The 72,089-nt window shown below is 42.5% G+C and overlaps 1 protein-coding gene across 2 annotated transcripts; it reads right to left on the bottom strand.

The window, feature by feature from the left end:
- Window positions 1-33,825: 33,825 nt before the first annotated feature.
- TBX19 (T-box transcription factor 19) lies at window positions 33,826-63,780 on the bottom strand. Of its 2 annotated transcripts, none has more exons than XM_059073419.2 (8): window positions 63,584-63,780; window positions 56,260-56,524; window positions 54,774-54,908; window positions 50,091-50,152; window positions 48,825-48,886; window positions 40,798-40,989; window positions 38,418-38,553; window positions 33,826-35,150 (listed from the first exon to the last, which is right to left on the bottom strand). In XM_059073419.2, exons 1-8 carry the CDS (start codon window positions 63,778-63,780, stop codon window positions 34,865-34,867), a joined length of 1,335 nt encoding a protein of 444 aa, XP_058929402.1. In that variant the 3' UTR covers window positions 33,826-34,864. The 2 variants fall into 2 exon arrangements, with proteins under 2 accessions (XP_058929402.1, XP_066886422.1); XM_067030321.1 differs by lacking the exon at window positions 63,584-63,780 and adding an exon at window positions 57,151-57,254.
- Between the last annotated feature and the right edge of the window lie 8,309 nt (window positions 63,781-72,089).

The raw sequence follows: 72,089 nt of genomic DNA, 5'->3' as shown, positions 1-72,089 counted from the left end.
TCCAGCGAGTGGCAAGCCCCAGACTCTGTTTCTGTTCTTTACACACAAAGGATTGCTACCTGGCACCAAAGTCAGTGATGCCCTTTACCCCTTCATCAGATCACTTCCCCACCCAGAAGCTACAGATCCACTGTGCTACCCGAAGCAGAGATGCTCTCTACCCCACCCCCAAATAAAGGACCACCAGCCCCTCCCTCAACATCTTGGGTGGCTGGATCCATTACCTCCCGGACAGTCTTTCTGACCTCGAAGAGCTTTGATTTGGGATAAGTTCCCACTTACAACAAAATACCATCTGGCTGCTTGAAACGTCCACCCATTAAACTTATTGGCTCATCACATTTTTAGAGAGCACCTACTTTGTCACAGGATTGAAACAAAACAGAGTTCCTGCTTTTATGGAGGTTTGCAATCTCATGTGGTAATAACAAAAAACAAGAACAGAAAACAGTTATTGAGTATGTAGGCAGGTATGCCTGTAAGCTCTTTGCCGGAAAACGTTCCTTTACTGCTTACAACTACCCTTCGAAGCAGGTACAATCAGTATCCCCCATTGTAGAGATGAGGAGATGGAGTTCAGAAAGATCAAGAAACATGCCTAAAGTTAGACGCTCAGAAAGAAACAGGACTGGGATCTGAACGAGGCAGGCAGACTCTACCGCCCAGCGTCATACACCAAGGCATTCTGCCTCTCAAAAACTGCCCCGGGGGCTTCCCTGGTGGCGCAGTGGTTGAGAGTCCGCCTGCCGATGCAGGGGACGCGGGTTCGTGCCCCGGTCCGGGAGGATCCCACATGCCGCAGAGCGGCTGGGCCTGTGAGCCGTGGCCGCTGAGCCTGCGCGTCCGGAGCCTGTGCTCCGCAACGGGAGAGGCCACAACAGTGAGAGGCCCGCATACCGCAAAAAAAAAAAAAAAAAAAAAAAAACTGCCCCGAAACAAGTAAATATAGGTGTTCACTCGCTAACAGGTGCTGTGAAGAAAAACGCAGTAGGGAGCAGAGTATGGAAAAAAAGATGACGGGCCGATGCTTCTGCCAGGTGCCGAGGTCAGGCTTGTTAGAATGGAGCTGCTGGGAATCGAGAGGGTGAAGAAGGGATTAGAGCAGGTTTAGAGAACTAGTTCTGGTGTGTGATGTTACCTAAAACTAGTCAATCCCACTTCTATCTAAAATCTCTTTCAATATTTAAAAGGGACTCTCATGTCCCCCTTTACACTTTTCACTCTTTCTTAAAACACTCTTATTTTTGTCGTTTTGTGCTTTGTTTCATCATGTTTTTGTGCTCTCGAGCCTCCTAACCCTCCCAGGGGCCTGCTCTGACCACACTGCTGACTCTGAGTCTCTCCTTCCGATGCCAAGTCCACAGGGGACCCCAGGCCCGGATGCGCCGGACCAGCATCCACAGGCAAATGTCTTCACTCTTATCTAGAGCCTGCTTGCCTCTGAATCCCCATTATCTCTTTAGCTGCTGCATCTCATTACTCTCAGATCTTTTCCCAGGAACAGTTCTCATTCTATATTTGAACAACTGCTTTTTTTAAATCTTTGAAGTTTTTAACTTCATCATGTTCGTTTCAGTTTCAGCCTAATTCCAGGCCACTAAAATTATTTTCAAATCTCTGTCCTGCCATCATTGTTACTAAGTTCCTCCGAGCTTTGTCACATCTGCTGGATTATAAAATGTCTCTTTCCTCAATCGAGTCATGTTCTTGAACAGAACAAAGCCAAGGTCAAGGACAGAGCCTTCTGCCTCAACCAAAGACTGTCTCACAGGCTGAAAGAGGGTACTGTTTGTTCCAGCAGGTCTGGGTACATCTGACAACAACAGCATCCAGTCAAATAGTATACACTCTTCTCCACCTAGGTAGCACAGAACACACTTTCCTAAATGCCAGCAGAAATGTCAATACACTGTATCCACAGCTTTCCCTGAGCTTGCAAATTAATTGCCCGGTTTTGAAAAGTAGAATGATGTTCATTTCTTATATTTTCTTCCTGTACGAAGTGATCACTGCCTTCATTTCAAAATGTAGACATACCTCACAGATGCTGAAGGTTTGGTTCCAGACCATTGCAATAACGCGAATATTGCAGTAAAGCTAGTCACACAATTTTTTTTGGTTTCCCAGTGCATATAAAAAATTTTATTTACACTATAATGAAGTCTATTAAGTGTGCAATAGCACTAGGTCTTAAAAAAAACAATGTACGTGCCTTATCTACTGTATAGCACAGGGAACTACACTCAATATCTTATAATAACCTATAATGGAAAAGAATCTGAAAAAGAATATACGAATCACTTTGCTGCACACTTGAAACTAACACAACATTGTAAATTCACTATACTTCAATTAAAAAGTAAAATTTTTTAAAAGAACTAGAAAAATGTACATACCTTAATTTTAAAATAGTTTGTTGCTAAAACAAATGCTAACCATCATCTGGCAATGCAAAGATGGCAACCTTCAATTTGTAAAAACTGCAATATTTGCAAAGCACAATAAAGTCAAGCATAATAAAACAAGGTATGCCTGTGTTCAGAATCTCTTCCAGAAATGGGTTTTTTAATCTGACCTTTGTCGAGAGCTTGCTTATCTGCCTGCAGCTCTCTGTGATTTCGCACTGTTATCGGCAATAGCTCTGAGGCTGTGTCTCCATATCTCTTCAGCAGAGTTCCCCACTGCCTTGCCTGGGTTGAGAGTAGCCTGACTCCTTTTTAATTTTCCATTCTCCCTCTGGAGAAAAGGCAACATGCATCAGACCCTTTCTGAAACACAATGGGGAATAAATATGCATGAATAAATGCAATAAGAGAATCACAAGAGATCTTTTAATCTTGAATCAACTGCTCTACACAGTGCGGATTTCTGGATCCAAACAAGATTTCAAAAGCCTTTTCTATTAAGCTCAGCAATGTTTAGAAGCCGGCCCTGCCTATCATGCCTTTTTCTAGGTATTGAATATAATATTCTTTCCTTTTCTGCAGCTCTTCCTGCAGGCAGCACCCTGAGTGAGAGGACCAGTGGCGGAAGCCCAAACACCACGTGCCAGACCTGGCCTCTCCCTGAGTTGGTGCTGGTCTGTTTTGAGTCACTGGGCAAGTTCATGTCACCACCCCCAAACCCACCACCCGCTCACCCCTCTGTTCATATGATCTATCTTCAAGGAACTTGTTGGAGGTGTTAAAGCAAAAGGATGATATAGATCTGAGTCAATGGCTGAACATTTCCTCTCAACTGAAGATACTGCAGTGAAAGAAATAAAAGACAGCATAGTTACCTGATTAAGACCTCACTGACATCATGTAAGCATGACCTGAAAACAGATGACTTCAGGGCAGTTAACTCTGCTTTCTCCTGACCATTTTAGAGTTTTGTGGGAAATTACTTACGCCTTTAGAAAAACAGTAAAAAATGATAATACTTACTGCTAGTGGGCATAGGGCAAAAATTAGTGTACTCATGTACTGCTTGTCACAGATATACTTGTTCAATCATTTTGGATCGTTAATGCAAAGCATTGGTCAGAAAAAATTCACAACTTTCAGCCCAGTCATCCCACTCCAAGAAAAATACCCTAAACAAAACAAAGAGAAGAAAAAAACACATAGGCACAAACCTGTTCATTACAATGTAAAAATGTTGGTCTTGCACAATCCCAGGTATCTATTATGCACTAAAAAATATTTGTTGAAAAGCTAAATACGTCCAACAGTCTGATAATGATTTAATAAATTTTGATACATAAACAAGATGGAATATTACACAGAAATTAAAATTATAATAGAAAGTTATAAAAATATGGGGAAGATTGCACAGCATAAAATTAAATTAATATATACAACATTTCAAAATAATATTCAAACTGATTGCAGTTAACCAGATATGTGTGTGCACAGGAGGATAAGAAGGAAAAGTAAAAATATTTGAGCAAAGTGAGAGGATTGAAAGCAATTTTTATAATTTTACTAAATTTTCTCTAATCCTGTTGTATTTTCTTTGCCACTTTAGAAGCACTTCTTAAAGAAACAAAACTACACCACCTGTAAAGACAAGAGATGGCAAAGATCTTCGGGGTTAAATTTCAACAACCATTTTTAGAGTCATTTTGTATGACTCTTGGAGGGTTAACCCACCTGTGCAGGTGTGGGGATGCCCTAGTGGGAGACATCATAAGCATCACTTAGAACTGCCCAAGTTAGATTCCTCCTTCTAGAAACTTACAGTTACTTGACTTAATCTCTCAATAAAGATGGAGGTTGAATAACTACTTTGCCCCTGGATTCTCGTACTGTTTCTGAAAATAAATCACCCTGGTTTTTTGTTTTGTTTTAAAGGTTTTTTTAATTTTTTTAATTTTTATTGGGAAATAATTGATTTACAATGTTGTGTTAGTTTCAGGTGTACAGCAAAGTGAATCAGTTATACATATACATGTATCCACTCTTTTTTAGATTCTTTTCCCATATAGGCCATTATAGAGTCTTGAGTAGAGTTCCCTGTGCTATACAGTAGGTCCTTCTTTTTCTAACCTTGTCACCTTACCTTCCTGCGCTAGTTTTGCAAGTGTTTAACAGGGCTCTTCCTCCCTTCCAGAAAGTCACAAAAAAGAGTGGCCCCTGTTTGACACATCACCAAAACAGAGCAATGTGCAAGGCAGGGGCCCCTGAGATCAGGTATCTCTTGGGCTCAGGGAGCTGGGAGAATCTACTGTGGCTCTCAGATGCCTTCTTCTCCCCCAAAACACACATGCAAAAGCCACATTTTTAAACAGGCAATAACCAGGCTTAGCTAAACATGGAGGATGCCATGGCCAGAGGGAAAACTAGGTACAAATCTTGGAGCCCAAGAGGAGTATGGAAGGGAGAAGGGAACTCTTCCCAGCTCAGCCTCAGCGTTGCTGGGAGGACAGGTAATGAAGTGATTGCATATATGTGAGCCTCACGTAGAGGAGGAGACAAAACTCTCCTGCCCAGGCACTCAGGAGTTCTGATTGAAGGAGAGCAGTGATTCTGCCAACGGATCTCAGGGCCAGGCAAGTGTATAATATCCTAGCGTCTGCCTCGATATTAGACAGGAGATTGGGTCCATTTGCTTCTGCTTTAGAGCCACTAACTACAAAGTGCCAGGCATTTGACAAGTATCATCTCCCTTTAATCTCCCAACAGCCCTGCAAATTAAGTATTATTATCCCCTACTCTATAAATGAGGAGGCAAAGGTTCAGCAAGCTTTAAAAGTTGTACCAAGATGCTCACCATAGCAACAGAGTTTCACACGAGGTCTGCCCTGCTCCCAATATGGTGGTGCCTTTTGCACTCCCCCCACACTGTTTTACAAGATCCAGCAAAGGAAGAACTGGGGGTAGATGAAGAGTTTAGTCCTTAGCAGCGCCCAGCAGTTTGCCCAGAGTCCCCCAAATAAAAAACATGCTGCATCGGTTTGTGCGTAATCTCCTCTTTTTCCAGTCTTCTCAGTCACTTTCACTGCCTCTTTTGAATTTGGAGAGCATTTGTATGGCTTTTCATAAATAAGATTCTCTTTTTTTTTTTTTACCATAAGCATGCTAAGTTTGACATTCAGGGAAAAAATTAATAAAACTATGTTTAAAAATCAGGAAACAGACGAGACAACGAGGAAAAACATTATGGCAAATTAACCAACAGACAGCTCAATTTTCAATTTGGATTTTACCTATCTTACCATAGCTCACAACATCTCCATCCAGCATGGTCATGAGTGGGTGTCCAGGACCTAATTATGGTAAACTTGGAACAGCTTAAGCCACCCGACCAAGACTTGGACTTCAGTGACCATGGAATTGTAATTTGGTAGGTGCCTTATCCATCCAAGAGTCCACCCCTAAGCCACGGCTTTTCCCGACACTTACCCTCTTCCGGATCCCTGGCTGCAAGCACATGCGCACTACGCGTCCCTTCGGAAGGCCTTGGGCAGCCTGGTTCTTCCAGGTCAGTGCTCTAGGCACGTGCCCCAAAACCTGCCTATCCTCCAGAGGAGAAGGAGCTCAGCACCAGCGAGTTGCTCTGAGGCGGTAGCTGCAAATTGGCGATAGTCTGATCCCATTTGTAGTTGACGCATCATGTGACCCGAGGCTACTCACCAATCAGGGCTCCCAGGAGTGTCTTATGGGAGGATACCCGGGCCGTCCCGCCAGGTCCCACCTGAGCAAGGCAGTCAAGTTTCTTTAGCTCTACCTTCAAGGGAAATATGCACCATTGGGTAGGTTACAGCTTGGTGTTAGGCAGATGTCTTTCCCCCAAGAATCCACACCTTTGATTTCACGTCTCCGAACCTCTGCCCTGTGCCAGATCCATGGTTACCCTGAACTTTGGTAAATGCGCATGTGCACTTTGCCCCCTTTCATCAAGCCTCCAGCAGCCAGGGCTCTTCAGGTCTGCCTGCGGAGCTATCGCCTGGCCCCAATTCTTCCATAGCCTCCAAGATGGAGGAAGAAAATGCCCTGCAAATCACTCTGAGGCGGGAGCTGGACATGGACAACAGGTGGTCCCCATTCAGATTTGCTTTGTGAAGGGACCCAGGTCTCTCCAACAACCCGACAGGGCTCCCAGGTTTCTATTATGGGAGGATAACCTGGCTAGCTGGCCAGGCAGCCAATTTCCCTCCAGCTCTGCCTTAACAGAGAATAGTCTCCAAAGAGTAAGTTAGGGCTTGGAATAAGGCAGAAACCTGGTTGCTCTAAGAACCGGATACCATGACCAAGACTCTCTGGAACCTTGCCCTGTTCCAGATCCCTGGCTCCCATGAACCATGCTGTATGCACATGTGCAATACAAAGTGGGCTTTGGCCTACTAAGTTCCTTAGGTGTGTAGATCTAGGGCCCAGCCCCAAGAACCTGCATAGCCTACATTGTGGAGGAAACCCAACCCCCCCAAAATCACATGGAAGCGATGGCTGAAAATGGGCAACAGTCAGTCCCCAATTGGACATGCTGCGTGCTGGGGATTAGGGCTTCCAAATGACTCTTCCTGAGGGATACTCACGCCAGCCTGCCCAGACCTGCCCTGGCAAGACAGTGAAGTTTCCTGCAGCTCTGCCTTCAGGGGGAACGTGTACACGAGAGGGTTAGGGTTTGGGATTAAGCAGAGGCCTTGTACCCCCAATAGCCCCTCCTGTAACAAGCCCTCTCCAGACCCCGGCCCTGTTCCAGATCACTGGATCCCCTGAGCCATGCTTGCTCAGGTCTGCACAGCAGCACCCCTTCATCAGGCATTGGGCAGCTGGAGCCCTCCGGGTCTTGGAGCTACAGCTGACCCCAACCTCTTGCATAGCCTCCAGGAGGAAGGGAGCCTACCCCCCACAAGTCACTCTAAGGAGGCAGCAGCAAAAGGGTGAGTGTCTCTCCTGTTAAAGAACAAAAATTCAACAGAGTAAATTTAAAGTATCTAAGTGGCTTTATTGAATCAGCATCATCCCACCCAGCACGTAGGGAGGAGCTCCAAGGAGCTGTACAAAAATGAAAGTCTATTATAAGTGGGAGGGGGAAGGGAAGAGGAGAGAGAAGATTACCTCATCCTCCTTTCAGGACGGAAAGGGCCTATGTGCCAGATTACCTCATTAATGCTGACCAGAAAAGTCCAGACTGACAGGTTAAGACTACATTACTGGGGAGAGTTGAAATTGCAATTAGGTTAGGTCTTAAACCTTGGTCTAGTGATGTGAGCTTAGCACAACTGACTCCATTTTGAGCCTGTTGTTTCTTCCGTAGCAGTCCCCATTTGGACCTGTTGCCTGATGGGTCCCAGGCTTCTCCAGCAACCAGGATTTCTAGGTGTCTCTTACAGAGGGATACCCTGGCCATTGCCCCTGGTGCCACCCTGGTAGGGGAATCCAGATTTCTCTTGCTCTGCCTTCAGTGGGCATATGTCCATTTGGGTAGGTTAGGGCTTGGACTCAGGTGGACGCCTTGTTCCCCCAAGAGCCTACCCCTATGACCTGGCCACTCCTGTGACCCAGCCACTCCCACCTGACCCTTGCTCTGTTCCAGATCTCTGGCTCCCTCGAACTGCACTGTGCACACCTGCAAAACACACATCCCTTAGGCAGGCCTCGGGCAGCTGGGGCTATTAAGGTCTGTAGAGCTAGGGCCCACCCCAAGCACTTTCATAGCATCCAGGGGAGGAGGGAGCCTGACACACATCAGTCTGAGGTGGCAGCTGCCAATGGTCGAGTGTCAGTTCCCACTAGGACTAGCTGCCAGTTGGAGCCCTGGGCTCCTGTGTCAACCAGGGGTCTCAAGTGTCTTTTACTGATGGATATCCCCTTAGCCTGCCAGTGTCTGCCCTGGCAAGGCACTGCAGTGTCCTACAGCTCTGCCTTCAGGGGGAATATGGGCACTTGAATAGGTTAGGGATGGACTAGAGTAGATGACTTCCTGTGGTCTGGCTTCGGCAGATCCTCATCCTGTTCCCTGCTCTTGGATCCCCTGAACTGCTGCACTCCAGAAGCAGTATGAACCTTAAGCAGGCCTTGGGCAAGATCGAGTTTCTTACCCTCTGTAAACTTACAGGTCTCAATTGCATTGAAATTCAGGGCAACTTAGATGATGGTGAAACAGAAAAAGATAAGGTATCTGAGAGCTATCGCCCTTGCTCTGATCCTGGCTTCCTCTCTCTGGCCTTTTGGCATCTGCATGCCATCTCTAGAGCCCCATGAATAGCTTTCAAACAAGCTGAAAACCTCATCTTCAGCAAGAGCATGGCCTCTGCAGGTGTAAAAGCGTCAGCTGAAACAGGTTGGCTTCTTAAAGGACTTTGACGGCACTCTTTTAAAAAGTCCTGTTGAAGTAGCAGCGTATGGGGGTAGGAGTGGGGAGCAGGGATGATGGGGTTAAGGACCATTGGTCTTTGGGGGACAGGACTGAGGTGTTCTGGACCCTAGCAGAGTACTCTTGTCTTCACTATCTCCTCTCTCCCCATTTGTCCTCTTCCTTCCTCTGGGATGCAGCTTGCAACAAGTTTGTGTCACGTGATGGGCTGAATCATCCACTCTCTGAAGGTTCTGCCTTAAAAGCAGACGGATTGTTCCTGCTGAGCTAATCCTTGTCGATTAGAAAGCCCCACCCTGACATCTGCCTGGGGTCCATATATTATCTACAAGACATTCACTAATACTGCAGGCATGATTCAGAAGCTGGAGATCCCTAAAGCAGGTAGAACTACCTCCTCTAGAGCCAGCAACCTTTCAGGAAACCTTCACCTTTTAACTGTCAAGCGACCCAGAAAATGGGCCTCAGAAAACCACAAGCTCTGTCTCCTTGCACACCTGCACTATCGAATTGTCAGGCCCTAAGCATCAAGAATAAAATTGCATTGTATTCTCAGAGGTGTTTCATACGTGATGACTTGGTTTAGGGGTTTTCGTTTGTTTCTTTGTACTGATTGTTTGACTATCCTATTCAGAAGGCAGCTTTCATCCTGATGACATTTCAGTTATCGCCATGGCTCCCTTTAAAACTGATAGTTTTGCTTGGGTAGCTCTTTCTCTGAAAGGAAAATCTGCTGTATCACTTCTTTTTTCAAGTTCTGCGTCAGAAGACAGGCAGGACGCGGTGAGGGGCCGTTGGAGAACCGGCGCTTTGCTGCCACCTAGTGTCGGCGTACGAGATTGACGCGGTAAAGAATCAGGGACAGTTAATGGACGTGGGTGGATCTTCAGACGTTCAGTGGTCCACAGATGGAAGATTTGCCTGCCGGCTCTGGGCCTAATGCGGCATGGCGGTGGGGGTGACGTTTGTGCAGAGTGTTGGGTCACATGGTTGTTTCTGAACCGTTCCGCTGCTAGGCCCTGATTTAAGAAGCCTGACCACACACAGCCACAGACAGAAAACGAGGCTGGCACCTGACCTCCTATCCCATCACCAGGGCAAAGCTGGTGTGACCAGCACTTTCCTCCACTAACAAAAGAACTTTTCAGTTTCCCTCTGGTGAGTTCTCCCTCCCTCTTGAATCCAGTAGCCTTCCCCACCCCCTCCCCGTTGTCCTTCCCTGGTGAATAAGTGGAAAGAAGGAAGAGAAGGAGGCAGAGAAACATAACCAGTGTGATTTTCTCTGGGTTCCTCAGTCCCCTACAGAGAGAATGCTGAGCGCTAAAACCAAGACTGTTGAGGGAGAGAAAGTGATCTTGGGTCCGTGCACTGAAATCTCCAGGAGATGCAAGCTATCACGGTGATATGAGTGGCTTCTCACCAGGAAGGGCTGGAGAGGACCCTGCGAGTCAGCTAGAAACAAACACTCAGGAAAAATAGCTTCAAGCTAATTTAATATGTCTGATGGTTGGTTGTGGTTCATCTGCAAGTTCAAAGCCCCAGCTGCAGCACCTGGTGTGTATTTATGTATGCCCCAATTTGGGAAAACTCATACAAGACTTCTTCACACCTTTCACAAAAATACTGCGAACTTCAACTAATCAGAAGGGTCAGGTACTAGAAGGTTGAATTCATTTTTCTAGTTAACTGAGAATTAATGAAGAAATGGCCTCTCTTATCCAAGAAAATGGTTGCTGGTACATAGTTGCAACTCGCACATCTGTGCTCTATTCAGTATTTCTGTTAACACAGAAAACTTTGAGACATGCTGATCAAATTTGATACAGCATAGAGTGTGGAGGATTGATGGTGCATTATATGGCAAAATTCCATCCAAAAATAATTCAACAAGCTAGAATTCAACAGACTTCTCTTATAAGAGATAAGACTAAAAGTCCTGCAAATAGGGTTTTTTTTTTTTTGCGGTACGCGGGCCTCTCACTGCTGTGGCCTCTCCCGTCACAGAGCACAAGCTCCGGACGCGCAGGCTCAGCGGCCATGGCTTACGGGCCCAGCCGCTCCGCGGCATGTGGGATCTTCCCGGACCGGGGCACGAACCCGTGTACCCTGCATTAGGCAGGCAGACTCTCAATCACTGCGCCACCAGGGAAGCGCAGGTTTGTTTTTTTTTTTAAGTTGACCTCACAGATACAGGATGTACAAATTTGACTTAATAGCAGTTGATGTGGGGAAACCCAGGTGTTTTAATTACCTGATACAGCTGCCCAAAATGGCAAAACAGCCTCAGGCAGCGCTGATAGAGGTGTCAAAGATAAACAAAACCGGACTCTGGTTAAAGGACAGATTTTAATCAGTAATATACTATTGCAATAGGGAAAAGAGTCCAGTGTGAATTTGACTCAACTTTGACTTGCACAGAGGTGACCAGGTGTTTTAAAGGGAGAATGAGGGAATGGGGAGGGAGGGGATGTGCAGGGGCTCAGTAGAGTCAGGAAAGTGAAAAAAACAGGAAGAGAGTCGATCTATGTGAAACCCATCTGGGTTTGCTAACTGGCGCTTACCGAAGTTAAACTCCAACATCCCACAGAGGCTGGGAAAACAGAGACTCTATCTTCAGGTGTTGGCTGGAACAAACAGTCGATTCTTTGGCAGCCTTGTTTTCTTTGGCAGGCACTTTAGTGGAGCTAAAGTCGTCCTAGGGATATGCCCCTGAGCTGTTAGAAATCATATTAGTGTTTCATTTAAATCTTTATAGGCCAAAGTTAAGACCTAGTTGAGAAAGGGCTCAGAGGAGTGCAGCTACAGTTTGGTCAAGGAGAGAATTTTTGTCAGAGGTAGTGTTTGGAGCAGGGAAGATAGGAGTTGTACTGATTACTGCAAGGCTAGGATCATGCCTGCAGTGTTGCATTCCACTCTGCCCACCACAACACAAAATGAAAGGGGACCAGGATGATGGAAGTTCCGGAAATCATGTCACATGGGGAAAATCTGAAGCTGCTGAGGATGTTTAGAATGGAAAACCCAGGGAGAAAACTAAAGAGTTGTGGGGAAGGGGGAACAGAATTAGAAGCTTTCTAACAGAATTGTTTAGAACAACCAAGTAAACTGAATTGGGAGAAAATGGGGGTCCCCCTGAAACCATGGGTAATCATCAGTTAAATCCATTACACCTGTAACCTGCCTTCACTGACCAAGATCGTTCTAATTGTTGCTACAAAATACTTGCATGTCCTCCAGATAACACTTAGCCTAAACAATAAGATGTTTGCCCCAGTTGTTTTCCAGAAGCTTGGAGTCACCTGTGTCTAGTTCGAGCTGAGCCAGGTAAAACTGGATAGGACCACTGACCCTAAAAGTGGACCTGCACAAGTGGCTAATGAATGACCTCAACGTCAGAGGGCTAAAAACTCTAGTGCTAAACGCCACCATTTTTTAATGTGCAGCCTATGAAGAAGCATACAACTCAGATATGCCTGCACAGAACACCACCTACCGGGCTTCCCTGGTGGCGCAGTGGTTGGGAGTCCGCCTGCCGATGCAGGGGACGCGGGTTTGTGCCCCGGTCCGGGAAGATCCCACATGCCGCGGAGCGGCTGGGCCCGCGAGCCATGGCCGCTGGGCCTGTGCGTCCAGACCCTGCGCTCCGCAATGGGAGAGGCCGCAGCAGTGAGAGGCCCGCGTACCACACACACAAAAAGAACACCACCTACCTCACCTTTTCCTACATCCAATCACCTTCCTCCATGCCTAAGACCACTCTGCTTCTTTATCCCATAAATATCCCAAGGCCCTCACCTTCGGGGAGGCAGATCTGAGACTTGTTCTCCTATCACCTCTCTTGGCTGCCTTGTAAATAAACTCTTTCTCGGCTGCAAACCTCACTGTCTCAGTATTTGGTTTGCTGTGCATTGGACAAGTGGACCTGGCTCAGCAAAACCACCATATATTGGGTTGGCCAAAAAGGTCACTCGGGTTTTTCGTAACATCTTACAGAAAAACCCGAACTAACTTTTTGGCCAACGCAGTAATTCACAGTCTAACCACTGTGAGAGATGTCATAGAAATAATTCCTGTCCTGGACAGGACTTGGTCACACACACACACACACACACACACTAAAGTCTCTTCCAGGCTCAACTACTTAACCAGCTGTGTGAACTTAAGAAAACTTCTTAACCTCTCTGAGCTTGTTTCCTTTCCTATGAGAAAATAATGGTGACCATGTCATAGAATGGTTGTAAGAACTAAAGGAGATGACAAATGTACAGCATCTAATTCTTGGTACATTAGCAAGTGTTCAACAGATGTTACCTCTTACATCAACTCTGAGAGTTAATGATCTGAATTTCCCCATTAGCTATGGAGAGGAAAATATAAAACAATGGGGCAGATCATAGACTCATGAGCCAGATTCCCTGGATATCATGCCCAATTCTACCACTTAAATAATTTAACTTCTGTTTCTCCATTTCCACATCTGTTAAATAGGTATCTTAACAGTCCTTACTTCATGGGTTTGTTGTGAGAATAAATGAGTTAATATATGTAAAGTGCAGAAGAATACCTAGTATGTGCAAGTACTCTATAAAGTGGTTTGACCCGCTGGATTAGTTAGGAATCTTTGGTGACAAGTACAGTCATTCCTCAGTATCCTGGGGCATTTGTTCCAGGACCACCCCCCTGCCCCTTGCAGACACCAAAATCCATGGATACTCAGGTCGCTTATATAAAAGGGTATCGTATTTGCATATAACCTATGCACATTCTCCCGTTTTGGTACGCGGGCCTCTCACTGCTGTGGCCCCTCCCATTGCGGGGCACAGGCTCCGGACGCGCAGGCCCAGCGGCCATGGCTCACGGGCCCAGCAGCTCCGCGGCACGTGGGATCTTCCCAGACCGGGGCTCGAACGCGTGTCCCCTGCATCGGCAGGCGGACTCCCAACCACTGCGCCACCAGGGAAGCCCCTCCCGTATACTTTTAAATCATCTCTAGATTACTTGCAACACCTAATACAATGTAAATGCTGTGTATATAGTTGCCAGAACATGGCAAATTCAAGTTTTGTTTTTTGGAAACTTCTGGAATTTTTTTTTCCCAAATATTTTCAAAACACATTTGGTTGAATCTGAGGATGCGGACCCCACAGATACAGACAGCTGACTGAAAAAGAAACCAAAGCAAGCTGTATTCAGCTAAAAGAGGATTTATGGCAAGGATTCAGGGAACTCTCCTGATGGTGGCCGATCTTCAGAAAGACTGGAAGACTGGAACAAGAACCTGAAAAGTGCATCCACCCTCATAGAACTTAAATCTAGAGGGGAGACAGATATTAATCTTATATCCACACATGTTTAATGTAAATTCTGGTAAGTGGGTGTGAGATAATATAACAGGGGACTGACCTCTTCAGGGGCACTGGGAAGGATTTCATGAGAAACTCAGTGAGGTGAAATGGTTCTCAACTGACACAACACCATGCACCCATGGCCATTGTAAAATCCCAGGGTGCTTTTGGTTGCTTCGGTGCCTGGGACCACTACCGTGCAGGGACCCTGTACGCCCTGCAAGGAGCAAACAGCCCCATGCACAGAAGCACTGCGCTACCCAAAATGCCAGTGTTGCCCCGATGAGAAACAACATGTCATATCAAACTAGAGCAGGGCTGGCTTCCTTACTTCCATCATGGGCTTTCTCCTTGAGACCCAGCAACACGTGTGTTTCTGCCTCTCTGCTTTGTTTATTCCTTCCCATCTGGTTTATTTACTGAGTGTCTACTCACACTTTATTCTTTCCCAAAATGAACTTACAAAGTGTTAGAATTTGGGGGTGCCAGTCCCTTACCACCCATATGCCTCTGGGTAACAATCCAGAGGAGTATAAATACGAAGAACAGGTAAGCAGATAAAGGTTGAAGGATTAGTAAAGTTGGGTGTAGCAGGCAGGTTTCAAACTAGAAGGAGGTACACTATGACAAAGGTAGGTAGATAAGCGTGAAAGAGAGAGAGAGATTTGTTGTAAAAATTTGACCTGATGCAATTGTGGGAGCAGGTCAAGCAGTCTCTACAAGTCTGTCATCTTCACATCTCATAGTGGAGCTCGAAGTCCTCAGGACAGGCAGTGCGGAAGGGAAGTGGAGAGCAGGGACAAGCTGGAAATCACAATTATGAGCCAGAGCCCATGAAGATGGACTGAAACCAGTGTCAGTTTCAGTTCTTATTACCTTGACATTGATGGCATGAGTGTCCTGCTGAAGCCGGGGCCCTTCATCATGGAACTAAGCCAAGCACCCGGCCCAGGAACCAGAGACGTTGAAGGAGGATCAGGGAGGATAGAGCAGAGGCGGGTCCTACCACTGCCTCACTCACCCAGGTCATCCAGTGGATAAGCAAAAACATCTGTGAGTTGCGAAGTGGCTGCTCTTTACCTCTGCCCATAAGAATCTCTCTCATGGCCTGTCCTTACTAGAAATACATAGGAAAAGAAATTCTGGGAAATATGGTACAGTCTACCTAAATTCACACATCACAAAGCCGCCACATTGGGCTGGAGAATGCGTCTTAGACCTGAAGCCAAAACAAGGCACTTGTCTCGACGCAGACCTTGCGGCAGGTCTGGGCAGCCCAGGTCTAGAGAATGACAGTGAGGGGAGTGGCCTACCTCACATCCTTGTGGATGGCAGGATGGAGATCTCTGGACGGGGGATGCAGGCTGCTTTGCCAACGTGGTGGTGGCCTGCCCTGGGGTTTATCAGGAAGCTAGTGAAGTTTAAGTTTTAGAGCCCTCACTTGCAAAAGCCCTTCCAAAGCCCTGGGGGCACTATCAATTGTGTACTCACAATTTTGTATTCCCAAAATTGTTCAGATTCGGGTACTACACAACTTGAGTCTGTCCTGCAACCTGTACTCTAGTTAACCTGGCCCAGGGGTGTCTGATTGTCACTGATCTCCCTAATAAGATGAGCTATTTCTCCCCTCGTGGGGAAAAGCAAGTGAAGAGTGGAGAGGTGGCAGAATCTTTTTCCCCCAGAGCTCTTAGGGGAAAAAAATATTGCCTGAGTTGCCTTCTTTAAGAGCGATGATGGAGCACTAAGGAAGGAGGGAAATTGTAGCATTCTGTGAAGAAACCAGCCACCCAATGAGTTTGCTCGCAAACTCATTTCCTTTTCTTCATAGTCACAGATCTAGACATTTCCCATCCTCTGCTGTGGCCTGTGACAGATTTCTAATGGAATATGAGAGGAAGTGGTATGCACTATTTCCAGCTTTCACTGATAAGAACCATCTGTATACATCTGTCCATGTTCTTTCTCCTTCTCGCTGATGGGAAAGAAAGAAGACGCCCACCCCCACTACCACCAAAGGACACTCACTTGAGAGTCTGTGTTAAAAATGGTGGAGCCACCACATGGCGTCTTCCTACCAGGAAGCCACCTTAGAATGTCACAGGAGTGAAAACCAAAGTCTTATTGAATAAAATACTAATATTCAGGGTTTTACCTGTTGCAGTATCTAAGATCCTTAACGAAGACACATACCTATATAATGTAATAAAGAAAATCAGATACAACTTAAAATTAACCAGTTTTTAAAAATCAGAAATAGAGGTCATACAAACAATGTAGTATAGGAGGCTAAAGAGAGAAAGAGCTGTTTGGTCATCAGAGAAAGCTCGATGGAGAAGATGGATTGTGCGCTGGATATTATAAAGTAGAGTTTTAAAAGGAAAAGATGAAAGGAGATAGTTCCCCATGAAAAGAACAGTAAGGTGAAACTAAGATGTAAAAAGAATAATACTGGACTGGTTGGAACATACATTTTATGTAAGAGAATAGTGGGAGATTAGACTGACATGTTGATTCAATTTTGGAATGTGTTAAATGACAAGGAATTTGACCTTTATATTTATGTTGTCAACAGTGAGTCATTGAAGGTTTTTGAGCAAAGGGGTGACATATCCAGATAGAACTTTAGGAAGATGGTGCTGACAGCAATTGCAGGATGGCCTGGAAGGCAGAGAGGAGAACCCAGCGCCACAATCCAAGGACACGGTAACCGGTGTCTGATTGAGAGCAGTGTTCAGGACAATTCACCGTGGGTCTCCCTCATCTTAGCTTTTGAGACAATGTGAAAATGTGCTGTGAACTCCCAAGCACAATACAAATACCATGTATTAGTCTTATTATCACTAACGTTATCAAATGAAAAAGACGGGATAAAATTCCAATGAGCCAGTGTTTGCTGCTTAAGAAAGCAACCCACACAGAGAGTTGGATGGGTGGAGAGAGAGAGGGCAAAAGGTTAAACTAATGACTAAAGTGAGGTTTGGGAATTAATTTTTAAAACTTTCCCATTCTCCCCATTAGCATGAAAAACTCAGTCATCCACATCAGAACCAGTGGGAAACATCTCATGAGGATTGGAAGAGCTACACAGAACGAAATATACTGGGAATTATTGAAAAGAAGACTCTACCATAAATAATGGTGAGTATATCTTTGGTGACCTTAAAATTTTACTTTAAGTACACCTTCAGTGTGTTGCCTTCTCCTCCTAACTTCATTTATCCTCCACTCTTCACTTTTTAGATCCACAAGTTGCATCATAAAATATACTGTGACCGGCAGCTTCGCTAAAATTACAACTGCTAGCACTTAGCCAGGATTGAAGGGAACAGCTCTAGACCCCTAAACCTAGCACATTACTGGAGGCCACAGGCTTTTTAAAGGACTTTCAATGTCCATACAGGATAAATTGGAGGGAGGGAGGATCAAATTTGTGTTTTCTTTTGTATTTGGATAAAAGCAAGAGGGAAGAATCACCCCAAGGGGCCATAGAACCAGGGAAATGCTTTTCTCCTCTGCTACCTTTTAAGTGCATTGCACTGAAATATTTATGCTTGCTTCATTGCAAATATACAGAATCATGTAAATGCTAAACTCATAACATTATTAACTTATCAGATATCTATGGGCCTATGTCCCCAATAATCAAAGAGAGTCTTTAAACAATAAATAACTTTTTAAAAACTACCAAGTTAAAATAATGAAGTCAGCAGGAATGAATGGATACTTAATGAAGCACAGAAACATGAGGTCAAAATAGAGGAAAGAGAGTTCAGTTCAGAAACACTCACTGGGGCTTCCCTGGTGGCGCAGTGGTTGAGAGTCCGCCTGCCGATGCAGGGGACGCGGGTTCGTGCCCCGGTCCGGGAGGATCCCACATGCCGCAGAGCGGCTGGGCCCGTGAGCCATGGCCGCTGAGCCTGCGCGTCCGGAGCCTGCGCTCCGCAATGGGAGAGGCCACAACAGTGAGAGGCCCGCGTACCACAAAAAAAAAAAAAGAAACACTCACTGAGTCTCTAGTGTATAACAGGTATTTGTGTTGGTTTCTAGAAATATAAAAATGAAGGAGGCTCAACTGCTGTTCTTGGGAAGCTTCATCCAGTGAGGTAGAAAGATGCCTAAAAAACTAAAACTGGGCCTATGATAGAAACTATGACCTTCAAAAGGCTACATTGTCAACAAGAGTGACATTGGGAATGTTCACCAACCGGCATAGGAAAAATTACATGGAAGATCATCCATCCTTAAAAAAAAAAAAAAAAAAAAGATCATCCATCCTTGTCTGGGCTCTGGGTGAGAGAAAAATTCTCCCTTGATAGTTTAAACATTTGAACTGATACACTGGATTTAGCATTGGTTCAAACATTGGAAATAAGAAAACCCCAAGTTTAAAAATTAACATTAAAATTAGGCCTGGACTGGCACGGCAGAGGGTTTTTCTCCAAGAAGGTTGCAAGAACATTTCCCAGGCCACATGTTCTTCTTCCAGTGTGACTTTGGCACACCTACTATCAAAATGTAGAGTCCACCTTCCCTCGCCCTTGAATCTGGTGGGTTGAGACTATGACAGAAGTGACATTATATGACTTCCAAGGCTACGTCATAAAAGGCAAGACAGCTTTTTTTTAATAGACTTTACTTATTAGACCAGTTTTAGGTTCACAGCATACCTGAGAGGATGGTACAGAGATTTCCCATATGCCTCCTGCTTTTACACATGCAAGCCTCCCCCCTTATCAACATCCCCCACCAGAATGGTACGTTTGTTACAACTGTTGAACCTACATACACATCGTTATCACCCAGAGTCCATAGTTTACATTAGAGCTCACACTTCATGTTGTATGTTCTACAGGTTTGAACAAACGTATGACATGGATCCTACATTACAGTATCATACAGAGTATTTTCACGGCCCTAAAAATCCTCTGTTCTCCTCCTATGCATCCCCCTCCCCACCGAGTCCCTGGCAACCACTACTCTTTTTACTGCAAGATGGCTTTTTTCTGGTTCTCTTTGGGATGTTGGCTCTTAGAACTCGGCCACCATGCCAAGAGCTCAAGCAGTCACTTGAAGGGGCCACATGTAGGCATTCCAGCCAACAGTTCTGGCTGAGGTCCCAGCCAACAGCCAGCATCAACCACCAGACATGAACTTAAGAAGCCTTCAGATGAGAAGCCTTATGAAGCCTTCAGATAAGAAGGCTTCAGCCCTTGGTTCCTCTCAGCTGAGGTTCCAGGTACCATGGAGCAGAGACCAGCCATCCCTACTCTGAACTTTTTGAATTTCTGTCTGACAGAAGCCATAAGCATTATAAATCATTGTTGTTTGTACCACTATGGAATATATGCCTGACAGGAGACAATTTCCATTTCGACTAGGTGTCAATGATCACTGAGTTCTCCACTTAGAGGTTTATACCTCTGATGACGGGATAAAATTTCCACACAGCAGCTTCCTGGTCTGTACATTTCAATCGTGTTTCTCTTCCATTACCCAAACTGCTCTAGTGCCAGGTGCCTTAGGGCACATTTGTGTCACCGGTGCAATCTCTGGCACTGCGTTTTCATGTCATGACCAGTAGGAGTCTCCCCAGATGCCATTTTTTGCAGGATTGATAGGAGGCCAACCATAGCATGGAAATGACTGAGAACCCCATATATATATTTCACTTAATCCAAACTATTAAATGTATTTCCAAATTCAATTTCCTTTTAGTCATATTCCAAAAATGCCCAACACCACCCAATACAAAGAGAAGTGTTACAGGAGATGGAAAGAAAAATTGGACTTAACCAGATGGTATAAAAATATCTTAGATTTGCAAATTTTACAAAAATATATGATCATATGAACATATTGCTATATCCCTTCCCACAGCATTCATTGGAAGAGGCTTATACAAGCAAGGGGCCCTAAAGCTAAGTTTCATTAGCCTTCACTAGATCCACCTCTGCTAACAAACAAATATCATTCAAAACCTGTACAGAGAAACAAACTACTCATAAGAATTATGGACACAAGAAATAAAGAGGCTTTTCATAGAAGAGAAGCTCAAATGGCCATAATACTATGATAAGATATTCAACCTCAGCAAAGATGGAAATTAAAACAACCAGATAAAATTTTGGACCATTCAAATCGAAAAATATTAATAGCTCATAAAACAGGGTGTTAGCAAAGTTGGAAACTTATATATTACTACTGAGATTGTAAACTGATACAACCAGTTTAGAGAACAATTTAACATCACTGTTGGGGCTTCCCTGGTGGCGCGGTGGTTGAGAGTACGCCTGCCGATGCAGGGGACGCGGGTTCGTGCCCCGGTCCGGGAGGGTCCCACATGCCGTGGAGCGGCTGGGCCCATGGGCCATGGCTGCTGAGCCTGCGCATCCGGAGCCTGTGCTCCACAAAGGGAGAGGCCACAACAGTGGGAGGCCCGCGTACCGCAAAAAAAAAAAAAAAAAAAAAAAATCACTGTTGATAACAGAAAACAAGTGAGAATTAGCTGTCCTAAGTAGGGGCATGACAAACTAAGATTTGTTCATAAAATGGAAAACTAATAAATGATGACAGAACAATTAAAATGAATTAACTGTAACTAGGTTTATAAGTGTGGATATATTTTTAAATCATTTGTTGAATTGCTTAAAAATGTGTTAGAATGACTTGTAGAGGTTGATATCATTTACCTATAATTTCAGATATATAAAATAATTATGTGTATTGGTTATGGATTCATATACGTTAGGAGATTTACAAAAGCATACATGGGAGTGATATACGTCAACTTCAAGATTGTCAAGTACTGTGAAGGATCTAAGAATTTGCCCTCCTTCTAAACTAACAAGTTAGCTTGCCAGTTTTATGGATGCTGGCAAAAGACACGAGATTCCTGGGTCAGAGACAAAGAACGTCATCACTCACAGCAGAGCAGGCAACACGCACTTGATGTTTGCATCAGTTCCCCTTCCTTGCAAGTCTCACAAGGGTGTTACTGAGTGTCCCAGGTGGAGATTGTACACACAATGGGTTTCTCTCATAGCCGAGGAACCCCCAAGCTTTTATGATGAACTGTAAGAGAACTTGAACCCTGGAGAGAGACACTCTCTTTATTGTACCAGATAGTAAACAAAGCTGCCCTCTGCTCGTAGGGAGAAAGCATCTCCATCTTCTAGGATTGTTCACTCTACAAACATGCTTCTCACAAGATGTGCAGAAACATGGGCAATGTCTCTGAAAAGTTATTTCAGGGAAAGAAAGGTGGGGAAATATATTGGAGTGTGAAGCTTTAGTATCTGTGATATTGTTTTTTAATAAAAGTGAAAAACTTTTCTAATTTAACATAAGAAAAAATTTAAAAGAATGATTTTAAGTAGATATGGCAAATGTGAACATCTATTTAATATTGTTGGTGGGGATGTATATTTATGCTATCTTATTATCTGTAATTTTCTGAATGTTTAACATATTTTTTAAATATTTTTAAACATGAAATTAATTGGAGCCAGACGCTTCCTAGCTGCTCCCATCTATATTCACACAGGCCATTTTATGGGGCTGTTCTCAGAATCTTCTCTCCTGTGGCCAAGGGAGCCTCCATTCCTGGCTTCCTGTCTTTGACACCAAAACTCAGAGAGGAGACTACAGTTGGTCTTTGGATACACAAAAGATTTACCTATATTTCAAAAGAAGTTCTGACTCAGTCTTCCTTGGAAAAGCAAACAGCTAACTGAGGTATTTTCCTCAGTGAGGGTAAGAGGGCAGAGGGTCTATGACTGTGGTTTCCATTTCTGGCTAAATGAGGGTAAATGCAGTGGGGTCGAGAAAAGGAGGTGGTACAGTTGAACCAAAAAGTATTCCTGAGGCGGCATAGACCAAGTTTATTGGCTAATCAGATGTGGCAGACGAAAGAGAGCAATTCTCTGATAACTCACAGGGCCCTAGTACCTGAGTCAATAGTGATGCCATTCATCTAAACAGGGAATATATCGAAAGAGAAGTTATTAACTTCAGGTTTACATGTGTTGACATTGAGGCACTCAGAGGACACAGAAGTGGAGATGTCCTGTAGGCCATAGTACATATAGCTCTGGAACCAAAAGAAGAAGCCTAGTCTCAAGAATTTGTGTGTGTGTGTGTGTGTGTGTGTGTGTGTGTGTGTGTGTGTGGTACGCGGGCCTCTCACCGTTGTGGCCTCTCCCGTTGCGGAACACAGGCTCCAGACACGCAGGCTCAGCGGCCATGGCCCACGGGCCCAGCCGCTGCGCGGCACGTGGGATCTTCCCAGACCAGGGCACGAACCCATGTCCCCTGCATTGGCAGGCGGACTCTCAACAACTGCGCCACCGGGGAAGCCCTAGTCTCAAGAATTTATGAGTCATTGGCACATGCATTGAAAGCTGAAGCCATGGGCTGAGCATATCACTCAACAAGCAGTAGGTCTTAACTTTGGAGAGTGATGGATCCTATTGGAAATCTAATGAAAGCTATGGATCCCTTACTTTTACACCATCCCCATCAAACTTACCCTATGAGCATATACACACATTTCTGCCTACACCAAAGCCCTTGCTTATGGAGTTGCTGGTACCCCAGGTTTCTGTATATTCATTAAATGAATTAAGGGCATTCAAGAAAGTATCCTTATCTTACCTATGGTGTAACTCTTCGGGACTCATAGGGCACTAGCCCTACACAGCAGGAGACCAGGGCATTGGAAGAAGGTTGTGCTTTCTCTACTTCCATTTCCCTCCCTACATAAACCCACTAATGGGGTTCCTGCCTCTTCAACAGCAATCTAATGATTGATCCTGGGCAGTTTCATTACCACAAGCCCAGGGCCTCTGTTGGACTGCCTGGGGTCTGAACTGGTAAATAAATCCTATGCCTGTGGTTGTGAGTGCTGTGAGCCTGAAGGACTCACCAGCTGCTTCCTGATTCGTTACGTGAAATCTCACCAGCTCTGGGCCATGCTACAAGTCTGGAGTTTTGCAACCACTTGGAGAGAAGAAAATCTAAAGATGGCACGCAGCGTTTCTAGGTCTCAGACCATATCAAGCACTTGGCAGGGAGACACTCGCTCGAGCTAGGACAGGTGAACAGAGTTATCTGTAACGAAACAAGCAGCCACTTTTACTGTCTCCAGCACTTCCGGCTGCTTTAAGCAGCAGCCTTATTTCTTTCCTTCTGTAAATAGTGTGCTAAGTAATAGACCCACCTACAGGATGCTGAGAAAAGTGCAGCAGTAGGAATTTAAGGCCACAAGGAGGGCTCATCTGTTAGCTTCTCTACTTCTCTGCTCACCTCTGCCCTGTTCCCTTGGAGAAAAATATTCACTCCTTATACGCTCAAAACGGCAGGATTCTTTACTCCCACTGACAAGCCCACAATCACATGTTCCACGTTGCAGGTTGACTAACTCATCCTGAGCAAACCCATGCTGTCTGGTTTCAAAATGAAGATCCCACATTCCATGGAGGTCCTCAGTCCCAAGCAAGCCAGGGTGGTCACCTTCCATGTTTGCCACTTCTGTTTCCCAAGGACTCACTGACTTCCCTCTGGGACAAGAAGGTATCATTGGTTCCCTGTATCTCATCCTCCCTGCTGGGAGAGAAATTTATGGCCTCATCCTGCTCGTGGCCCTCCTGGCAGCAGACTTACCAAACAGTGACATAACTTATACATATGTGCCCCCAATTTGAAGTCTAGTCATTATAAAGGATTGTAAAATCGTCTTCATCCATTTCATCACATTTGTGAATTTTAAAAATGCAAACTTAGTCCATCACTTCTGAACTACTTTTGTCAGTGCTTTGACTACAGCACAATTTTTTCGATGTCAATACATCTACTTTATAAAATCTATCCTAAAATCAACGCCCTCTTTTTAATGACAATCAATATTTTTGAGACTTCATTAGACTTTGAGGTCACATTTCCATTAATAATCCAAACTATAATCGATTCACACCTATATTCTACTTACTCCAGGAAATTCAGTCTTTTGCCAGACTCTGTCCCTGAAAGTTTTGACAATACCCTAGAGATGCTTCCCTGTCACCCAGTCCTTCCTGGAGGACAGCAGTTGGCCAGTAGCACACCTGGTCCTCACTTGCCCCTGAGGCCCTGCTCTTATCACAGTGTCCTTACCTCCTGCTTCTCTACTCCCTGAAGCCAGTCTCCCCACAAGCGTGAGCACAGACCCCTTCCTTAATTGCCACGGTAGTCCTAGAGACCTGGTATACATTTGATAAGAAACCAAGAGGAAGCACAAGCAGAGTAAATAATTGCTCCTACTAGGTCCACTCTCAGTACAGTGGGGATATCGCATTGTGGATGGGAGCATGGTAGGGAGACCTACCATCGTATGGTCTGAATTCCACCCTTTAGTAGTTGTGTGATATTGGGAAACCCATCTAAGCTCTCCAAGCCTGTTTCCTCATCTATAAAGAGGGGATAATGATAACATCTATCCAACATGAAAACTGTACACGAATGTTCATAGCATCATTATTCATAATAGCCAAAAAGTAGAAACAACCCAAACGTCCGTCAACAACTGAAAGGGTAGACAAATGGAGGTATATAGTGGAATATTACTTGGAACAAAATGGTATGAAGTACTGATTCATGCTACAACGTTGATGGACCTCAAGAACAATATGCTAAGTGAAAGAAGCCAGTCACCATGGACCATATCTTACCTGATTCCATTTAAATTAAATGTCTAGAAATCTATACAGAAAGAAAGTAGATTAGTGGTTGCCTAGGGCTAGGGATGGAAGGGAGCAGAAAGAAAATGGAAAGTGGCTACTAATGGGCACAAGTTTTCTTTTTATTTTATTGGAGTATAGTTGCTCGACAATATTGTGTTAGTTTATACTATACAGCAAAATGAATCAGCTATACGTATACACATATCCCCTCTTTTTTGGATTTCCTTCTCATTTAGGTCACTACAGAGCACTGAGTAGAGTACCCGGTGCTATACAGTAGGTTGTCATTAGTTATCTATCTTATACATAGTATCAATAGTGTATATATGACAATCCCAATCTCCCAATTCATCCCCTCCCCCCTTGGTATCCATAGTTTTTCCCTATGTCTGTGTCTCTATTTCTGCTTTGTAAATAAGGTCGTCTATATTTTTTCAGATTCCACACATACGTGTTAGCATACAATATTTGTTTTTCTCTTTCTGACTTACTTCACTCTGTATGACAGACTCTAGGTCCATCCACATCTCTACAAATGACCCAATTTTGTTCCTTTTTTATGGCTGAGTAATATTCCATTGTATATATGTATCACATCTTCTTTATCCATTCCTCTGTTGATGGGCATTTAAGTTGTTTCCATGTCCTGGTTATTGTAAACAGGGGCACAAGGTTTCTTTGTGGAATAATTAAAATATTCTAAAATTAGATTATGATGATGGTTACACAACTCTATAAATAGAAAACCAATGACTTGTATGCTTTAAACAGGTAAATTTTATGATATGTAATTGGTTCATCATAAAGCTACTTAAAAAGTAATAGAACCTACCTTGTAAGCTTATTGTAAGAGTTAAATTAGATAACGCATATAAAGTGCTTAGCACAGTGCCTGGCACATATTAAGTGCTTAGTAAATGTTAGCAGTTATGATTAGCACACAGCAATCCAACTCAAGACATTTCAGCGAGTCATTCTTAAATAGGACAGAGTGTAAACTAACATCGACAGCTGTGGGTAGGTTGTGCTGCAACAAGCCTGCCCAGTTTCTTTTTGGTTGGTTTGTTGTTTGTTTGTTTGTTTGTTTGTTTGTTTTTACCATCCACCTCTTCCCCCAGGTAAGATGAAGGTCATGGCTTTATGAGCTGCTCCCCTCATCCGTCATGGGGTGCTTTCATCAGCATCTGTAAGCAACACTTTAATAAAAGAGGGAAAGGAAAGAATGAAAGAGAGGGAGGAAGGAAGGAAGGAAAGTGAAAGAATCAAAGGAAAGAAGCAAGGTAGGAGGGAAAGAGGGGATGGACAGAGGAATCTCCAAGGAAGCATGAAGAGATATGGGAACATATGTATGTGTATAACTGATTCACTTTGTTGTAAAGCAGAAACTAACACACCATTGTAAAGCAAATATACCCCAATAAAGATGTTTAAAAAAATTAAAAAAAAAAAACTCCAGGTGAGCAGAGGTTAACAATATACAGATCAAAAACAAACCGAAAAAGTTCTGCCAAAGAGATATGATCTTACAAAGACAAAAACTTAACAAAAATATACACAAACCAAACATGTTGCTTCCCCATCTAAATTTTCCAAGCACCGCTAAGGATTATTTCTATAAATTCTGGGTTAATATCTATGGAGTGCCAACCATGTGCCAGGCACATGTGCAGGGTATTAGAGATATACCAGTGGAAAACAGTTTTTGTCCTCAAGTATAACCAAGACAATCACCCACCCTGGAACAGCAAAATAAATCATGTCTTTAATTTAAATCTCTAACTAGAGTGACTGTCAACATCTGCCAGCTCAAGTTAATAGAATTCATAGGGGTGTCCTCACTTCTCTCATGACTGTCTGCGGTATGGCCCTGGACGCTCCTTCCCCAAGTATCCCACTCAGCAGTTTCAGCCCAGGTCCCAAACGTGGAAGCTCTTGAGGATCAACTCTTTCAACTCACACACCAGCCATTTTTCTCAGTACATATGAGTGTCCAGGTGGCTGCAGGAGTCCACATGGGGTCCAGAAGCATCTTTTACCTTTCATGGCTCTTGTGTAGAAATCAATCGTCCATTCAAACCATCCCTCCCATTTGGTGAATTTTGTCTTAGAGGTCATATTATACTTTTCCTGCTGCACAACCTTGGTCTGGGCTATCCCAGGCTACCCAATATATTTCACTAAACGTGAACCACAAAGAGAGAGAGTTAAGATCTGAATCCCTTTCCTTCTAAGACATCGATACATTCCTAACTACCTTTGTCCAATCTCTGCTCAACAACCTCCAAGCTCCACGTCATCCAATGGGTATGTGGGAGGGAAACCGACCGCAGCTCCCCCTCTGGAACCAGCCGTGGTTCACTTGAAACTCCCTGCTATGCCCCTCCCCACAACCCTGCACCCCAAAAGTGCTCTTCTAGAACAGAGTGAGTCTGCGCCAAAGGTTATTAGCTTCTCCAGTAGGAACAGGAAACTCCCCGCTAAACAGATACACAGGTACATACATATGCATGTAAACACACACCCAGTTACTCCCACGAGGCACTGCAAGTCAGAGTGAAAAAGTGAATTTCAGATTTTTCCATGTTGAGGACAAGAATGTGATCAACGTCTCACTCCAGTCCCAGGCTGATTCTATCCAAGTCCTAACATGGCCTGAGAAGTTGTGCCGACCTCCAGGTCTCCCAGATTCCAGTTTCCTCTCGGTTGCCTGGGGTCTCCACCGCTGCTCTTCCTACACCCTCGTGCCTGTGAGAACAACGGAAGAGGGAGGGGCTTCTGTGCCTTCTCTTTGGGGATCACAGGCAGTTCTCTTGTTAACAATTTCTAGATTGACTCTCCGAGGACCAGAGGGCAGGCTTTTTCCACAGAGGGCTGGCATCTCTACAATATTTTGTTTGTTCCACATAAATAGTGCCCCAGAGATGTTCGCCCCGCTCTCAGAGGCTGCAGCAAGGACAAGGAAAAACAAGCTTGGGTGCTGCATTGGTTAGTTTAATGTGTAACTTGGCTAGGGGTTGAAGATATTTTGCAGATGTGACTAACATCATCTATAATCAATTGACTTTAAATAAAAGTGATTATCCTCAGTAATGTGGATGAACCTCATCCAATCAGTTGAAAGTTCCTAAGAACAAAAGTGAAGTTTCCTTGAAGAAGGAGAAATTCCACCTGTGGACCGTGGTGTCCACACCTGCTGGAGCTTGCCTACAGAGTTCAAGTTTGCCTAACTCCCCCACAAGAGCATACGCCAATTCCCTGCAGCCAATTAATCAACATGTACAGATATATGTATATGATTTACTGGCTTTGTTTCTCCAGTAGAACCCAGAGCGTTGCAGATGCCTCATACTCTTTGTAAAATCTGCTACTACAGAACATTGTTCTGTAGATGTGGAAACTGAAGTCCAGTAAGGTGTAGTAACTTGCTCAATGACAAGGTGAGGTAACTTGCTCAATGCCAGTGGCAGAACTGACATGTAAATTTCACGTTTCTTCCTCTGTGCCCATTGCTCTCAATGCTCTTTCCTCTGTAGTTTTTAGACTGTCATCCATGAGAAGTGACACTGTATTGGTCTGCAAGATCTTCACGACAGAGAATCCCTACTTTTTATAGCATTAAACGTCAAAATCTTCTGCACAGGCCCAAACAGCTACCTGTCAATGCCACAACCCCTACTGAGCTGCAGTGTCAAAGGCAGCATATCGCTCCCAATCCAATTCCAGGCATTTGGTGGGTCTTGACACAGTAATTTAGAAAGTAGGAGTTGGCTACTTGCTCACTTACCACGTCTGTCCCTGCTCCTCTCTGCCATCATCACCACTGCAGAGGAGTGAGAAGCAGTGGGTCTTTGAAAAAAAATGATTGCTATAAAATGCCTTCCATATCTGCTGATTTTCTCCCCACCCTGCCATGCCACGTATACTCTATGCTTTCTTATTGTCTCTTGGCTGACAAACATCAGCGAATTTTTATACAGTCATCAATAATCTCTTCACCTCAGTAAGTCAGAAAGAGACAGACAAATACCATACGATATCACTTATATGTAGAATCTAAAATAGGACACAAATGAACTTTTCTACGAAACAGAAACAGAGTCACAGACATAGAGAACAGACTTGTGGTTGCCAAGGGGGAGGGGAAGTCAGGGAGGAAAAGATTGAGAGTTTGGGATTAGCAGATGCAAACTATTATATATCAAATGGATAAACAACAAGGTCTGATTGTATTAGCATAGGGGACTGTATGCAATATCCCGTGATAAACCAAAATGAAAAAGAATATGAAAAAGTATGTATGTATATGCGTAACTGAATCACTTTGCTGTACAGCAGAAATTAACACAACATTGTAAATCAACTATACTTCAGTGAGAGAATTTTTTTAAAATAGTAATAATCTCTTCACCTCAATAAAACTTACCTCTGATGTCCTTCTCTCAGGAACTCAATTACTAGCTAAATAATTTGATAATTTATATTGCCTGTGGTAATGTAGGCAACAAACCAGTCAAACAGCTATTCTTCACAGATCATATTTACACAGTAAAATGATTTTTCTTGTCTCAACCCAAAAGAAACACAAACTGGAAAAATAAGTTGGGGTAGGTCAGGCACCAGGAGATAAAGTCTTAGGGGATCCTAAGTCAGTGCCTTTCAAATCCTGTCGCATACACTGTGACCTACTCCATTCATGGGTAATGTTAAACCAGTGTTTTCTCATCCCTAAACTGAATGGACAGCAATAAACACTTTCTAAAGTCCTTGTAACAAAACAGTCCTTTAACTGCTAGAAGTGTTCAGAGGCTGAATTTATTATGCTGCATTCCGGTGTAATTGTCTTGTGGAGGTGGGGAAAAGTGAGAATCTACTACAAGAAGGTAGACGCTGCCTCTGCCAGTTATCCAGAGAGAAGGTGGGAAACCTCAGAAAAGAAGCTCCTACGTTTTTCTGGGCATCAGTCCCTTGGTTTGAACATCAAAGAATAGAATTAATGTACTGAGGGTGTTTCTACTAAAAGCTGAAAAGATGATCTGAATGGCGAGCTAGATGGGAGGTAGACAGGGTGCCAGAGACAGAGTTCCTACTATTTGATTCCATTTACATGAAGGTCAAGAACAGGTTAAACTAACATGCGGTGATAGTGGTCAGAGTAGTATTTATCTTGGGGGCGAGTATTGCCTGGGAAGGGGCCACGAAGCCCTGGGGTGCTGGAAATATTCTATATTTTGATCTTATTAGGAGTTTTACAAGTATGTACATATGTAAACATTCATCAAGCTTTAAGCTTTAAACATTAAGATTTGTGGGCTTCCTATCATATATGTCCATCTCAATACAAATAAAAATGTTAAAATCGATGCTAGTAAATTGAAGATGATTAACTTGTAAGCCAAGTTATGTAGATGTATATAATATAATCCTTTCTGTTATCGAGTTTCCCTCTATAAGCCTCTAGAAAAAAGACAGTACAGCTTGGCTGGTGCATCCAAGTGGGATGCTCATGGGTCCACAGCTGAGGCAGTGATAGAGCCCATTGCAGTGGAGACTGTAGTGATTTTGAGAGATTCCCCAGGAATCTAGAAGCTGCAAAATCTAACTGCCCCTCCCACAGAATATGCTCCCTCCATTGCCAACTGAGGTGGATCTGGGTTCACTTTGGTAACAGTGGTTTTCCTTGCAGCCCCTTCTGTATTTTTGTAATCGTGATCCAAGATCCTAACCACAGCCTGAGAACCAAGATGTCAGTGGTGCCAGGCAGACGCGCTGACCTGCAGAGAGAGGTGATTAGAACACACACACTAGGACCCAGCCACATCACGGAGGTGATCTCCACTAGTCAACAAGAAAGAGCTGCATTTGCCCAAGTAGCTGTGTAACTAGTGCTTAGCACAGAATCCAGCCAGTACAGATCTGCAGAAACCATGTGTTGGATGCCCCGATGGGAGAAACTTCACTTAAAAGGAGCGTCTCAGTCCCTTCTCTAGGCGAGACTAGTCACATTGACTAACGAAGCTTGCTACTCGCCACAACTTTTAACCACTGGCCTTAACAGGTATTTCCAATTCCATTTTGTTTACGATAAATGTAAGCTCCATTTTTTCCATTTTTAAAGCTATGTTCGGCTTTAAAGCCTAACATAGCCTGGAACAGAGTGAAGCTTGGAATTAATGAGCCTGTGCATGTTTGCCCATGTTGGGTGGCTTGTTCGTCCCATAGCAGATGGGACTCTGGCAGCGAGTCCCTCCAAACCAACCAGCTCGGCAGGATGGAGTACGGGCATGGCAGCCCCCACTGCAGCTGTAGAGGGCAGGAGGAGGGGAGGTAGTTCCCCCAAGTGCGTGGGAGGGGGTGTGGGAATTTGTACCCAGAAGGTTGGGGTACGCGGCAGAAATGGTGGCTGTCTCTACAGCGACGGTAATGGGAAGGGTTTGGAATCTTCAGACGCCAGAGGCTCTTCCCTTATGCCTTTTCCAGCACTGCATACACCTTCCCTGACCTCTGCTCCCAGATGCCCATATTCTGTTTACCAACCTGGCCAGGAACCAATGAGTGGCTCAAGGAGTGGAGAAAATAAGAGGGAGGGAGTTGAAACAAGTGCCACTAGAATGTCCCAGTTACCCTTCCCCAACTTTGATTAACCTATAGTTCCATAAAACAGGACTAATAGTCTTCACAAATGTGACATGCTATTATTCACCCAAAGTTATTCCAGTGTTGGGGAAACGTGGCAAGCATCTACCAGACTTCAGATATCTTTTATTGAGTTTTTTCTTAATAACCTAGTGTTCTCACTCTCCTCATATCACACCTCCCCACCCCTTCGTCCCAGGTCTAGGAGGTGCCAAAGGGAATGAGCAATGCCTGCAAACTCCTGGCCTAAATCTGGTGAGCAGAGGAGTTTGGTGATAAGTGTGGCTCAGCAGGACAGGGGAGAGCCACAGAGATGCCGGTAGGTCCCACAAGGGGAGACACTTTCAAATGGACCAGGCCTTCAGGAGAGTTTAAATCTCTACCACCTGGCTAAAGGAATTGTATTAACTCTTTCTATCCAAGTAGGATTTAAATTCCTTTTAAATGTCATGTGATAGAAGAGGTGAAGAAGCCTAAAACTCTGAAGTGGCACCATTTTTGAGTCAGATAAAGAAGATGCATGAGCGAGGAAAGGACGTAAAAGGCTTCAAAGTTTGTCTAATATGTCAGAGACTCTGTCATTTATTAAACGGACTTAAGCAATTAATCAGAAATTAGCCCTGGACAATCTGGAGAAAATACCAGAAAGTATATGACTCTAGCTGCATGGCTAACACCAAATAGAGACCCTCCATGTGGAACCAGCTATCATGTTGTGTTTAAAAATCATTGCAGGTTCCAAGCTGAGCATCCAGTAAGACTGATAAGGAATAATCGCCCCAAACTCAACTAACACTTACATTATTGCTTCACAGAGGCCCCAATTCACCTGAGCAGTATAAATGAAGAAAGGAAGGAGGTTATTGGCTTCTTTCTGCTCTGTGCCTCTGCGTCACTTCTTCCGGTTCCTCCAGGCTGGGGGGAGGTGCAGGAAGGTGAGACTAAACACAGGTTTTCATAGACCTAATTGTACTTGCTAAGCACTTAGGTGGGTGAGCAATCACTGCAGTGACTGGTGAAGAGGCCTAAACTTCTAACTTACCAAAATACCATCTTGCAGAAATGCTAGTATATTAATATCTTAATGGCCTCTAATGATACCACAGAGGGACAAGGGAACCAAGAAGTCCTGCCTCAGGGAGCTTTTCAAAGAGCAGTCGTGTAGGTACATTGTGCCTTGGTCACTCACACACCAGTTAGGGACCCAGAGCTCTGGCCAGGCAACCCTAAGTGTGGTCAAGTGGCTTCCCAGGATACCATGTGGTGAGACTGGCATCATTTCTAGAGATCCAGGTCCAAAAATGGAATGGCACCAAAATATCAGGGTAATCACAACATGTTAAAAGTCCCTTCTAGGGCTTCCCTGGTGGCGCAGTGGTTGAGAGTCCGCCTGCCGATGCAGGGGACACGGGTTCGTGCCCCGGTCCGGGAGGATCCCACATGCCGCGGAGCGGCTGGGCCCGTGAGCCACGGCCGCTGAGCCTGTGCGTCCGGAGCCTGTGCTCCGCAACGGGAGAGGCCACAGCAGTGAGAGGCCCGCGTACCGCAAAAAAAAAAAAAAAAAAAAAAGACCCTTCTCTGCAGAAAGAGCCATGGACTCAACACAGGACGTCCAGGCTAAGCCTTGGCCTGCATGGGTTTGCATGGGCTCCACTGATGGAATAGTGATGGGAGCCGCTGAGCCACTGCCAGGCTCCCTCAAGGATGACCCACGAAGGCCACCAGTCAGTGCAGCGTGATGTTGATAATGGGAGAACCGCCTATCACCCAGGTCTGGAAACCTCACTCCTCTGGAAATCAGCACGTCCAGTGGTGGATAGAAAAGGAAAAGGAAAACCAATGAAACTGTGATTCTGCTCATTGGCTACGCCAATGGCCTAGGCTGGGGCAGAGGTTGAAACGCTTATCTGATGAGGTTCCTGGAGTATTTATCATTCTCTTTCTCTATTTCAGGCAAGTTGTTTCCAAATTTGGCTCTGAGGTCACTGTCTGGAGCACTTGTACGAAACGCAGATTCCTGGACTCCAGCCGCAAAGATTCTGATCCAAGAGGTATGGCGTATGCCCAGGAATCTGTTTCTAACAGGTGTTCCAGGTGATCCCGGCACAGGGGATCCAGGGACCAGTGTTTGGGAATAACCGCTCTAGTCCACACCGACTCCTTATATCATCAATCACTGAGAATGGGCTGCATCCCATATGTAACACCAAGCACGTCCCCGGGCTCCCACTCTGACCTGCTGCCCTGTCTCGGGACACGTGTCTCTGAGCTCTGCCCCCTAGTGAGCTCCACAACTGTCCATTTAGCAAATGCACTTCACACCCACTCAACTCAACCAGTGTTTATTGGGCACCTACTATAGGCAAGGCACAGAACCAGATGCTGTTATGGGGAACAGAGACACGAAGGCTGGGCCTCACCCTCGAGGGGCTCACAGTCTAGTGGGAGAGAGACACACGCACAGGTACTAAAAATACAAGGCTGAATGAGGTGAGCTCTAGAACAGAGGCAAAACCAGTGGGAGGTCAGGGAGCCCAGCAGATCAGATGCTTGATGCAGTGGGTGGTGCTCTGGCCAGTGCCTGGGAGATGGGCAGGATTCGTACAGGTAGGACTGAACAGAGAAGGATATTTCAGGTACAGGCGTAGGTATAGAGCTGGGAAAGTACCCTGAATGTTCAAAAGACAGGGGCAGAATATATGCCTTGACTGAAATATAGGATGCTAAAGGGAAAACAGGTAGCTAAAGCTGGAAAAGTGGTTTGAGGGCAGATGGCAGAGGAGATCGACTTCAATCTGTAGGCAATGGTGAGCCATCGAAGGTTTCTAAGCCAGGGAGTGACATGATCTCATTTCCTCAATTCTCAATGCTGTAATATGTGATTAGCTCTATTTTTAACTTCACTCCATGGACTTAACACCCTTTCTGGGTCTCAAAGCAGAAGCTCTGTGGCCACACATACTTTCAGAGCTGCACAAAGCTACAAAGCAGTGGCCTTAGGCTAAGTAAATTTTGAGCTCACTTAACAGCCTTGCACCAACTCCACAGAACAAGAAGGACAGCCGTCTAGAATCACTTGACAGTAAGGGGCAGGGCACAAGGAAAATACTCAACGAAACTTTTGTTGCCTAAGCATAGCACGGATAAGTTGCAGAGAAAATGGGAGCACAAAACGAAAAAGGTGGAGAGATGCAGGTGACAAAAGTAGCATCATCCAAACTAAACCATCTCCCTGTAGGCTTCTGGTATAACCCCGTTCACAGGGTGGGGAGACTCTGCAGTCTGACTCACTGGGATTAGTAGGTGAGACTTCTAAGAGCTCTACACCTAGCAGGTCCCCTGCTGACAAATTTCCTAGGATCCTGCTTAACTATCCAGTGAGGTGGGAGACTGGCGCCCACCCCCACCCGGGCTACCACAGCCTGAGAAGGGATGCGAGGTCACTGCCGTCCAGGTAGACACAGCAATGCTGGTCAGCGAGGGCTCCCCCAGAACCTCCACACCAGCTGAAGCAGGTGCCTGGGTGGAGAGGGGCGAAGTCACAGCTGGGTTACCCAGGAGAAACGCTCCCGGGGAGCCGGCATGCACCTCTGAGCCCGACCCGGAAGGGCCCCCACCACCGTTGCTGATGGTCCACAGGCACGGGTAGGGGCTGCAGAGAAAGAGAGAGAGAGAGAGGGAAAAAAATGCTTGTCGACACACACAGGAAGGATTGCCACCTGACAAGCACGCACGCAGTGCTGAGAGGGGCACAGGTCTAGGAAGAGGGCATCTATCTGACCATGGCATTATTTCTAGCTCTGACACACACTGGCCCAGTTTCAGCAGAGAAGCAGCAAGATGTAGTAGAATAATCATATGATTAGGTGTCCTGAGACCTGCATTTTGATGCTGGCCCTACCTCTAGCAAGTTGTTCAGTTTGGAACATGGCATTTTATTTCTCTAGGCCTCACTTGCCGCCTGTGTGAATAGACAGGGGAGTGAAAGGATGATATTTGGGCAGTATGATCTATGAGTAAGATCCCTCACTGACCAAGAGAGGTGATGTGGCCTAACCGCCAGGACACACTGTTGTCAGAAAACCTAGGTTTGAATCCTTGCACTACCACTTATTAGCTCTGTGACTTTGATCAGATTATTTAACGTATGAGCCTCAGTTTCCTCATCTTCAAGATTTGGAGTGATAATTAGACATATACCTTCCAGATGTTGTTATGAGGATTAAAGAAGAAAATGAGTATGTGATGTCTAACACATAGGACTCAGTAAATGATGGTTCTTATAATTAATTCTTCCATTCCAGGTTTCGACCTGTCAGCTCTGGTCCCTGGTAGAAAGGCTGGGGAGCTGTACCACTTTCTTGGACTTCTCTTATCCTGTGTCACTGGTTCACACACTTGACTGCACACTGGAATCACTTAGCGAATTAAAAATGTATATATATATACTGATGCCTGGGTTCTATCCCCCGAGATTCTGATCTAATTAGTCTGGCATGTGGTATCAGGAGTTTTTAAAGCTTTTCTGTTGACTGTAATGTGAGGCCTATTTTGCACCTTAACATAGAACCTAGATGAAAACGACTACAGGTGATACAGGCAGAATAACCTCCAGTGCTTTCGTCCTCACCATGTTCTGACTTTTCAGAGTCCCCATTTTGCCTGATACTGTATTGCTTGATAATAGGCTCATTACCTAATGTCAGTACTCAACACATTTGTTTTTCTCTAGCAAAACCTTTATAGCGTCAGCAATGGGTTAAACATGCCACTGATGAAGCCAGAGGTAGCAATGTCACCCTGCACTCTCTGCCGTATTTCAGATATCACAGACCTCACTGGACCATATGAAAACTGCAGAAACCCAGGATTTGGTGTTTTTTCTTTTGTTTTTAGCCAGCTCAGCTTGCTGGCATTCTGACCCCAATTCCCTAGTTTCCAGAAGAGACTCTTCTACAATATCAGTCAGAGCCCTTTTCTTTTTTTTTTTTTTTTCTTTTTTTTTTTTTGTGGTACGCGGGCCTCTCACTCTTGTGGCCTCTCCCGTTGCGGAGCACAGGCTCCGGACGCGCAGGCTCAGTGGCCATGGCTCACGGGCCCAGCCGCTCCGCGGCATGTGGGATCTTCCCGGATCGGGGCACGAACCCGCGTCCACTGCATCGGCAGCCGGACTCTCAACCACTGAGCCACCAGGGAAGCCCCAGAGCCCTTTTCTGATGCCTCCTGGGCCGGTGGGAAAACCATGGGCTCTGAGTTACATTACTTACTGTATGACCTTCAGGCAGTTTTTAATGCCTCTGAGCTTTAGTTTCTCCATCAGGAAAATAGGAATTTTAATAGCAGCCTTATGGATGTCTTTGAATCCTACAAATGACTTACATAAAGGATCTAGTACAAAACTTGGCACATGGTTGTTTAATATCTTCAAGGACACTCTTTCCCTCACTTTCTACACTGTCCCAGTCAGTGCATTTCCCTGAGGTCCTCCAGTCAAGCACTGTCCAATAGGCTAAATTTTTGAGTAGCCACGTTTTAAAAAGAAAAAGAATGAAAAGAAAACAATGAACTTACTGTTAATAATACTTTATGTAACTGAGAATATTCAAAATATTATCATTTCCACATGCGTTCGGTATTAAAAAATTGTTGAGATTTTTATTCTTTGTTTTGTACCAAGACTTCAAAATTCTGTGAGTTACAATTACAGCACATCTCAGTTCAGAACAGCTGCCATTTCAAGGGTCCAGAGCCAGAGGCGGCTGGGGGCTGCTGCATTGAACAGTACAACACTAGACCCTCGGGGGCCCTAGCAACATTAACATCAAAATCGAGATCACAGTTAACAGCAACATCAGCAACACCTGGAAGCTGGTTAAAAATGCAGAACCTCAGGCCTCAACCCAAACCTATTAATCAGACTGTACATTTGAACAACATCCCAGGTGATTCTAATGCACATTACAGTGTGAGAAGCACTGCTGTGGATCAAAGTTCTACCTTCCCCAAACTTTTTCTAGACCTGCAAGTCATAAGTCATCTACCATCGGCCCCCTCCGCCGCCAAAAAAAAGGATGGGACATCTTTTAATTTTGAATGCCTTTATGGACCTTCTCAAAATTCCGCATACTTACATTGAACATAACAGCTGACATGTATACATTGAGAGAACGTTACTGCTTACAACGCATTGTAATGCTTTTTCTAATTTTGGTGCTCACCATACTCTACAGAGCAGCTCACATGATTGCCATGTTACAGATAAGAAAGCTGAAGCTCAGTGAGGCTAAGAAAACTGCCCAAAGTCACAAAGTCAATAAGAAGTAAAACTGGGGTTCAAGTCCACATTTGTCAGACTCCAGGCCCCTTGCCTTTCCCCTCCACCACGCCGATTTCCAGTTAGAACTGAATGCAGGTCTCTGGTGTGAGAGTTATGCCATGGGTCCTACAGGCTACACTCAGCCCTCTTGCCTGGGTTGAGGCCCAGACACCCAAAATCTGTCCCCCTGTTAGAATGAACAGCTTGTAAGGATATGGACAATCAAGGGTCTTGAATTCTCAGTGTGTATTTACACTTTTCCCCTTCAGTTCCCCTATACTCAGTATCTATCTGCTACCACCACAGTTCACAGTATTTCTTCCTGGGTTCGAGATAAATGATTCCAGGCCATAATATCTTTTCCCGTCTAAAAATAAAATACGAAAGCTACAAAGAAAAGAGTACATGACTGAGCATGTGCATTGCCACCACCCTTTCTCCAGGGACGAAAGGTTGATCCTGTTGTTACTTTCACTTCCTAGTGGCTTAGAAGTCAGGACAATAGATTAGACCAAGACACTCCGGGAAAAAGAATGAACTTAAGTCCCCAGTGCGAAAGTAAACCCTCAAGACCAATGAGCAGATTGCTGGTGCTGGTCTTACCTAGGCCCTGGATTGATTGGTCCGCTGGTGTGAGGTACAGACAGGATGCTGGCGTGGGGTGTGGAGGATAAGGAAGTCCAGCTGTCAGCTCCAGAGAAAACTTGCAGATTATTGCTGGAGCTTTCTATCAAATTCACTTTGGGGAAATAACAACAGTTCAATTGATGGAGCATGGAAAACATAAAGATGGTGACCAATGACATTATCCTAGGTCAAAATATAACCATGGCCTGTGCCACATGTGCCAACAGCTGTTAGTCCTTTCTGAAGACCACAGAAAGGAGTGAGGTGCTTAGGTTAATTCAGTGTCAGCCATATGTCACGTACCGTTCATCTTTTAATCTTCACAACAATGACTTCTCATCTCCATTTTATAGATGAGGTTCAGATAGGTGGGGGGATTTGTCCTTTATGACACAGATCTAACTCATGTCACCACACTCACCTCCCCTTTAAAATGGGCCATGTCATCATCTCAAGACAAGCCTAAGGACCACCAGTGTCCCAGATGACATTGCTGAGGACCAGGACCTATTTTCTCAGCAACCTCAAGGAGAGTTCAACATCTCAAGAACAGTGCCTTCTGTCTTTGAATCGCCATTTGCATAAATAGTGCCTATACAATAGAGAGGAAGAATAAAAAGAAGGAGGGGAGGAAGGAGGGGGAAAAGGAAAGAAAGGAAGAGGATTCCATGTATATCCCTGGCCACGTCACTCCTTTTCATGATGTGGCCCGTGCAACTTCCTCAGCCTCAGCTCTTTCATCCACCACCTCGCCCCGCCTCCCTCTACACTCTTTTCCCAAACTATTCCCCAGACAACCTAGGTTCTCTCCTCCTTCTGTGTCTTTGCTCATACCACTCTCTCACCTGGAATGCCCTTCACCTCCGCCTGTGTCCCACGTCATCCCCCTTTCACCCCTGCCCACTCCCACCCCTGTCCTTTTCTATTTATTCTTCAAATCTCAACTTAAACGTTAAGCCCTCTGGCTAGATCTAGCTGCTCTTTTTCCTTCATTCCCATAGCACCTTGACTCGTGTGTTCTATAGAATGTTTCTCAAACTTTAATGTGCATGGAGATCTTGTTGAACTGAAGACTCAGGAGAACCTGAGAGCCTACATTTCTAACAAGTTCCCAGGAGATGCTGCAGGTCTGAGGACCACATTAGAGCTCTCACTACATTGTATTAGGATTGATTATTAATGTATTCGTGTAGCGCTGAGCTCCTTCAGGGAAGAAACTAGACCTTAATCACCTTCCCAGCCCCACTTCCTAGAAGAGTGCCTGGTGCATAGCATTTGCTCAGAAGATGTGTTTTGTGTGCTGACCATGGGAAAGAACCAGAAAGTAGATGAGAACCCTGCTCAGTTTCTGATACATTAAGCTACATTTTCTCCCTTCCTGGCAGCAGCTGTCAAGGCTTCTGGGAGTAGCAGGCGATGGGGCACGGGGACAGGTAGCTGGTGACCAGCAAAGTCCTCTGCAGGTACAGAGCTCAGGGTGTCCCTGAGGCTGGATCCTTAACACTCTCCTCCATCTCCCATGCCATGAACTTTACGTATTTGTTTCATTTAGTGTCAGTCTCCCCATATGAGAATAGAATCTCTATGAGAGGTAGGTATTAATCTATTTTGTTCATGGACAAAACCTGGCTCATAGTCAACCCTCAATAAATATTTGCTACGTGAACAACTGAATGAGAAATCAACCCTTGGTTTCATGAATCCCTTCCTTCATACAAATCTAATAACCAGGCAAGATCTGGGCTTACACAAGGCCAAGGCAGACAAGGCAGCAGTCAATGAGGAAGAAACTACACAAACAACAGCATCAGCTTAAAAATAATCAGACTGCAAAAATGATCAAAGTTGAGTTTGCATGTCTCCAACTGAATCAGACCAAAGCAAGGATGTTGAGTCATCCACCTTCCCAGAGACCTTCCTAATAGCTCTCCAATACTGGGCCCAGTATTCCCTGGACTGAGCCATACACTACAAATGTAGACAAGAGCCATGTGAGGGCAGTGAGCTGAGGGTCTCAGAGTCCCACGACTTAACTTGGCTTTTAGAGATGCAGCCTGAAACTGCTCAGTACACCAGCGCCCTGGGAGGAGGACTTTCACAACCATTAGAAACTGGGTGTCTCCCAGTTTTTGTAATTATTTGAAATAATTACAAAACACTAATAATGTTGTAACTATATAATCAACTGTTAGTATATAAAATTAAAAATTAAAATATTAATACACAATAATATTACATATATTAGATGAAAGGGATTCTATCTTCAGATATTTCCCCATTTCTAGCTGCTTATCCATTTCTCACCACCACCACCCACACCCACACCCCCAAGGGTTTAATTAGCAGAGTCACGCACCTGAGGGAGAATGGTTTCTGTGCATGTACGCAGAAGGGTAAGGAGCCTGCCGGTGGTGTCCTCGGAGGCCAGGATAGTGCTCACAGCCATGGTGGGTGTGGGGAGCAGACAGAGGCAAAGGAGTAGCATACTGGTAATTGGTGTTTCCTGATGTGCATACTCCATCCGGATTGGAAAAGATCCAGCCTCCCACTAGAAGAGACAAGATGAAGACCCAGAGAATGACTCTGTGAACTTCCACACCAAAATCAGGTTACCAGCCGCTTCACATAGTTCTGTTTCTGTGTGAATGACACAATGTCTGTCCATGTGGAGTTATATACCACCACCCTCACTGCCACCCCCCTTCTATGTTAGCAGCAAAGTTGGCTTCTTTGGAAGTAGATGACAGGTCCTATCAAAGTTTGCAAAACCTCTTAAGAAATACTGTGGAATCACAGCTATATAAAATATTATTTGAATGTATAAGTTAATAGAAGTGCACAAGGTAAGTTGCTTCTGACTTAATTGGATTAAATTAAAAGTCCATCTAGAAAGGAGGTGTTAGATGTATATCCTACTCACTGATCTACAGATACTGAACAGTTAATTTGGTTACCCAGAAAGAGTGAAGGCCTCTCTGTTTCTGCCCAGTGAGAAGGTATCTTTAGTTCTCACTCCAAGCATGAGGAGACATGATCCCTCCCATCACCACCCCACAAAGAGGATTCTGAAAGCAAAATGAGAGGGAGCTGGCTAGACAACTTGACAAGAATCTTGTGACACGTTTCAGAAAACTTAGAAATATTTCACAGAAATGTGTTTGTGAATGACCATCTCAATTGATGCAGAAAAAGCCTATGACAAAAGTTAACACCCTATCATAATAAAAACACTCAACAAACAAAGAATCCAAGGAAATTGCCTCAACATAATAAAGGCCATATAGGACAAGCCCACAGCTAACATCATATTCAATGGTAAAAAATGAAAGCATTTTCTCTAAGATCATGAACAGGACAAGAATATCCACTCTCACCACTTCCATTCAACATAGTACTGGAGCAAATTGGAAAAAAGGAAAAGAAAGAAAGAAAAGGCATCCAAACTGGAAAGGAAGAATAAAATTATCTCTGTTCACAGATGACACAATCTTATATGTAGGAAACCCTAAATATTTCACACAAAAAAACTTTTGGAACTAATAAACAAATTCAGCAAAGTTGCAAGTTACAAAATCAAAACACAAAAATCAGTTGCATTTCTACACACTAACCATGAACGATCTGAAAAGTAAACTAAGAAAACAATTCCATTTAGAATAGCATCGAAAAGAGGAAAGTACTTTGGAATAAACTCTACCAAGGAGGCAAAGGACTTGTACACTGAAAACTACTAAACATTGATGAAAGAAATTAAAGAAGATACAAATAAATGGAAAGACATCCTATGTTCATGTATTGGAAGACTTAATATTATTAAAATGTTCATACTACCCAAAGCAATCTCTATCAAAATCCCAATGGCATTTTTGTCAGAAATGTAAAGCAATACTAAAATTCATAAGACTCTCAAAGAACCCCAAATAGCCAAAATCCTGAGAAATACGAACAAAACTGGAGGTCTCACACGTCCTGATTTCAAAACACATTAAAAAGCTACAATACTCTAAATAGTATGGTACTGGCATAAAGACATAGAGACCAATGGAAGAATAGAGAGCCTAGAAATAAACCCCGCTTATATGGTCAAATAATTTTCAACAAGGGTGCCAAGATTACATGATGGGGAAAGGATAGTCTCTTGAGCAAATGGTATTGGGAAAACCGGATATCTACATGCAAAAGAAAGAAGTTTAACTCTTATGTTACACCATATAAAAAAATTTAACTTAACTTAAAACAAATAAATTTTAAAATGTAAGACCTATAAAACTCCTAGAAAACACAGGAGAAAACTTCATGAAATTGGATTTGGCAATGATATCTCAGGTATGACACCAAAACACAGACAACAAAAGCAAAAATAGACAAACTATATCAAACTTTAAAACTTCTACACAGCAAAAGAAGCAATCAACAGAGTGAAAAGGAAATCTACAGAATGGAAGAAAATATTGGCAACCTATATATATGATAAGGGATTAATGTCTAGAATATATAAAGAACTCCTATAACTCAACAATAAAAACAACAACAAAACCCCAATTAAAAATGAGAAAAGGACTTGAATAGACATTTCTCCAAAGATATACAAATGACCAATAAGTATATGAAAAGATGTTCAATATCACTACTCATCAGTGAAATGCAAATCAAAACTAGATATCACATCATACTATTAAGATGGCCATTATCCAAAAACCAAAAAAACAAAATAGGAAACAACAAGTGTTGGTGAGAATGTGGAGAAATTAGAACCCTTGTGAACTGCTGGTGGGAATGCAGAATGGTGCAGCTGTCATGGAAAACACTATGGAGTTTCCTTAAAAAATTAAAAACAGAAGTACTGCATGATCCACCAATCCCACTTCTGGGTATATATCCAAGAGAATTAAAGACATTAGCAAACCTATGTTCACTGCAGCATTATTCACAGTAGCCAAAAGGTAGAAGTAATCTAAATGACCAACAACAGATTATTGGATAAGCAAATTTGGTATATAAATGCAAGTAAATATTATTTCAGCCTCAAAAAAGAAGGAAATCCTGTCATATGATACAACATGGATGAACCTTGAGGGACATTAGGCTAAGCAAAAGAAGCCAGTCACAAAAAAACAAATATTGCATGATTCCTCTTATACTAGGTTTCCAAAGCATATGCAAATAGAGATAGAAAGTAGAAGAGTGGTAGCCAGGGCCTTTGTAGGGAGGGAGATGTGAAGAGATGTAGTTTGGTGAATATATGTAGTATTAGTCATGCAGGAATGGGGGCAGGGGGGCGGGCAGGTGGTTCTGGGAATCTGTTGCACTAAAATGTGCCTGTGGTTAACAATATTATACTGTACATGTGGAAATTGTTGTGAGGGTGCATTTTATGTCATGGGTTTTGGCCACAGTAAAAAAAAAAAATTAGTGAACATTCTGAATAGAAGACTCTACTTCAAGGGAATTCAAGGGAAAAGATTGAGACTTAGTAATACAGGCACTGGAACAAGAAGCACATCCTTTCACCAACTAGCTCTCAACTGAGGGGCCCACAGATAAGGATTCAGACACACCAGAGATGTTCCTTAAGAATATTGACTAGGGATTGTCACCAGGGCTTCAGTAATATGGAAATGGAACTTTTATTAAAAACCATTTGCTTAATACTTTTTAAGTATAAGTAAGCAAATTGTACAGAATTCATATTACAAAATGTATGTCAGTCATTCTCAACAAAACCTTTTGTTATCTTCATTTTCTCATTTTTGTATAGACACATGGCCCAAGGGATCCCTACCTGAATAACAGAATCAAGATTCAGGTGCCCAGTGAGCAAAGCTAGGCAAGTGGTCCCACAGAACCAGACTTTTGTCCATGTAGTTTGCCGCATATAAGGTATATACCTTAAGAAGCTTACTGAGAAGACTGCAACATATGAACTTTGAAAAGGTATGGCTCCATATGTGATCCTATCCTATACAAAAATGCTTTTTATTCCAAGACACTTAAAATGTGCTTTTTCTATGGATAAACTCCTAGAAATGTACAATCTCCCAAGACTGAATCAGGAAAAAATAGAAAATATGAACAAATTGATTACCAGTAATGAAATTGAATCAGTAATCGAAAAACTCCCAACAAACAAAAGTCCAGGACCAGACCACTTTACAGTTTAATTCTACCAAATATTTTAAAAAGTTAACAACTATCCTTCTCAACTATCCCAAAAGCTGAAGAGGAAGGAATGCTTCTGAACTCATTCTATGAGTTCAGCATCACCCTGATACCAAAACCAGACAAAAGCACCACAAACAAGAAAATTACAAAACAAAACAAAAAGGAAAAAAACAACAAAAAAGAAAATTACAGGCCAATATCTCTGATGAACATAGATGTAAAAATGCTCCAAAAAACTAGCAAACTAAATTCAACAATATATAAAAAAGATTATATACCATGATCAAGTAGGATTTATCCCAGACATGCAAGGATGGTTTGATATCTGTAAATCAATCAATGTGATACACATTAATAAACTGAAAAATAAAAATCATATGATCATCTGCATAGAGGCAAAAAAAAAAAGCTTTTGACAAAATATAACATCCATTTATGATAAAAAACTTTTAACAAAGTGGGCATAGTGGGAACATACCTCAACATATTAAGACCATATATTGACAAGGCCACAGCTAACATCATACTCAATGATGAAAAGCTGAAAGCATTTTTTCTAAGATCAGGAACAAGGCAAGTATGCCCACCCTTGCCACTTTTATTCACCATATTATTGGAAGTCCATAGCCACAGCAATCAGACCAGAAAAAGAAATAAAAGGAATCCAAATTTGAAAGGAAGAAGTAAAACTGTCACTGTTTGCAGATGATACTATATAATGAAAATTCTAAAGACATCACCAAAAAATTACTAGAACTAATAAATGAATTCAGTACAGTTGCCATATACAAAAATAATATACTGAAATCTGTTATTTCTATACACTAACAATGAACTATCAGAAAGAGAAATAAAGAAAACAATCCCATTTATAATTGTATCAAAAAGAATAAAATATCTAGGAATAAATCTAACCAAGGAGGTAAAAGACCTGTACTTGGAAAATTGTAAGGCATTGATGAAAGATAGTGAAGATAACACAAACAAATGGAAAGACACACCATGTTCATGGATTGAAGTAATTAATATTGTTAAAATGACCATGCAACCCAAGGCAATCTACAGATTCAGTGCAATCCCTGTCAAAATACCAAAGATAATTTTCACAGAACTAAAACAATTAATTCTAAAATTTGTATGGAAACAGAAAAGACCTTGAATAGCCAAAGCAATCTTGAGAAAGAAGAACAAAGCTGGAGGTATCATGCTCCCTGATTTCAAACTAAACTGCAAAACCTACAATAATAAAAACAGTATGGTACTGGCACAAAAATAGACACATACATCAATGAAACAGAATAGAGAGCCCAGAAATAAACCTACACTTACATGATCAATTAATCTATGACAAAAGAGGCAAGAATATACAATGGGAAAAAGATAGCCTTTTCAAAAAGTGGTGATGGGTGTTTCCCTAGTGGTGCAGTGGTTGAGAGTCCTCCTGCCGATGCAGGGGACACTGGTTCATGTCCCGGTCTGGGAGGATCCCACATGCCACAGAGCGGCTAGGTCCGTGAGCCATGGCCACTGAGCCTGCACGTCCAGAGCCTGTGCTCCGCAACGGGAGAGGCCACAACAATGAGAGGCCCGCATACCACAAAAAAAAAAAAAAAAAAAAAAAAAAAAGTGGTGCTGGGAAAACTAGACAGCTACATGAAAAAGAATCAAACTGTACTACTTTCTCATATCATATACAAAAATAAACTCAAAATGGATTAAAGACTTAAATGGAAGGCCTGAAAGCATAAAACTCCTAGGAAAACACATAGGCAGTACACTCTTTGACATCGGTCTTAGCAATATTTTTTTTTGGATCTGTCTTCTCAGGAAAGGGAAACAAAAGCAAAAATAAACAAATGAGACTACATCAAACTAAAAAGCTTTTGCACAGAGAAAAAAAACAAAAAGGCCATCTACTGAATGAGAGAAGATATTTGTAAATGATATATCTGGTTAATATCCAAAATATACAAAGAACTCATACAACTTATCATCAAAAAAGCAAACAACCCAACTGAAAAATGGGAAGAGGAACTGAAGAGACATTTTTCCAAAGAAGAACTACAGATGAGCAACAGACACATGAAAAGATGCTCAACATCATTAATTATCAGATTAATGCAAATCAAAACCACAATGAGATATTACCTCACACCTGTCAGAATGGCTATTATCTAAAAAATAATAAGCGTTTTTTAGGGTGTGGAGAAAATGGAACCCTTGTAAGCAGTTGGCAGGAATATAAACTGGTATAGCCACTATGGAAAACAGTATGGAGTTTCCACAAAAAATTAAAAATAGGGACTTCCCTGGTGGTCCAGTGGTTAAGAATCCACCTTCCAATGCAGGGGATGTGGGTTCAATCCCTGGTTGGGGAACTAAGATCTCACATGTCGCAGGGTAACTAAGCCCATGCACTGCAACTACTGAGCCCGTGCACCTGAGAGCCCGCACGCCACAGCTAGAGAGAAGCCTGTGTGCCACAATGAAAGATCCTGCATGCTGCAGCAAAGATCCTGCATGCCACAACTAAGACCTGACACAGCCAAATAAATAAAGTTTTTTAAAAATTAAATCAAAAAAATTAAAAATAGAACTACTGTACAATCCAGCAATTCCACTTCTCAGTATTTTTCCAAGGAAAACAAAAACACTAATTGGAAAAGATATATGCACCCTTATGTTCATTGCAGCATTATTTACAATAGCTAAGATATGGAAGCAACTTAAGTGACCATCAAGAGATGAATGGATAAAGAAGAGATACAGATATAGATATAGATATATCTAGATCTATCTATCTATAGATAGATAGATAATGGAATAGTACTCAGCCATAAAAAATAATGAAATCTTGCAACAACATGGATGGACCTAGAGGGTATTATGCTAAGTGAAATAAGTCAGATTTTAAAAAGTTAAATACCATATGATTTCACTTACACGTGGAATCTAAAAAACAAAATAAATGAGCAAACATAACAAAGCAGAACAGACTCATAGATACAGAGAACAAACAGGTGGTTACCAGAGAAGAGGGGGGGTTGGAAGGAAATAAATAGGTGAGGGAGATTAAGAGGTACAAACTTCCAGTCACATATGAGTCATGAGGATGAAATATACAGCAGAGGGAATATAGTCAATAAATTGTAATAATTTTCTATGGTGACAGATGGGAACTAGACAAAAAAAAAAAAAAAAAGACTCCTGAGAAAAGTTTTTTTTAAATGCTTTTCTGAGAGCTGCTTCTCTTTATGTGGCTATACTGCCACTTCTGCAATGAAAAATGCACTGAGGTTTAGGGGAAGGAGAGAGTAAGGAGTACCATAGCTGGAAAACTGCAGAAGGAATCCTAGCAAGCCACTATCATCTAAATTAAAGACACTGATGCCACTGACTTTGTGTTACTGTTGCAGGTTTAGAGGACCTGCTCCACCATGGGACCTTCTCTCTGATCTGAGACATGGAGAGAGTGTCACCCTGTCAGGAACATCCAATCTACCTGCAGAATCCCAGGTATATTACTCCACTAATACTGCAGCTTTTCAGTCAACAAATGCAGAAGCTTCCTCCTATGCAAAGCGATGGCCTTCCTGAGGCATTGCAACAGTGACCAACTCAAAAACTATCAAGTACTAAGAACAAGGGAAATCCAAAACAGAGAGGCAAGAGCGGAGTGTAAGGGTAGGAGGTACACCCAGAATGCATTTTTTTTTTTTTTTTTTTGTGGTACGCGGGCCTCTCACTGTTGTGGCCTCTCCCGTTGAGGAGCACGGGCTCCGGACGCGCAGGCTCAGCGGCCATGGCTCACGGGCCCAGCCGCTCCGCGGCACGTGGGATCTTCCCGGACCGGGGCACGAACCCGCGTACCCTGCATCGGCAGGCGGATTCTCAACCACTGCGCCACCAGGGAAGCCCCCCAGAATGCCTTTTTATGAGCTCTTTAGCCTCACTGACACAAAAACGAGAGTCTAAGAAATTTAGTATTTCCATTCTTCTTTCCTGCCTAGGATTTGAGTAAGCCTCCCAGGAGCACTGGTTCTCTCTGGGAATTCTTGCAAGGGAATATACTTGTCTTGAGTGGAAGAAATAACCTGTTGGGTCTTGATAGAAGATTTGGGACAAGCCTGAAGCAGTCATGACAGGTAAAAAGTCTGAGTGCGGTGGAGATGCTCCTTGTGTAGCGCCAGGCCCCTCCCACCCAGTGTTCACCCAACTCACAGTGAGAATAGGCCACATGCTGGCTCTCAGACATAGCTTCCGGAACATCTCTGAGGTGGTTCCTGAAAGAGCAATGAAAGTGCACCATGGCTGTCCAGCTTATTATACAAGTCTAGTATCAAGTACACCCAAGATTCTCTTTGGATAGCAATACGTTTCTTGGAATAAGAAAATCAAACACCTTTTTTTCCCTCAAAGCTATCATCTTTCCCACAATATCCTTCTCCTACTTTATCTACTTGTGTAATTGCTATTTGAATTGCAATTTTACAGTCACTCCAGTTTACCTTATTTACACCTATCCCTATTTAGCTTGATCTTACTGATCTGTGGTCAGTGCTCCTGCTGACAAAATTCAAGCAACAATAACAATAGCTAAGATTTGCATAGGACTTCAAGGCACAATCACATGTGTGATATACTAAATCCACCAATGATCCTGTGAGACAGTATTACTACGCCCATTTCGCAGATTTAAAAAATGGGTCCCAGAAGAGTAAATTGACTTATGCAAGCCAGGAAATGGCAAAGCCAGGACTCAAAGCTAGGATCTCTCACTCAAAGTCCTAAACTTTTTTTATTATACTACTTTTCTTATCTGAAAAAGTTATTTCTTCTACATCATCAAAATTAAATCAAGTATTGACAGGACAGACCCCTGTGACACATCACTGTAAATATCTGTCTATTTATCTAGAGCCTTTAAGATGAAAAGGAAAAATTAGACAGTTATAGGAGTTAGTGTAAAGATTTGAAATAGACAATAAAATCTGAACGCTTCAAAGGAAATCATTCACACCGCCAAAAGTCTCTGACTTGTCTTCTCTCAGACCTGAAAGACATGAGCCTCTCACCTTTATGAATAACTCATATGAATTACTCACCTTTCCTAGGTGAAATCTAGTTTTTTTAAAAAAAAACTTATTGAAATCATATTATTCAGATAATTGTAGGAAGGACAGGGTGAATTATTAAAAATTTAAATCACTTATTTATTTTTAATGGGACTGTACTACTTTTAAGAATCTGTAGTAAAACAGGGCTAATGAAACATGGCCAGTTCCAGGATCTCCTGGACCCATATTATAAGGGACAGGTAATTATGAGTTTGTTCTATTTTGCTGATTTTGTTAGACATTGAATTGAATATTAAAAACATGCTTCTATCAAAGGTAATGCAAGTGCTACTAGTTAGTTCCTTTCAAGATGATTATAAATTTCACATTTGCAGAAATCATAAGATTTCACTGAAATTTCTCTACTCACCTTTCCTTAGCATCCAAGAAGGCTTTGGCAAAAGGGTTGTACTTGATTTTGAGAGCTGTTATCTTGTGTTTACAAAAGACAAGAAGTGTTAGTGAAAGTAGAACATGCATGGGCAGACAGAACCCTTTATCTTCACCTGTGAATTTCTGTAAAATCAGAATAACTCTCCTTTCTCTTTTTTTCTCCCTCTCCATGTTTCTTTGCTTACTTCTGCACAAAATCACTATTGCACTGTCCAACAAGAAACGTTTTATCGTCACATGTGGTAAAAATGGCAAATATAGCATAAAGTGAGCAAAGAAAGGACAAAGCATTAGAAATGCACGAGCCTTATGTGCCAAACCCAGCATTCATTCCATGACTCATTCATTCTTTTCAACAACAATTGAACACCCACCATCTATCAGTTTTCCAGTCACTGAGACACAGAGGAGAGTTATACAGGTGAGAACCTGCCTCTAGAGTCTTGAGTACAGACTAGTATCAACCCCCTAACTCTTAAATAATCACTTACCCTTTGGGCCATGTTAACACAAAAAAAACTATCACTTCCAACCACTGTCACTCTTTATCCCCCCTGGCCTTAGCCTGCTTCATTTTTCTTCAGAGCCATCTGACCAAATATATATATATATATATATATATATATATATATATATATATATAGGGTTTTCATCTCTCCCCACTGGGATTTAAGTGCCTTGAGGACAGTGCAGTATTACCAGCAAGTAGTAATACTCAGCAAATATTTGCTGAATAAAGGAAGATTTTGGCTCCTTTATCCACCCCTGTGGCCACTCTCCTCTCAGGGTGCATCTACATCGAACTGGCAGGGATACATCATCAGGAGACAGAGGCTCTGAGGTTAGATTTTCCTGAACTTGATTCCCCTGAGGCATGTTCAAGACCAGAATTACAGCATCAGGCTGGTAGCTTGCTGGAGGTGTGGCCTTGGCCCTGTTTGTAGTTCAGAGGGAACTGTCCAGCCCATGTCCAGGAAAAGCTTCTGAGCACTTACCCAGAGGGCAACCAGACAACAGGTTCCACCAGCCACGCACTAAGAGAGCAGGCAGCATGTAAGTGGATAAGGGGCATTGCCTTTCCAAAATCGCAAAAGCCCACCCCCCTCTCATAGACCCAGACTCCATCCTACAGAGAGCAGCAGAGGAGGGAGGGCAATCTGATGAACTAAGTGGTTCAGCCTATAAAAACTGAGCAGTACTTGAGGGTCTCTTTAAATGATCAGATATTTAGTTAATTTCTCTTCCCACTGACCTGCTAGAGGGGCTCAGCCAAGAGGCCAGATTACCTATAGAAGAGAAATTACATTTCCCTGCACATCTGTAGTGTGAGTTAAATGTGCAACTAATTTCACCTGTAGGCACGAAGGCAGCAGTTTCCAAACCTGAATGATCATCAGAATCCTTTAAGGAGACTCTTAAAACTACAGATTCTGGGTACTGTCACTGGAGATTCTGACTCAGTTGGCTGGGTGGGATGCCAAAAATCTTTTAAAGCTTCCAAATAAAGAAATGCAAATTAAAGCAACAATAAGATACCTTTTTTTTCTGCCCTATCGAATTATCAAAGCTGAAAAAGTAGGTAATCACAAATGTTGAGAATGGTGTAGGGATTGTAAATGGATATGTCCTTTGGAGGGAGGTGATGGGGCTTTGTCTATCACAGTTCTAAACACACACTCCCCTCAACAGAACAGTTCCATTTCTGGGTGCTTAATATTCTCTGCAGTATTATTCATCATAGAAAATAAAACAACTGGAAAAACCTAAATGTCTATTGGTGGGGAACTGATTGCCTGAAATATGGTCTATCCTTTGCAGGCATTTCAGAAAAGGAGATAATCCTGAATCTAATTACATAGAAAGATATTCATAATACACTGTTAAATATGGGGAGAAAAGTAATTGCAGAGTAATATGAACATGAACCAATTTGTGTGAGGAAATCTACACACTCATATATATTTATAAATGCATAGAATATGTGTGGGGAAAAATAACCACACTCTAAGCTATTATTTGTAGTACCCTGGGGGAGTAGAACTGATAAAGCAGGAAGGAAAGAGTACATTTTTACCTTTTACTTTTTTATTTCATTGTACATACTTCTGTACTATTTGTTTATCATGTAGGGTTTTTTTTTAATAAACATGTATTGCCATTAAAAAAATTTGGGGGGGTGGGGGAGGGATGGACTGGGAGTTTGGGGTTAGATGCAAACTATCACATATAGAATGGATAAACAACAAGGTTCTACTGTATAACATAGGAAACTATGTTCAATATGCTGAGATAAACCATAATGGAAAAGAATATTAAAAAGAATGTATATGTATAACTGAATCACTTGGCTGTACAGCAGAAATTAACAACATTGTAAATCAACTATACTCCAGTAAAAAAAATTTTTAAGTTTAATCAAAAAGAATCCAACCCATCAGGTGTCCTGGTGACCAGCAGGCCTGGAAACTCCTAAAGTTATGTGGATGGACCAAAAAATCCTGCTCCCACAGAGTTCACAGAGACCAGATTCTGGCTACTCTGCTCTAACCACCAGAGTGGCTCAAGTTCAGCAGGAAAAGACCTACATGTGCCCCCAAAAAGCTAACAAGTGGGACAGATAGCATAACACAAACCCAAAGAAGGTGTGCGACTGGATCAATTCCCACAGATTTGCTTTAAAATAGGAGAGACACACAGCTCTTCATAGGCCAAGGGCCTGGAAACAGACTTCTGCGTTTCTGCTAATTGTATTACAATGCACAGCTGTGCCTTATTGGCACCAGTGGAAGCACTGGCCGGCCTTTGGCAAACAAAGAGGAGGGTGTGGAAAGCGACTACAGCACTGCTTAACTTCATCTCTGCTGAGCGTATCTGAGTCCTGGAAAATCTACCTTTCTTTTTTTTTTTAACATCTTTATTTGAATATAACTGTTTTACAATAGTGTGATAGTTTCTCCTTTACAACAAAGTGAATCAGTTATACATATACATATGTTCCCATATCTCTTCCCTCTTGCATCACCCTCCCTCCCACCCTCCCTACCCCACCCCTCTAGGTGGTCACAAAGCACAGAGGTGATCTCCAGGTGCTATGCACAGCTTCCCACTAGCTATCTAATTTACATTTGGTAGTGTGTATATGTCCCTGCCACTCTCTCACATCGTCACCGCTTACCCTTCCCCCTCCCCATATCCTCAAGTCCATGCTCTAGTAGGTCTGTGTTTTATTCCAGTCCTACCACTAATCTCTTCATGACATTTATTTTTTCTTAAATTCCATATATATGTGTTAGCATGCGGTATTTGTTTTTCTCCTTCTGACTTACTTCACTCTGTATGACAGACTTCAGGTCTATCCACCTCATTACAAATAACTCAGTTTCATTTCTTTTTATGGCTGACTAATATTCCATTGTATATATGTGCCACATCTTCTTTATCCATTGATCTGTTGATGGACATTTAGGTTGCTTCCATGTCCTGGCTATCGTAAATAGAGCTGCAATAAACATTTTGGTACATGACTCTTTTTGAATTATGGTTTTCTCAGGGTATATGCCTAGTAGTGGGATTGTGGGGTCATATGGTAGTTCTATCTGTAGTTTTTTAAGGAACCTCCATACTGTTCTCCATAGTGGCTGTATCAATTTACATTCCCAGCAGCAGTGCAAGAATGTTCCCTTTTCTCCACACCCTCTCCAGCATTTATTGTTTCTAGAGTTTTTGATGATGGCCAATCTGACTGGTGTGAGATGATATCTCATTGTAGTTTTGATTTGCATTTCTCTAATGATTAATGATGTTGAGCATTCTTTGATGTGTTTGTTGGCAATCTGTATATCTTCTTTGGAGAAATGCCTATTTAGTTCTTCTGCCCATTTTTGGATTGGGTTGTTTGTTTTTTTGTTATTGAGCTGCCTGAGTTGCTTATAAGTTTTGGATATTAATCCTTTGTCAGTTGCTTCATTTGCAAATATTTTCTCCCATTCTGAGGGTTGTCTTTTGGTCTTGTTTATGGTATCTTCTGCTGTGCAAAAGCTTTTAAGTTTCATTAGATCCCATTTGTTTCTTTTTGTTTTTATTTCCATTTCTCTAGGAGGTGGGTCAAAAAGGATCTTGCTGTGATTGATGTCATAGAGTGTTCTGCCTATGTTTTCCTCTAAGAGTTTGATAGTGTCTGGCCTTACATTTAGGTCTTTAACCCATTTTGAGTTTATTTTTGTGTGTGGTGTTAAAGAGTGTTCTAATTTCATACTTTTGCAGGTAGCTGTCCAGTTTTCCCAGCACCACTTATTGAAGAGGCTGTCTTTTCTCCACTGTATATCCTTCCCTCCTTTATCAAAGATAAGGTGACCATATGTGTGTGGGTTTATCTCTGGGCTTTCTATCCTGTTCCATTGATCTATATTTCTGTTTTTGTGCCAGTACCATACTGTCTTGATTACTGTGGCCTTGTAGTATAGTCTGAAGTCAGGGAGCCTGATTCCTCTAGCTCCATTTTTTGTTCTCAAGATTGCTTTGGCTATTCTGGGTTGGAAAATCTACCTTTCATCCAAGCTTGGTCATGGCAATAAAAGCACCACCACCCAGTCCTACCACATTCTTCCAGGTGACATCTACACACACACACACACACACACACACACACACACACACTCACCTCCTCGTTCTGATAGGCAGTCACAGCTATGAACTGGGTTTCAGGGAAGGAGCAGTTCATCACCATTCGATGGGCACCTCCAACACGCACTATGTGAACCTGGGGTTCATATTTATGCAGAGAATTCAACATTATCTGTTGAGGTGGAAGGAGAGAGAGGACATGCACAGCCTGGGGCAGCACAAGTGACAGATGACCCAGTGCCCACCTCGGTTAAGGCTACACACACGCAATCCCCGGTCACCTGAGCTGCCTCCACCTCTCTGAGAAATTACTGAGGGGATATTTTTTAGAAGCTCTCAGGGAGCATAACTTTGGAGTTGCTTATAGGAGGGTGAGGGGTGGGTTGCCGGGGAAGAGCTGGTCTAAAGAGTGTCCAGTTTTCTGCCAAAATCCTGGCTTCCTTTTTCTTCTCTCCCATTTTCAGCAAAATGATGTGGATTTTGCTCTGTTGAAACATACTGTTTTTCTTCCTATAAAGAATCCTAATATCTCAAAATCCTGACAAGGGCTGCATTACCTAAAGTGTAATGACAGCTGACATCTGCTGGCTACATCAAATCCACTCTTTGTGATTCAAACCAGAGGTTTATTGAAAATCTCATGTTGTGAAATCTGGGAGGGACTAATAGTTTACTTTTCAATTTCCTGTTTTAATCAATAACTGGAACCTTCTGAATACTGCAAAGACTTAGGTGGATGACTTCCACTCTTAAAACAAGAACCCCTATGTTCCAGCTAGGTAAGCTCAGAGATCAGAGAAGGGGTGAGAACTCTGAGAGCTAAGAGGCTGACCAAAGGGAAATCTGGGGGAACAAGACCTCTTCCTCCCAGCTGTGTCTCTAATCCCCCCCAAACAGTCTACATTTTATAAACCAAATAACAACCTTGACAGTACACTAGTGTTCACAATCCTACCAGAGAAAACAAAAGAATAAAAAGCCTCAAAATCTTGTTTACTCTAATTGGAGACCTTAAATAAAACCTTCCATATTTAAGGTTTGTTTGGATATTTTTTTCTGAAAACCCAAAGCTGATTCAGTATTCTATTGATAATTATCACAGTGCCCAAGTGGAGGGAGCAATTATTTCATTTAGGAGCAGCTTTTTATTAAGGTAGTTGTCTATTGCCAACATGCCACTTACACCAAAAAGAGGGGAAAGGGAATAACAAAACCCTGGTACCCACAAACATCTCCCTCCTCCCCAGCTGGGTAAAAAGCACCACACGCAAGACAAAACTCTGAAAGGCCCCCGATGATTAAGTAAACTACTGCGCTCTCTCACTCTCTCTTAACATCAGGAAGTCCATTAAAAACTGAAAGCACCAATTAAGAGCTGTTTATTCCTGTTCACATTTGGACTCCGGGGAATAATTGGCTTCCGTGAGAGAAGAGGTCGGTGAGGACCCCCTAATTGCCTAAATGCACCCTTGATATTTCTTGATTGGTGTTGTGGGGTTAGGGTGGCCGGGCGACAGTCGTACCTGCCCACCTCCATTGAGCTTGTTGGTCAGCTTCACTTTGCTGAAGGAGATGGGTGCCTTCATCCAGTGGGCCCCGAAGTTGGGGGAGTCCGGGTGGATGTAGACACAGCTGTGGCTGGAGACCTCTGGCTTGCCCGCGGGCACCCACTCCCCATTGACGTACTTCCAGCGGTGACTGTCCGTTGGGACAAAGTCCAGCAGGAGCGAGTACATGGCATTGGGGTCCAGCCCCGTGACGCTAATCTTTAGGACCGGGAACATCCGTCTAAAAGAAAAGGCAGAAACTGAGCCACAGGAAGGATGTTAGAGTGTTAGGGACATCTCCCTGCTTGTCCAGCCCTCTCTCCACTCAGAGGAGACCTTCCATTTTCTGCCCCAGGGGTGCAGAAAATGCCCCGGGGGAGGCCAAACGAAGAGGGGCCAGGCCAGCGGCCCCAAGTCCAGATGAACCTCTTTTTACCAATGTATTTTATATTGGGGTTTTACTTTTAAACGTTGTGCTCCATTTTAAAGTCTGAAAACCACTGATCTAGTCATTTGACTAGAATGAAGTACCTCCTGAAGCTTAAGGTATATAGTCAGATGCCAGGTTCTCACAGAGCTTTCTCCAGAGGTTTCCTCCCAGCCTACGTCAGATTCTCATGCTAATGACACAAAGCAGCCCTTCTCCGTCTCACAAAGAACACCAGTTCTGAATAATAGTAATAGCGTTCCAGGGAAAACATGGTTTTGTGGTAAAGTAAGTGAAGGGAACGCTTGACTATACATCAATTCATACCACTTTCTTTCCTGCAGGACTTGTCAGAGGCTTTAATGTACCAGTGTGCACCGTGAACTTTTGGAAAGGAGGTGAGGGGTTGTGCATGCTCTGCACTTATGTACCAGTGCTACCTTCTTCTCACCGATCATCTTGTGGGAATTTTCATTCAAGAAATACACTTTGAGGGCTTCCCTGGTGGAGCAGTGGTTGAGAGTCCGCCTGCCGATGCAGGGGACACGGGTTCGTGCCCCGCTCCGGGAAGATCCCACATGCCGCCGAGCGGCTGGGCCCGTGAGCCATGGCCGCTGAGCCTCCGGAGCCTGTGCTCCGCAACGGGAGAGGCCACGACAGTGAGAGGCCCGCGTACCGCTAAAAAAAAAAAAAAGAAAAGAAATACACTTTGAGACACGCTGATCTGCATGCGCTGGTCGTTCTCCCACCCTCTAGGGCAACACAAGCAAGCTTACTCTCACAAATATTTGGAGAAGCTATCTCACCTGGCTTCTGATTCTCTTTAGTTTCCTTTCCCTTCACCAAACTTTCTAAGTTGCTCCAATCTCCTCAAAAGACCCCGTTTCCAGACAGACCCTCACCACCATGCAATTGCCCCAGAGGCTGTCTTATTTGTCAATACATCTTTTAAAATCTGAATCCCCAAGTTGAGAAGCTAACAATCTAGGATCTAGACATGTGCTACTCAGAGTGGTCTATGAATCAGCAGCATCCGTATCAGCTGGAAATTTATCAGAAATCCAGACCCTCAGGTAGCACTCCAGACCTACTCAGTCAGAATCTGTGCTTTTACAAAATCCCAAGGTGAGTCATTGGAACATTAGAGCTTAAAATGTACTGGTCTAGGGAATCTTTAGCTTTTAAGACAATAACTAAGGAGATATCCAAGGGAATAAGGGGGAGTCACTCTGAGGATTTGTGCTTCTGGCGAGGCTGGGAGGAGAATGAAAAGGGGGAAACTGGAATGTGTCCACTGCTAAGAGATGGGGTTGCCAGGAGCAGAAGTGTTAAAAGCAGAATGGGGGCTTCCCTGGTGGCGCAGTGGTTGAGCGTCCGCCTGCCGATGCAGGGGACGCGGGTTCGTGCCCCGGTCCGGGAAGATCCCACGTGCCGCGGAGCGGCTGGGCCCGTGAGCCATGGCCGCTGAGCCTGCGCGTCCGGAGCCTGTGCCCTGCGACGGGAGAGGCCACAACAGCGAGAGGCCCGCGTACCGCAAAAAAAAAAAAAAAAAAGCAGAATGGGCACAGATGAGGAACTGGACGATCACAAAGACCACCTCCTGTGTCCAGAGGTTCCTGGTTTTGAGGTGAGGTACAATGGGAATTGGTACATATGTTAAGTGAGGAAGATGACCAACAGACGACAAGGGATGGATCTAGAGATGGACTCGAAGCATCCAGGCTTCTCGGTCTCCTGAGTTCAAATTACTTGGGCTCCCTGAGCTCTCTGGACAGAAAGGATTTTTTTCCCTTTGGTTCGCCCACCTCATCAATTCTTCCTTTCTGACTCCTTTGCTGGATTCTCTTCCAACTTAGTCCTCCAGTTGTGGATGCGTAATGGGGATCTGTTTTCAGCACCCCCTCTTTTCTAAATGTCCTATCTTAGAGACCACTTCAAATCTCATGGCAGAATACAAAAAGCCTGGAGGATTTTATACCAACCAAGTTTCATACCCCTGGTGTAGTTCTTAGCAAGCATTTAATAGATAGTACCTTTGAGTACTAGAGGGTGGGTACCTGAGATAATGAAATTGAAGCTTGGTGAGTTTAAGTAAACTAGCTTAAGTCCATACATTCAGGAAGGGTGGGAGTTGAAACCAAACAAACTGAACCAGAACCTACCCTTGAAATCATTCTTCACACTCACTAGGATGGCTATAATAAAAAAAGGTGAACAACAGCAAGCATAGGTAAAGATGTAGAGAAATTGGAACCCTCAGACATTGCTGGTGGAAATATAAAATGGTCCAGCCGCTTTGGAAAAAAGTCTTGCACTTTCCTCTGTTAAAATACAGAGTTGCCATAGGACCCAGCAATTCCATTCCTAGGTGTATATGCAAGAGAAATGAAGACATACACCCATAAAAAGTTGTATACAGACAGTCATAGCAGCATTATTCATTACAGTCAAAAAATGGAAACAACATATGTGTCCGTTGATGAGTGAATAAATAAAACGAGGTATATTTATACAATGAAATGTAGTTTGTCAGTAAAAATGCTATAACATGGATGAACCTTGAAGACATTATGATCTACTTTAAATCGGTGAATTGTATGGTATGTAAATTATCACAATAAAGCTGTTAACAAAAGAAAAGTAAAGAAGTAAAGAAGCCATGGTGTCCTGGCTCTTAGCAGGACACATCCAAAACGTGGTAGAACCAGTTGCTGCTTTATTCTCTAGTACTTCATTTGCCAAGGATTTTAGTATTTTTACTTTTTATCACAACACAAATGAACTAAGAGATGCTATGTATTTTTATCTCCATTATGCCAATGAGGAGTAAATAAAAGTCAGTCAACCATCCAAAAGTCTTGTAACTGGCAATGGAGCTCACCCTGCCTCTAAGCCAAGTTCAGTTCCTCCTGCCTCACCCCTGCCTCTTTCTCTGGCCTCACAAGGACCGGGATGTGTTATCTATTTACTTATGGGCAGCACTCATGACCAGGCTATGCTTTCAGGGATAAACTGCACTTCTTATCAATTTGATCTTTTTTCCCTTTTCTTCCCAAGGTGTGGCTAACCACAGAGATGGCCAAGAGTCTTTGAGAAGCTGAGAAATATGTAAATCAGACCCCATGTCAGAGAGAGAGAGAGAGAGAAGCAAATGTGGCAGGGCATATAAGCGCTCCCCAAAACCAGGCTTGAGGAACCACACATGCTTAGTCTTGGCCAGTGAACTCTGTGTTGATTTACTGTGAGGTTAGTTTTTCAGTTTTTATTTCTCTAACAGAGGATCTTGAGAGCCAGCACTGCTGGAGAAGGCTCTGAGGAGTGAGGTCTGTGGGAAGGAAGAAAGAGGGCAGAGATAAAGCAGATTTTCTAGGTGGGGAAAAAACAGCAGAGATGGTTAAAGGCAAAATTCAGGAAGTTTCACTTGTAAATGCCTTCCTCCATTTCCTCACAGAGCTATAATAATCCTGATGGAGTGTGCATGCTTGTGTACACATAGGACATGGATACTGAGGTTTATAGGAAGAGCAGCAAGAAACCAAAGTAGCCTGGTTAGAGGCAGATCACACAAATACATATGATCCTCATAAACTGCGATTGTAAACTTCAGAGAAAAATATCCATGGACTACAGGGATATGGAAAATTATTTTCTGATGTGCAATCTTGGTTTTCTCTCCTCTTGCAACTCCATGCCTGGAAACTATGAGCATTAGCTCACTGCACCAACATCACTTAATCACTGGCAAGTTCAACTTAATGATCCTAACACTTACTTTATGATAACAAATGGATACACCAATTACATCAGAAATCCTTCCAATTTCTTAACATCTCCTCAAGGTAAATTTAATCCAAATGAAATCAAATTATTTAACTGCATGGAAATACACATGAAATATAGCTTTTTCCCCTAAGGTGAAGATGTTACTGTAGAGAAAACAAAAGGTGCAAGAGATTTCACTTACTTGCCACTGAAAGCTGAAATAAATTTTTTTCTGCAACCTAAAATATAAGTTCCTAGCTTAAAGGATGGAGATGAAAGGAAGTACTTAAAGGCTGGATACACTAGTGGTGATTCAAATGAGCTCTAGGGGAGTATTATAATTGTTATTGTTAGGTCTGAAAGACTATTGAATATGAATAAGCAAGCATTTTAAATAAAAAAGAAGGGAAGAATAAAGAAAGAGGAAAGGAAAAAGAAATAGTAAAACGGGGTGGGGGGGAGGGAGGGACAGGAGCAGGAGGAACGAAGAACCATCATAATCCCAGTTTCTGGGGATAATTCAATGATTTTCAGGGAAAATCTCTGTTTACTACTTCTGATCAATGTCAGAAGCAAGCCTCCTATTTCTACACATAAATAAGTCTCCATTTGAAAATGACTCTTAATTCATCAGCCCATCCTATGCTGTTTTAAAAGTTGCTATTACACAGAACAATTACACTCAAGTGTGCAAGAGCTATCTGATTACCCTCACTGAAGCTTTAGAAAAGTCAGAAAGTCAACTGCCTGCAGGGGCAGGCGAGTAACGCGCATGAAAAGGGTGAGGACTGGGTATTAACAACCAGGAATGTTTTTCTCCGCAGAGAAGGGCCACAGATCCATCTACCCCAGGCTCAGGAGTTTGTGTGAAAGGCAGGGATGCTGCCTCTAGAGTAGACATCATTCTACAGCCAGAGGAAAATGGGTAAAACAGAGAGATACAGGAATAGATGGTGAGGAGAAAAAAAGTGGGAGGGAAAAAGGTGAAGACGAGAGTACAGAAGACAACAAAACAAGAAAGATGTGTCTATATCCAGAGCAGGAAAGTGTTGTTAACAATTTATTCTGAGAAACTAAGAGATTGAGAGTAATTCCAGACCACGCTCATTCATTATCAACCACATCAATTTCGTAGAGATTTGTCTTCTCTTCTTTATCTGAAGTACAAAGGGAACTTTCTATCTCCTGGCAAAATCTTGACGCTACGGGGTTCAGAAACTCTAAGAAAAGATTCAGTTCACTAAGGAGATGAAATGTCACCAGGACCTCCACAGAAAATAAGAATAACCATGTTGACCATAATTAGACTCTTTCTACAAAGAATAATTTTCACATAGTTAATGACTTTAAACATGTGAAGACTTTTCAGTTTTAAATATGAAGAAAAAATTATATAGGTGCAAAAAGGCAAGAGAAAGCTCTTCTGAAATTATAAAAGTCCATACCAATATGACATATTATTAAATTGAATTTTATAATAGTTTTAGAAACTTTTCTTTATTCCTCACTGAAATAGATTAACTATTTCTTCTTGACAGTTGTACTTATTTTACTTCCATATGTGACTGCTTTGACAGCCACACAGATAGTATGAGGCTAAGTATTAGTGTAACTACAAAGAATAATGAACAGAAAGTTCTACCTGTCATCAGACATCATAAAATTTTTACCATTATGTCATCACTCATCTTTGAAAGGGATGAAAGTAAATCCAATTAGGAATTGAGGAGGATTCTTTGAAATTAAAAACATGTTTTCTATTTCTTTCTACCAAAAATAATGTGTCAATACAGATCAAGAGTAGGAACAGGTGTAATTATAATTACAAATATTAAAAAATAATAAATCCTATATATGAAATAAATATGGGACCCATTTAGAGAGAGAAAATAGAAGCATCAAGCAAGGTTGATATTCCTGCTACTCTTAATCACAATTTATTGAAATGCCCTTATTTCTGGAACACGTTTTACTTACGAAGCACTTTAATGTCACACAACAATACTCAAGTTCATAATTTTCCCGGATAGATGGGAATGGTTCATTCTCTATACCGTGCATTTTATGCAGAAATGGAAAAGTGAGACATCAGGAATGGAAATTTTTCACAAGGACAAAAGCCTGCCAGAAGTTCAACTAGCTTGGACTTTTCTGTCATTGGAGAACAGAATTTCTCTCAAGGGTCACAAAGTTCTGCTGAAACTAATCATATTGAAAATGCCTTTCGATGTTTTGTACTTTCGTGAGCACGTGAACAAAAAGATCAGTGTCGACTGAATGTTGGGACCTGTTTGGCCAAGCTGGGAGCACTGAGATTTTCTTTCTAAATATTTTTATCTCCTCTACTACATAAAAGCTCCTAATATTACTTAGACATCACTTGGCAGGGATAGATTTAATAGAACCCAAGAAATGCCAACAGAGATCCATTTCAGTTAATCCCTAATTTGTTGCAATGAAAAAAAAAAAAAAAGGAAGGCATCTTCTCTTTTCTCAGTTCAGTATATTATGGTTTCATTAACTATTAAAGCAAAAGCTCTCACATCGTCATAAACACACTCAATCTCAAATGAACACTCACCACAAACACCCAGGAAGAAGCAGATGCAGTGACAGGCAGTGAGATTAAACTTGCCTTTTTGCCTCTGAATCTTCAACTAGTCAGAAATGTCTGGCAAGTTAGCTACACTTCAGAGGAAGCCATCCAGCTTCCAAATAAAGTTGCCTTTTACCTTATCTGAACAGAGTTGGGGCTCAAAGAATAATAATCTGCTCCAGGATATACAGTCAGTCAAAAATTAACATTATTTTCTGACATTTGAGTGCATTTCCCAAACCCATGGGACGTGCCCAGCTTTATAATAATTTCCCAGAATTTCTTCATTTAAAATGCATGCAGGACAGGTGGCTTCACCCTCCACTTCTCTGATGATCTCAGAGAAATTAATTAAGTTGGCTGGGGGAAAGCCGTGGGAGACTGTCCTTCTCGGGAGCATGTTTAATCAGACCCCGCTGCCTCTGAGTTAAGAGCAGCAGCCTCTGCAATATTCAAGGGGCTTTGCTTCCCTTGCCAAGCCCCGCCAGCCCAAGCAGGGCCGTAGATAAACTCACCTGCCGTTCTTGGTCACGATCATTTCATTAGTGACTTCCTTGAACCTCTGCCAGAGAGGGGCATCCTCCAGAATGATCTGAAGTTGCTTCTCCGTAGGGTCGCCTTTTTCCCTCCCTGCCTGAAGCTCACTTTCCACCACATTGAGCAGGCGAGAGACGGCGCCATCGCTGGTCTTCTGCGTGCCCAGCTCACTCATGGCCACAGGACCCTCTCAAACTTTGCTGAGAAACGTTACCTACTTTGCCTGCTTCCACCTCTTTCCTCCTGTCACTTGCCTGTTTTTCAAATCCAGCTGGACATGCCTGGGGATCTGGGGAAGAGACGCCCTGTCTCTTGCCTAAGCTCCTAGCATGACACCCCTGAAAGTCTCCAAATTATACCACCAACCTGTTAAGCTTTAGTTGGGGTGGGAGGTGGAGGGAGGGGAGAGATGGGGAAGAAAAAGCCCTCTCTTAATTACTCATTGGATCAGGTGGGAGACAGTCTGGCTTTCCCATTGGCTGCTGTGTATAGAGTAGACATTTAAGAAGAGTACTCCATCCAAATTATCAGGCTTTTATCTTGCTGTACCTGAAGAGGTCTAATCGGTGTATTGAGGACCATTTTCCTGTTAATTAAAATTGTTCTGGGCCCAGACTGCAACGATCAGGCAAATCATGTTTGTGTATAAATCATGGCATGTGGCACCTATAGGGAAAGAGGTCCTGGGGAGGATCGACAAACTTGATGCCAGTACAGGCTTTCCTGACCCAGTCGAGAAACTAAATCCATAAGCTATTCGTTAGCTCTGAATAGAACAGCATATATGGAAGGCCAAGGGCACTGTGCCAAGGAATGACAACTGTGATGCAGAATGAAGGAAGGTGCTCTGTGTGCCACCTGCTCAAGGGTCAGAGATCAGGAGAAAAGTGCTAAGGACCTCTTTCTCCCAGGGTATCCCCTACTGGTCACCAATCTCCTGAGGAATCCTACACATTCACACCCTGTTCATCTCAAGTGTCCTCATTGCCTCTACAAGCAGATGAGCTCTGAACCTTGTTCCTCCTCCTCAGAATCCACAGTCTAAGTATTTATCTCCAAACCTAGCCAGTGGAAGGGAAAAAAATCATTTAGCATCATATTAATCTAAGGAAGCACTCTGCCCCCAGTGAGTGAAAATAAGCTTTTTACATTATTATGGAGAGCAATTTTAATCTCAAGTCCAGAAAGGTATTCTGGCTTTCCCCTCAGATGGTCCATGGCCTAGCTGGTATTCTGGGGTGAATCCCCACTTTCCCTTGGGAGATAATACTAGTAGAAAACATTTCTTTTACCCATGACACATAGTACAAATGGGGAGGGGCAAAGGGCAAAGATAGCTCTGCCTCCTCAACTCTGAGTAGATCCTGGGACTTGTGAGTTTTTCTCTGGGTACAGCAGAAAGCTGTAGAAGATCCAAACAAAAGAAAAATAGTATAACTGACTCACTTTGCTGTACAGCAGAAACTAACACAACGTTGTAAATCAACTATACCCCAACAAAGGAAATTTTTTTTTAATTTATTTTCCTTTAAAAAAGGAAAATAAAAGCAAAAAGGTAAGATAAAGTCAGGGTAAGGATAATATACAAAATGCATTCAGTGCCTCCTAAGTGCCAAATACCAATGAAGCATCCAATGATGAATGAAACAGAAATGGCCCTGCCTTCATGAAATTAACAACCTGAGAGAGAAGATGAATGACATAAAGTAAACAACAACTGAGTAATTACCAATAGTGAAAAGTCTATGAAGGCTATGTAAAGGGGTGAGGTGGTGGAGAAAAATGGGTGCAAAGTAAAGTGGGGTTGTATAGACAGTCACCTCTGAGGAGGAGACATTTCAGCTGAGACCAAAAAGATGACAAGGATTTAGTCAGGAAAGAGTTGGGGGAAGAGTTCACACAGAGGAACCACATGCAAGAAGCATGGCTTGGGCCATTTAGAGAATAATGAGGGGGTTGGCGTGGCAAGAATATGGTGGTAAAGAGAGCAGAGTGAGATGTGCTTTAAGAGGGGCCTTATGAGCTATAGGAGGGAGAAAGGAAACTACTGTATTAGTGTGTATTAAAGTAGGAAGATAGCATGTTTTGCTTTGTGGTTTGTTTTTTTTTAATCTGGATGATTTATAGAGACTATAGTAAAAGGCAAGAGTTGAAGAGAAAAATTTGAGGGCTGTTACAGTGGTTCAGGTGAGAGATGGTGGTAGCTTAGCCTAGGGTGGTGGCAGTGGCCACAAAGACACGTGATTGGACTCTAGATACATCTTAGAAGTGGATATGGCAGAACCGCATGAAGGACTGGATGTGGGTGGAGGGAGGGAGTGCCTGCGGTGAATGATTAGTAGATGAGAGGGCCAGTTACTGAGATGGGGAAGGATGCAGGGAGAGGGGTTTACAGAGGTACTGCTTTAGTTAGGGAAAGAAAAATTTTCATTTTCACGGAATTAATATTGAGAAGATTGTGACAGTCTGAATAAGATGACCATGCCCTAGGACTGCCCTGGTGGCGCAGTGGTTGAGAGTCCGCCTGCCGATGCAGGGGACGCGGGTTCGTGCCCCGGTCTGGGAACGTCCCACATGCCGCGGAGCGGCTGGGCCCGTGAGCCATGGCCGCTGAGCCTGCGCGTCCGGAGCCTGTGCTCCGCAACGGGAGAGGCCGCAACAGTGAGAGGCCCGCGTACTGCAAAAAAAAAAAAAGATGACCATGCCCTAATCCCCAGAACCTGTGAATATGTTACCTCACGTGATAAAAAGGAACTCTGCTGCTCAACATCATATGTCATCAGGAAAATGCAGGTTAAACCAATAATGAGTTAACACTCCATGACTATTAGAATGATCAAAACCCCAAACACTGACAACACCAAATGCTGATGAGGATGCAGCGCGATAGGAATTCTCATTAACCACTGGTGGGAATGCGAAATGGTACGGCCACTTGGAAGACAGTTTGGTGATTTCTTCCGAAACTAAACATACTCTTACCACACGATCCAACAATCACACTCCATGGTATTCACTCAAATAAGTTGAAAACTTATGTCCACACAAAAGCCCGCACACATGTTAACAGCAGCTTTATTTATAACTGCCAAAACTTGGAAGTAACCAAGAAGGCCTTCGGTAGGTGAATGGATTAATAAACTGTGGCACATCCCAACAATGGAATATTATTCAGTGCTAAAAAAGAAATGAGCTATCAAGCCATGAAAATACTTGGAGGAAATTTAAATGTATATTGCTAAGTGAAAAAAGCCAATCCAAAAAGGCTACATACTGTATAGTTCCAACTATATGACCCTCTGGAAAAGGCAAAACTATGGAGACAATGAAAAGAACAGTGGTTGCCAGGGGTTGGGAGAAAGAGAGATGAATGGGCAGAGCACAGAGGAATTTTAGGGCAGTGAAAATACTCTGTATGATATCATAATAGTGAATACCTGTCATTATATATTTGTCCAAACCCATAGAATGTACACCAAGAATGTAAACAATGGGCTTTGGGTGATGATGACATGTCAATGTAGGTTCATCAATGTGACAAATGTACCGCCCCAGTGCAGGATATTGATAGTGGAGGAGGCTATGCATGTATGGGGGTAGAAAGTGTACGGGAAATCTCTGTACTTTCTGCTCAATTTTCCTGTGAACCTAAAACTGTTCTAAAAACTAAAATCTATTAAAGGGGCGGGGGCAGGAGGCTTTGCAGGTATGACTAAGTTAAAAATTTGAGATGGGGAGATTTTATCCTGGATTATCAGGGTAGGCTCAAGGTAATCACAAGGGTCTTTATAAGAAGGAGGAAAAAGGATCAGAGTCAGAAAAGATGTAGGCACAGAAGCAGAAGTCAGAGAGAAGAGAAGATAATGTGCTGCTGGCTTTGAAAACGGAGGAAGGGGTAACAAGCCCAGGAAGTTGTAAAAGATAAGGAAATGGATTCTCCCCTACAGTCTCCAGAAGAAACACCTGCCAACACCTGGATTTTAGTCCAGTGAAACTGATTTTAGATGCCTGAACTCCAGAACTGTAAGATGATAACTTCGTGTTGCTTTAAGCCACTAAGTTTATAGTAATTGTTACAGCAGCAATAAGAAACTAATAGAAAAACCACAAGACATCTAAGCAGAGATTTCAATAAGGAACTGCTTAGAACTATGGCACAAGCGTGGCTCTGACCTTCCTAGCAGTCCATGCAAAGTGGGGGAAATACAATCTGGCATACATTACACTGTGCTCCTAAACTAAAAACAAGTCATTTGCCCAAGAGAAATTTCTCCTATGAATCTTCAGAGGAAAACACTGTGTGATACACTGAGCAGTGTTTCCTCAAACAATCCATAAATACCAGTAAGATGAGGATCCCTACCTTCAAAGACTGTAACAATCTAGAAGAGGGAAAAAGGCATATGCCCAGGGAATTACAATACAGATATGTGTGAAGCGTACCAATAAGGGAGAAAAGAAGGAAATAATACTATTTTTCTTATCACTTATATCCAAATCAGTGTGCTGCTGAAAACTAGGTTAGCACATGAATATCTTCAACCAGTGGGCCCAGTAAAGAATGGCCCTTGGAGAATAGCACAGGCAATGGCTCTGGGGTGACCCCCAAGAGTCACCTAGCAATCAAAAATGGTTTACATTCTCTTGACTTTTAATCTGACCTGAGTTGACAATGGCTTCACCTTCCAGGCTATGTCACCTCTAAGGTCTGTACTATATTAGATAGTTTAGATTGAACCATATGAAATTACTGTTATTCAACCTTTGTTTTATTTGAAAAAATAGCAATTTCATATGGTTCAACTAAGCATTAGATTTGAAACTAATATAAAATGCTTTGACTGAGACAGCTATATAATAATATCATTTTACTTAGATCATTATTTTCTAGTTACTAAGTATCTTGCTATAGATAATTTTGAAAAATATAAGCAAGTAAAGAAAAACTACCCATAATCGCAACACCCAGAGATGACCTCTGCTAACAAGTTTGGTGTAGATATTTTTTATTTACAATATATGAATACTTTTTCCTTTAAAAATGGAATTTTTAAATGCTTCTGAGTAGGCATGGCAGATTGAACACATTCTTTTATATCTGCTCTCCAAACAGCTCTAAAATGGTACTAAGGTAAAATGAAATGTAAACCCACAAAGTTGAGGAGTACAAGAGAGGAAACAACAGCAGATAAGAGATGTCAACAAAATTTTGGAAACTGACAAAACAAATGGCTGAGTGGTAACTGATGAGGCAGATCAGAGAAAGTTGAAATCTAAGTTTCAAGGTAAAGAAGCCAATAAGAAGCAAGCCAATTGTGCCACAAAACTCTGAAATATCTCAGGGATTTGATGCATCATATACCTCTGAAAGGAAGAGTGGGCAGGTAGTTCTGGCTAGGACCAAATAGCAAAATTTCTTGAAATTTTATTTAAGAAACAATTAACTTTTGAGATCTTTAACCCTCAGCCAGGCAATTGTGCCTACCCATTGCAGCAGAAAACAAGAGAACGACTTTCAGAAGAGAGGGGATTTGAGAGGATTTGTTCTCAAAGACAGCAGTGACTGGTGAGGGTAGTGGTGAGGAACATACTGAAAACAGAGTATTATGACACACTCCTTAGGTAATAGACTTGGTGATTCCTCAATGCAATGACCCATCCCCAATTATCATCAACCCCAATCAATTGGGAAAAACCAACCTTTGTAAAACTCTGCCCATGCACATAGGCATTCCATTGGCATTTACAGGCACACCTCAGAGATATTGTGGGTTCAGTTCTAAACCACCACAACGAAGTGAATATTGCAAGAAAGAGAGTCACATAATTTTTTTTGGTTTCCCAGTGCATGTAAAAGTTATGTTTACACTATACTGTAGTCTATTAAGTGTGCAATAGCATTATGTCTAAAACACAATGTACATACCTTAATTAAAAAATTCTTTATTGCTAAAAATGCTTTATTCTAAAAAAAAAATACTTTATTGCTAAAAAATGCTAACCATCAGAAAATGCTAGCCTTCATGGACTTGCCTGGTGGTCCAGTGGCTAAGAGTCCACGGTCCCAATGCAGGGGGCCCGGGGTCCATCCCTGCTCAGGGAACTAGATTCCACATGCTGCAACTAAGAGTTCACATGCCACAATGAAAAGATCCTGCATGCCGCAACTAAGACCCGGAGCAGCCAAATAATTTTTTTTTTTTTTTAAAAGGGTGAATTTAGAAAATGCTAGCCTTCAGAAAGTTATAATCTTTTTGCAATAGTTACATCACACAGATCACAACAAATATAATAAAAATGAAAAAGCTTGGAATATTGTGAGAATTACCAAAATGTAACACAGAAACATGAAGTGAGCAAATGCTTTTGGAAAAATGGCACTGATAAACTTGCTCGACACAGGGTTGCCACAAACCTTTGATTTGTAAAAAAACCCAGTATCTGTGAAGTGCAATAACCCAGGTATGCCTGCATGTGCCTCATCCTTAAATATGACAGTAAGAGACCATCAGACATCAGATGTGGAAGTCAGAGACCAAAGCAAAAAATAAATAAATTTAAAAAGGAATTCTGAGTAAACAGAGACCATGCAGGGAGCAAAATATAACAAAAGAAAACTATAACTATTTTCCACTTAAACATAAAAGAAAATCTTGCATTCATGAAATAAGACAAGAGGAAGGAAAGAAGGAAGGAAGGAAGGAAGGAAGGGAGGGAGGGAGGGAGGGAGGAAAGGAGGAAGGGAGAAAGGAAGGAAGGAAGGGAGGGAGGAATTGTGGAGGAGAGTAGAGACGGAAGGAAGGAAGAGAAAAGGGGGGGGCAGAAAGGAAGGGAAGGAAGAACTGGAGGACAAAATAGAGCTCTTGAAAATTAAAGACATCAAAACATGAATTTAAAATTCAGTAAGAGCTTGGAAGATAGAGTTGATGAAACCTCTAAGAAAGTAAAACAAAGTGACAATGAGTTCCAAAAAGAAAGAACAGAGAAGACAAAGGGGCAGAAATTCTCCAATAAATAATATAGGAAAAGTTCCCAGAATTGAAGAACATAGGTTTCCAGAATGAAAAGTCCATGGAGGGCCCAGCACAATGAATAAAATATATATCTGCTCCAAAACACATACATCATTATGAAACTTTAAACACTGGTGATTAAAAAAAAAAAAAAAATAAACACTGGTGATAAAGAGAAAAAAAAGCCATAAAAACCTTTTAGAGAAAAAAAAATCATATACAATAAATCATAAATTATAATGCTATCAGCCTTCTCAATAACAACCTGAAAGCTACAAGAAAATTAATTAATGCTCTCAGAATTGTGATGGAAAATTATTATTCATTCAGAATTCTATACCCATTCAAACTATCCAGTGTGAGACTAGAATAAATACATTTTCAGACCTACAAGGTATCAAAAATTTTACAATACTTCCCATGCCCTTTTGCTCAGAAGTTGATAGGTAACTTCTTTTAAGTGTTCACCTGATTAGGCCAGACCCACCTAAGATGATCTTCCTTATATTAACTTAGAGTAAACTGATTAGGAATCTTAATTACATATGCAAAGTCCTTTTTGCCATATAATTAGCATAATCACAGGAGCGATATCTCCTCATATTTAGAGGTCCTGCCAACACCCAAGGGGAGGGGATTACACAGGGCATGTCCACCAGGGATCCATCTTCGAATTCTGCCTACCAGAGTATATTAAAAACAAACAAGCAAGAAAACAAATGAAATAAACTGAAGCAACTATGAACTACAAGGGAAAAAACAAGCTGTCCAAGAAAGGAAATGTAATCACAGTATATAACAGCTCAGGGGAACCAAAATTGTAAAAAAGTAAATATTAAATGTTGATTTAGTAGAATAATGACAGTTGAATGATGAGAAGGGGAGGCTTGTATTGTGAGAGGAAAGGGATGCTAAATTCTCATCTTCTATGGTAGGAAGACAGTAAATATTGCCTAAAATTGAAAAATCAAGAAAGAGCAGTACAAATATGATGTTTAAAAATCTGGAGATAAATGGCTGAAGAAATAGTAAAAAGAAAGGAAAGTGACTACTTTTGGAGAGAGGGACAGATGAATGCTGGGGTTTTCCTTAAAATAAGTTTTTAAACATATGAGTAAATAAAATACTAATAAGATTTATTATTTTTAACAATGTATAAAGAATATTTTCCCATATCATCAAATAACTTTCTACATTGTTATTTTAATGCTTGCAACTTACTCCATCTTATGAATGGGTCATGTTTTATCTAACCAATCTTTTATACTTACATATATGCTGTTTCTCCATTTTTTATTATTTTAAATAATTAGATAAGAATTCTGGACAACAAATATTTGGGAAAACATAATGATTGTTTTCCTACACATTCTAAAAATTACACATGTAATTTTAGAAGCAGTGCTAATTGACAAGAACAAAATATGCTAAGTACGTTATATGCATTATCTTATTTAATCCTTATAACAAT

The sequence above is a fragment of the Kogia breviceps genome, chromosome 1 (genome assembly GCF_026419965.1).
Source record: "Kogia breviceps isolate mKogBre1 chromosome 1, mKogBre1 haplotype 1, whole genome shotgun sequence".
NCBI lineage: Eukaryota > Metazoa > Chordata > Mammalia > Artiodactyla > Physeteridae > Kogia > Kogia breviceps.
This window is presented reverse-complemented; position numbering and strand designations above follow the sequence as displayed.

Bases quoted from the DNA above. Each gene is read 5' to 3' on its own strand.
- TBX19 (XM_059073419.2), bottom strand. From the start codon at position 63,780: ATGAGTGAGCTGGGCACGCAGAAGACCAGCGATGGCGCCGTCTCTCGC. The intron at 56,525-63,583 runs GTGAGTTTATCT...CTTTTCTTTTAG, and splicing joins ATCGTGACCAAGAACGGCAG to ACGGATGTTCCCGGTCCTAA. The intron at 40,990-48,824 runs GTGAGTTGGGTG...TGTCTCTTCTAG, and splicing joins GCATGTGGCCTATTCTCACT to TGGGAGGCTGGATCTTTTCC.